General features: G+C 44.4%; 1 protein-coding gene across 6 annotated transcripts; it reads right to left on the bottom strand.

The window, feature by feature from the left end:
* Positions 1 to 395: 395 nt before the first annotated feature.
* Positions 396 to 51,479, bottom strand: samd10b (sterile alpha motif domain containing 10b). 6 transcript variants are annotated; one of them, XR_005075852.1, is made up of 7 exons: positions 51,080 to 51,479; positions 42,770 to 42,898; positions 29,429 to 29,613; positions 19,096 to 19,264; positions 11,813 to 11,953; positions 2,149 to 2,441; positions 396 to 2,010 (listed from the first exon to the last, which is right to left on the bottom strand). XR_005075852.1 is itself a non-coding variant. In XM_037102789.1 (6 exons), exons 1-6 carry the CDS (start codon positions 51,090 to 51,092, stop codon positions 2,419 to 2,421), a joined length of 660 nt encoding a protein of 219 aa, XP_036958684.1. In that variant the 5' UTR covers positions 51,093 to 51,479; the 3' UTR covers positions 396 to 2,418. The 6 variants fall into 6 exon arrangements, 5 of the variants coding, with proteins under 5 accessions (XP_036958684.1, XP_036958688.1, XP_036958687.1 ...); XM_037102789.1 differs by having other exon boundaries at positions 396 to 2,441; XM_037102793.1 differs by lacking the exon at positions 42,770 to 42,898 and having other exon boundaries at positions 396 to 2,441.
* Positions 51,480 to 60,948: the final 9,469 nt, after the last annotated feature.

Below are 60,948 nucleotides of genomic sequence, written 5' to 3'. Positions count from 1 at the left end.
GCTGTGTTTCTATGGTAGTCTGGAAAAGACAAATCAAAACCTGACTCTATAGAGGGCCTTTGCATTTCTTAGCGGCCAACATGGGGGAGGGATAGATGAGGGATATTTTCTTTGTTGCCATCTGCAACCTCACCGCTAGAGGTCACTAAATCCTACACACTGGACCTTTAACTTGAGTTTATATCGTCCCTGCTTATTTCCGATGAGGGTATTTTGTTGTTTTCAGTGTAACTTTTGTGTTTCACTATGTCGTTCTGCTTCAATGTCTGCAGACCTGGTTCTATAATAAACACCTCAAGAAGAAAAACAGTTATGACATTACAGTAAAGGTGAAAGTGTGAAAATCAGGACCAACAATGTCAATTAGTTTATTCTAAAAAGACAGCTTCCATCACGCTCCACACCACACATCTTCACATCTGGGGAGCAGATACATATTTATCATTTTTCCTTTCTGCATTTCAAACACGTCATCAATCGTCTGACAGAGTAAATCAAAAGTGTCAATATTTACAGTACATCAGGAATCTCCCCCCCCGCCCAAAAAAATACAGTGTGTTTCTCCCTTTTAAACAGCCAATTACTCACATTAGCCCCAAGAGTCCTCGTCACAGGACAGATGGAAGGATGCCTCTGTTTGTTCAAGGTTTATTTATTTATGTAATTCATTTATTTACGAGACTTAAACGTCGACGTCACATGTAGCTGTCTGCTGCTGTCTCGAGTGACATCAAAGGGTGCTCGCTTCAGTTAGGCCGGGAATCTTGCGTCTGGGTGGCTGTCGCAGTGTCTTGATTTGTGTCACACCAGTGACAGAGAGTGGGCGGAATACAACAGGGCTTGTCCTTTTCTTAGTGCTCGTGTGCGAGAGATGACATACAGTATACAGTAATAGAGCGCACCCTAAGGACAGAAGCTATCAGGCTGGCAAATGCAGTAGCCGTAACAGGCAAAATGTACGTTTCCCTCATACAGACACTCGTACTTCATACATCTCAACCCATTTAAAAAAAGATTGATTACTATTTACCCCATACAGTGCTACACCTCTCCACCTATCATGATTTCAATTATTGCTTTATAAAGCATAATCAGTGATTATCACATTAGAGGGTAACTCCCAATTTTACAATTTTACATTAAAGTAACTTTACAGGTCTTAGGAGAGTACTGCTGCGGGTGTGAAAACAGTCATGTAAAGCCTTTTGTTGCTGCAGAGAAAGCTGCATGCAATCTGATAATCTGCCTCCAGTGATGTCACTTTGTGGCTAAATTGCATTGTGGGTAATGTATGCGCCAGGCTTTAAAAAGCAGTCCGTTGGTCTGGCACTGCATTAAGTTTATTGATCAAAATCAACAAAATGATCACCTTTTTCATTCGGCACATCCTTCTTCCTTTTCAAAACCTGGCGCCTTTATTACCCATAATGCCATGTAGCCACTGAGTGACATCATTGGAGGCAATATCAGAATACATGTAGCTTCCTTTAGAGCCACAGAAGGCTTTATGCTACTTTTTTTTTTAGATATTCATTCACTTTAATCTCCAAGACCTCCAAGTGTAAAATTGAGTTAGTCTTTAACTCTAAGACGTCAGGATCCACTCCGTTAATAAAAGACTATGGTACTGTTACAGTATACGCAGATTTACAGTTATTCTACAACGCTCAGACTGTATATATATACTTCATATTCTAGTTTCTCGCTGAAATACTGCAGATCAGTCACAATACAAAAAGACTGATTGTTGGAATGACATTCGGCTTTAAGTGTTGTTGCTGATGCTCCAAAACCTACAATTTCCAAAGTGAAGTCCTGAGAGGAAAATGCAGTGTGACCCATGGGTGGGGAATAGATCATTAATTTATTGGAGTAAGTCGGCTGGTGTGGGAGTTGGAGATCCACCGGAAGTTCTGCTTCACCTCAGATCCAGTGGGCAGTCATCATGGGATCATCATGGGTTCACATGGTAAGTTGATGTTGAACCATAACCAAGTTTTTCGTGTAAGCCTTTCACCAGAAGAGAGAGAAAAAAAGACTATGGAATGTGTGTTTCACCAGTTCTGTCCACAACCAATCTGATCCAAATGAGACACGGAACCAAAGGGAGAGATCGGCCTACATCATCACTAGTGTCATGAATCTTACATCTTATCACTATGTTACAGTGGGTACCCCTGCCTTGAGCGGGGCTTTGTCTCTGTCTCAGTGACCGTAAACCAGATTGGCTGCCTTGAATGAGAATCCTCCGGACTGGCTGCTGGCATGTAGTCTATAGGCCTGTCCTCTCCCCTTTCACTCCTTGTTTCTCTGCTCACACATCTGAAGACAGCAGCTCTTCCATGGCTCCTGGAGATGTATTGTGACACGGGGGGGGATGAAGGAAAAGGGGGGCTGCCAAATGGATCCAGGGATGAGCTAAGAGAAGTTTCCAAAGGAGGCTGCAGAAAGACAGAGAGAGAGAGAGAGAGAGAGAACGAGAGAGCGAGAGAGAGACAGGATGTGTTATTGTGTTACAATTTGGATTCCCATGGATAGAAAAAGCAGAAAATTATGCCCTCACGTCATGTCCTGTATACCATATTCACACGGCGGCCACTTTACTTGGATGTCATGCTCCGGGTGGGATCAACGTGTTCCACGTTGCAAGTGATATAAACAAATCGTTGGCATTTCAAAAGCTTCCTCATCAGTGTGTGTCCAACATGTGCTCTGACATTTTTTATTGCGTTACAATATCAAGCAGTCATGTTGGCTAGCAAGTGTAATGTTAGCAGTTGTCTAATGAAACCTAACAGGTCATCGAATTTGTTGTTTTACCTTGAAATGTAGTCTCGTGTCAGTCGTCTTTGCACTTATTGATCAATCAGGAAGTGGTGAATGATAACAATTTGTCGTTTAAAGTACTTCTAACAGGGGAACACAGCAGGGGCCTACAGTTTTAGAGCCTCCCATCCCGAGTACTATGCCAGAGGAAAATGGCCATCCTGTGAATATGGTCTATTGTAAGTCTGTTAAAGGTCCCATATTGTAGGAAGTGTGATTTTCCATTTCCATAATGCAGGTCTGGATGCTATATAAACTCTGTGAATGTAACAAAATAGTAGTGATAGTATCAATCTTTGGAGAAGGGCACACAAATTCAGAGATGATGAGGAAACACGTTGGGCGGTGCCCGCTCAGGCCTGTGAGAGCTGACCAATCAGAGCAGCAGCTGGGCTCTTTAGGCGATGGGGCCTCAAAGAGACAGGCATGTAAACATTATCTATTCGAAAACCGAAAGAAAAGTAAGAACCGGAAAATGAGGCCATCATGGAAACCTTTTGGTAAAACTCTCTTGCTTCACTTTAATCTGAGAGTCTTTTTTCAAAGCACACAAATGCAGCTCATGACCTTCCTGAATCTGTATGGGATGTCTTACTCTACTCCCCCGACTCTACTGAATTATCAAGTAACCTGCGCCACTGGCCTCTTTTCATGTAACACGCTGCACTCCATCACAGAGTAACAACCTCTATAACAGCCAATAATTTAGTATGAAACACTGGCTGACTGAATAAGTGAGAGAGTCACTGGTAGTGCATGAGGATTGCGGCGACACCTGTGATGCAGGTAGACAGACAGACACTAAATCAGCGCCATACAGAGGATGAAACTGCCCCAAATAAAGGTGTTTAAAAATGTGCTGTAATTAACTTGTTATAAAGCTTCAAAGCTGAAGGGAAGAAATTATGACATTTACTTAATCAGCAGGTAATAACAAGCCCCCCCTTTTTTTTCTCAAAGTCATTATCGCTTTTCCCCCTCTCGAAACAACAGATGTGACCAGGTGGCCTCCCTGACAACCAGCCAGCTCGTTCCATCCTGAAATGACACCAAGTGTCAGTGGGAAGGCGGACTTTTCTCTCCCAGACTGTTGGCATTTCAGCCCTCCTCTGCTGATAGCCGGGGAAGATGCGCCACCTGTCTCTAGACACAGACAGATGTAAGGCGGCGCAGGAGTGAACCTGAACCAGGAAGCGATGCAGAGAGAGAGACAGAAAGAGAGACGGGAGGATGGAGAGGCGTTGATATGACTGGAGGCTTGTACAGACAACCGCTTCTCTGATAGAAATCCTTTTAAATGAGCTCCCAATGGAGTCGTCAGAGCCTAGGTGCAGCAGAGGAGAGTCGGCGGGAATGGTGGAGGGGGGGGGTTGAACAGCAACTAGGCGAAATTTGTGCTGAGGAGAACTGACATGTTCCTCCTTTCTCCCTGTCTGTCACGCTCAGGGTTTAATTCATATTCTAACGCTGAGCTTCAGTTCAGCTGGCAGACGCCACACAGAGCTCTGAGTAAAGCTCTGCATGGATGGGTAACATCAGAGGAGCGTTCAGAGGAACAAGGCCGGCAAGACGGTCTCTCACGGCAGCATCTTTTGAGGTGGTGTAGGGGTCTAGGCCCACATCAGGGGTTATTCGCAACGTCATCCTGTTTCAGCTAATTACCGCTGAGAGTCTGATACGCGGCAGATGGCGAGACACAAAGGCGCAGACCGACTTTGATGAAATTTTGATGCGCTGAGAAGGAAGGAAGAGCTGACAGTTTATTATAAAGATATACCAATAACCAGAAGCTGAGGAGCAGAAGAAGGGGCAGATACCCCACCGGGCTCTGATCTCAATCCTGCCTCCCAAAGCTATCCAGATGTTACAACAACCCCTGCGTGGTTCACACTGCCCCGAGAGAGCTATGGCTTTGGGCTGTGGAAGACATCAGCCTTTACCTTTTCGCTGACCGACTGATAAACCAACAAGCCCAGGCTCCTGAAAATGCATGAAATACCATGTCCAAAAAAATACAAATACAACATTCATGCACAAAAGGGAATAGCTTTCCCTTCCACGAAAGGATTATGTGCAAGAGGAAACACGTACAACAGACTGCGAAACAATGCAAACTGCGAAAGGTTAATGTGGCGGGTGGGGCGGGGGCTGGGGGGGGCCTTTATACTGTACATACATTTGCATTCAACTTTGACGCTTTGCTTTGAATTTCCACACTGCGTTATTTTTCAACCGTCAGCGACTTTCAAATTTGAAATAAGTTTTGTTATCTAACCATGAAGTGTAACTTTGCGCCGAGTTTAAAGCGATAAGAGAGAGAGAAAAAAAGGTTTTGAAGTTCACGCTCTCTGTGGAATGGAACAGTGTGAAAGGTTTATAGTTTGTTGGAGTTGGGAGCAGAGGATAGATTTAAAAAAAAGTGTATCCCTGAGAATGTGTGTATCAAAACTTCACTACAGGTGTTAAACCATGTTTTGGCAAAAAATGTAACGGTCGCGCAGCGTGACTCAATTTTTTTCCTTAACTGTTTTCTCTTTGCTCACAATTTCATATGACCAAATATCTAAAAATGTTCAACTAGTGATAGTCACATTATTGTTTGAAGGAATTCATTTCCTCCATGAGTTTACAACAAACTACCCTTGATTCTGAGTCTTTGCTCATTTTCAAAAAGTGTTTGCTGTGCACATTTATTTCCTTGCTGTCTGCTGCCTTTCATTCTTCAAACACACAAAGCACCTTAAAGTCTAGAACTCAGCACTGTTTTTTTTAAATGACCCAGTTTATCAAATCATGGTTCCATTCACGTATTCTGTGGCACTTATCAAGAAAGTCTGTGAGAACTATCATGCAGATCTGATAAAATACACTGATTTGTCTGTTCATTAAGGAATGGAAAAGTGTTGTTGCTTGTCTTGTCGACTGTTACAGGGAACAAAACACATTTAAGTTCAACGTAAAAAAAAGTAGTGTCACATTTCCATAAAGAGGGACTTGTGAGATGACACAATGAATAAAAATAGTTGGTGCAGCAGGGACTTAGATATCCTGACTTTTAGTCCTTACTACAGGTCAAGCTCCAAAAACGCTGCATCCTACAATTTCCATAATGCAACTCAAAAGCACGTTTCCATCTCTGCACTTAACAGTTTGTGTCAAATATGTTAAACACTTTCCATTTAAAGACTAATTCAAGAAATCGTCTGAGTTATTTTGTCTGTCTTTAGAAAGCTTCCCACATTATCTAGTATATTACACTTCCGGGGTTCATAGCACACATCTGTTATACTTGCGAGGTGTACTTGTCACCAGCCTCAACCGCGTCGGCAGTTAATGTTTACGCCTGGTGAGTCTGTGTGTGTCATTATGGCAAAGTGTGGTCCCGGAGATGTTCACTGCAGCGGGACCGAACACAGAAGCCGTTTTGGGTGCTCTGGCAGGTGTTTATTTGCCTGTCAGCGGCCAGATTTTTGTCAGCGCGATAGCATCGCAGCTGTGCAAAGATACAGTTACAGACTTCACAGGTGTGTGGTTGACATCAACATGAAGCTTGAAGCGGGCACGGTCTGAGAAAGGCTGCAAGTATGGGGGGAGGGGGTCCTTCTCCCCGCACTTTGCGCACCGTGGCCTACATTTGTGTTGATGCAGTCATGAAACTTTACAGGCGTGAAGCTGAGATCAAAATGAAGTTTGAACATGAGCGCCATCCAACCCAACAGCACCAAGTGCTCATGTAATAACGTGGTACTCATGAGGCGGAACAGCCTGAGGCCCTTGTAAGGAGCGTCTCTGCATTTCTTCCATGTCTGATGAGTAGATGCACACGAAACACCGCATGGAGGTAATGTACGTTCACGGAAGCATTATATAGCGTGGCGATTCTGTTTTTTCCATTTTCCTGGAGTCCTCGATGTGATGAGTAAGCTGACCTTTAGGTGTAAAATCTGGGGACTGCCCTTTAGTACAAATTTAATTCCGTCATTAAATCCTTTCCCCAGAATCATTCCATTTACTGATCAAATTGTCGGTAAAACACGGAGATGAGTTGCGTAAACAACTTTCCACATGTTTCTTGTGAAACCAAAAAATATCACTATCTCTTTTAGTCACAGACACGTCCTTTTTCAAACTCGTTTCTTTCCTCGGGTATTGGGTGGAGAACAACATTTTCAAACAATAATTTGCAACAGAAGTAATGTGATTCAGCGTCGAGTGTGAAATGCTATTACAGCGCTTTGAGCAAGTGAGCCTGCTTCAGACAGATTAGCATGAAGCAGAAAGTAGGGCCCCACAGCCAGGGGGATGAAAAAAAACAGCTATCGGACCTATCAGAGGCTTTTCTCTCGCTATCCATGTTCCTTCATTAACCTCCTCGCTCCGTCTCGTTATTTGATCTCTGTGATCTGTTGATTTCGTCCTCTGTATTTTTCCCCATCCCTTAAACATCTCACCTTCAATCCATGCCCTCGTTTTTTTTTTTTTTTTTTAATTATTATTATTCTTTATTATTCTTCCTTTTCTGCTCCATCTTTTTAAACCTTATCCTTCAGATGTTTCGGCGCACCTTTCTATAATTCGCCCATTTTTAATATTTTCAAAAGAGAGACACAGAGAGGGCTGTTGTTGCTTGTAAAGGTTTTATAAGAAATCACCTATGGGAATTTTTTTTTTTTTTTTTACAAAGTTGCCAGCGTGAATAATAAGAGGGTCTCGTTAGGGTCGAGTTATACTGTGCTGTCTTGGTTCTGTTCACAGACAAACTCCCATCACATTCAAGATTATTTTGAATTTTCATCCTCTTCTCAGCAGTTATTGTGAGATCAATATTTAATTTTTGGTCAATCTATTGCAGCTAGATCAGACCTGACAAGGTGGTGTGACGCACGGCTTTACTAAGTCACCCCAGGATTGTAAATGTATCGGTGGAGTCGCTCTGGGAGAATAGCTGCATGGGTGTCTTAGGGTTGAGTGGAGTGCAGCGTGAACCAGCAGCCTGTGCTCTGCTTCTCAAACATGAGCCTGACAGCAAACCCTGCAGGTGCATTAGCCACTCTTTGGCTCTTTCTCTCTCACCTCTAGCTCTCATCTGTCCATTTTGACATCACTATGCTTCTCCACACATACAGCATCACCTGCAATTTACTCGTCATAACATCAGCACCTTCTCTCCATGGAAGCAGAGGAGTGCAGCCAAGCTCTGTGAAGCTGCACCCAGGCACACTGTGTTTTAGCCAATTGTGAACATGTCGAACATGCTAACAAGGATGATGTCAAGATGCTGATATTTTGGAGGTATGTTCACTATCTCAGTTAAGCGTGTCAGCGCCACCAACCCTTTCTAATAAGCACTGAATGCATTAACTGCCTGATGTGAATCATTGAATCATTCTGTGGGGATCTTGAACATGTGTGTTCAGTTTCATAGTAATCCATCCATTAGCTGTTGAGATATTTGATTCAGCCAATCTCATGGCTGCACAAGAGGAAAGTTAGAAGATCATCAACATCAATGGGTATTCATTCTCTGGGGACCATGACTGTTTGTAAAAATATTTACGTGGCAACCCATAACGCACATGCATGTTACCATATTTCACTACATTCATAACCATTTTGACCTGGTGGAGCTAGACGAAAAGTCAAGGGATCAAAGTTGCTAGGGTTCATCTTCTGAGCATCTACCTAATTTTAATGGAAGCCATCCAACAGTTGTTGGACATTTCATTTAAAAAAACAAAAATGCCAACCTCATAGTGACAGTAGAGTAAAAGTAAGAGGACAATCGAAGTTCACATGGTTCATCCTCTGGGGACCATGAATGTATATTCAAAATGTACATGGCAATCCATGAAGTAATTGTCAGCATGTTTCCTGACACACATATGTGATAATTTGACCTGCTGATGGCACTAAAAGAAAAGTCATGGGATCATAAAAGTTAGTAGAGTTCATCCTCTGGGGACCATGAATATCTGTATCAAGTTCATGGTAATCTATCCAGTAGTTGTCAAGATATTTCACTTGTTAAGACATTTCATACAAACAGACTGAACATTTTTGTGACCTCATCCATGTCGAGGTCGAGTTGTCTGAAAGAATATGCTGAGATGTGATGAGACTCCGGTGAGACTGCATGAACTTTGACCTGAACCGAAGTGTCAGGACAGACATTTAATGCTAAGCAGTTTTTTCAATGCTCCAGTCTACACTGAGACCTTCATCACCTCTGCCCTCATCTACCACCTTATCACCACCTCATCACACTTCTCATTTAATTTCCAGCACTGAAGCAACCCCCATTATCGCTCCAGATGCTTACCACCCTGTTCTGCCTTCATCACCTCTGAATACCCTCCACCCCTGTGAGCCTCAGGTGTTTTATGAGGCCACCAAATTAGCTTGCCCTTATAGCTTAAAGTCAGAGCCTGGTGAACTGGCAAATTACATTAGCATTGCTCTATTAATAGAAGTGTCCAACAGCAATTAAATTCTGTCTCCTTACCAGTAAATTGCATTCCATCTTTCAATTTAATCCAATTTTAATTCTATTCAACATGCTTGGTGGGCATGTATGTCATGAAAGTTTGAGTGTCCCGGTCATCCGCTGGTTAAAGCAGCTGTGACATCCCTGCCTTGACTCTGATCAGGTCCCTTTGTTGCATATCATCTGCATTTCTTCCCTGTTATGTTTCCAGCTGCTTTCTCGCCAAACGTCAAAAGGTAATCCCAGAAGTCAGATCAGGCAATATTCAAGCGATATTCAGTTCACCTGTTGCGTCGCAGTGCTGATCACCACAAGTACAAAGAGGTTTGTTTGGTTTGCGGTGCTTAAAGTTTATTTTCTTGTGGAGCTATTGAAAAACACTCTGTTCAAACTATTTCACAGAGCTATTCAGTGACTTCAGATTATTATATTTTGAAATGCCAGGAGTCAGGAGCCCATTTTTTAGACTCACTTACATTTGCAATCTCTATCTTTTATTTCGCTTACATTTATTATGTCTCCCTCCCTCTCACACGCTTTTCATATTGCTTGGGGTTTGTGGAACTCTCACGGAATCTGTGGCTCAGATATGCAGTTGAAGCTGCATCTACAGAAACACTTTCAGGTCCCGGAGTTGGGGCCAAAGAAAGATGATAATGGGCATCAAACACGGAGTTATTTATATAATTGCTGTCAGGCACTTACGTCGGAGCAAACTCTCTTGCATGAATGATCAGAGAGTGTGAGCTTGTTGGATTGCAAAGACCACTTCATTCAGTTGTTTGAGAGCAGCGGCTGATTGTAAGAGCCCTCACACCACCGGCTCTTAATGATCATTTGATGGCACAAGTCCACTGCTCTGCCTGAACTAACAAAATATTCTTTTTTTGGTCTGACCCACTTATGTCATGGGGGAGAGTGGAACGTTTAGAAGAAAATTGTTATGCAGTTTCTTTTTCCATTTTCTTGCAGACATGGTTGTGCTCTTCAGTATGCGACATGAATAAGAAGAGAACAGTAAAGCCTCCAGACGCTTTTTGCCCCTCCTTGTTTGGGAACTGAATTACCAGGCAGCACATTGGGAACAACTGAAGCAACAAGCATGCTGCAATTTCCCTTAAGTGCTGCAGATCCCCTCTCACTGGTGACATGAGCTCAGCCAGGATTCTGCTGCAGCTGAATGTAGGTCATGATCTTGCAGACTATGGTGCCCAAAGGAAAACAAAGGAGTGAAATAGCTGAAAGGTGCTCAGTGCATTTTGTTCTGAATATCATGAAAAATGAAAACAAAAAACAAAAAACCAACAAATCTCATCTTACGAAACCTTAGATGTGCATTTATTAGGCTGTATAAACACAACAGTTCCAAATTCATATTTGCAATACATGAATTTGGCGTTTTTTCTCTTTATCAATCAGTAGTCTGAGACCCATACATCCAAGACACCAGTCAAAATACATCTACTCTGCATTTGTTTAGAGTATTAGACTGTTTCTTTCTTTACAAATGATAACATGTGCTCAACAATTTAAGAAGAAAAGATGAATCTTTGAAATTATGCCCATAAATTGCTGAATATCTATGCTTTTGTGCTGAAGCAGGCATGGACTCCACAAGTTTGTGTAAAACCTGATGTTTTATTCAAAGTTTAATGGGATGTCCAAAAATGCTTTGCGTTCTCAGTCTCCCATAAAGTGCCCCCATAAAGGTTCAATGGGGTTGAGGTCAAGTGACTGCCCATGACAGTCAGGAGGGGCCATGGTCAGCTGGTTAGCATGCTTACCTCAGTAGATATCTCAACAACACAGTACACACCCTTTTGTTCATTTTAGTACATTTTTAAAAAATGATTTCAGCTAAGTTCAACGTGAAGATTCAACTTTTCACTCAATCTGTTCAGCTTATATTATCATTTGAAACTGCAATAAAGAAGCATTTTGACTAGCGGTCTCTGACTTTTTGACCCCACTGTATGTAATATTTATTCACAGTGAACCTTTTGTTGCAAAACTTGAGAACATTTGAATTTCAACTCCAGGTAAAGGTAATTGTGTATTGTGCATCTGTGACATTTACCACTCATGGCAATCAGTGAACACAGAAAACAACCACCTACAACAACCTCTACAACAGCCAAAACAGACTTGCAAGAAGCAAGCCCCATCAAACCTCTGAAAGCAGGTCAGCAGTGATTGACTGAGCCAGTTTATTGATAGGTAGATAATAAAAGTGTTTACCGAAGTCATCATTCAGAGGCAGGGCAGCAAATCAAGAGCTGCCATCAATAAAATCGCACACAGCCACACACAATTTGATGTCCAACTCCATGTTTGTCCCAGCAGGCACGCGTGCTCTCAGACTGCCTCCTTCCAATTTAACCAAACCAGACCGCTCTCCGCCTGTTTGTCACTTTCTTTAACTTCCACCTTTACTCACAAAAACACAATTACTCACAGAAAAACAGTTGCTCACACACACAGAGACACCATGTTATTACTTACTTCTACTAAGGAGCTGCAAGTTGCGGACCTCCTCTCTGACCTGCAGCTGGAGGACTTGTTGGAGGACCTCCTGCCTCAGCGTCTCCTGGACGATTCCCATCCTCTCCAGCTTCTCCCCGTTCAAACGCAGCAACGCCCGCCCTGTCGGGTGGAGGAGGGGTATATGGATCAGGTTTTTCGGCTAATTTAAAACATCTTTCTACACGAATACTATCAGTACCAATGGGGGCTGATCAATTTTGTTCAATTCCATTTTGTCATTTCAGTGAACCAGGTGATTGCTAATTTTATTCATGAACAGCCCGGTGTGAAACAGCAGTCAACAAACTGTCTTTGATTAGCTCCCTACACTGGATGTAGGATCAAATTCACCTAGAATACAGATAGAGTTACACTGCAGACAGATTTAACTCACTGGTGTTATTCGAAAATATTCATATCAAAGCCTATTCTACATCTAAGTTTCTACATAGTCAAAATCAGCATTTAAGTATAATTTGATCACACTCATCTTGCTCTAAATCTCACCTATACTGCAGTATCAGGCCCAACAATGGTAAAAACAAACGTTGTTTTGTAGCTATTTTTAATGGTATTTAGAATTATTGACTTACTAGAAAAGTACGCGCTGTCACAATTCGTCTGGAAAACTCGACCGTCAGCTCGAACGACAGCTTTACTTGTTGCTGTAGTCACAGCTAACTACCGCTAACTTAGCCACCTCCCGGTGAACACCTCTGAACCCGGGCCTTTCGCCCCATCCAAGAATGATGGAGGCCAGTTACAGAGGTGATTTACGTAATATTGACTTATATCGGTAGGTTTGCTGCTCAAACTGCTGTTAAATGACACTATCGTTAGCTAGTTCGCGGTCCTATTAGCTGAATCAGCTCAGTAGCAGGGGGATGCATAACCTGCAATAACACAACAGTTTTGTATACTGAAAATGGCAATCAATATCTGTGACAAGTCATTTCCTAGCCGCCTGTTCTTCGGAAACATGTACCTGTGCCGAACCAAAGAGCAATCCACTAGCTGTTTCATGGGAACCTTAACTACTTTGGTGCAATCTCCAGGTTTAAAACTTTACCATTTCTTTAAGCTGTTTGTGTATTCCCCTATACATGTGGGTTTCCTCCCATACTTCACAGACATGCCTTTCACAGGGATATAAGACTTTAACTTATCTATTGCATGTGCTGAGAACATGTTCTCATGCATCTGTATACATGACATTTTCTGTGCACTTGGGCAAGGTGCATTCATATTGAATAGTCACCGTATTATTTCCAAGACCAAGGTGTTCATTTCCTGTTTAGTACAGCAGCCTACCAGCTGTTAGCAGTAAAAGGGGCTGGCATGGGGAGGATGGCTCAGTGGCTCGGGCTGGCTGAGTTTTACTACAGAGTTTGGCAGTTGACCCCGAGGGGACACACATTTAACATACCATTACCCACAGTAAACAGCTTTTACAACCAACTTGCACACAAACACAAAGGCAATATGAAAAACTTTAACATGCACCATGGTAATACAGTTTCTCTCTCTCACACACACACACACACACACACAATAGCTGCTATATGTAAAGGGAGCTATGTCCTTCACTGCTGCAGACAGAAGAGGAATCCATCATACCTGCAGCAGCCCAAATCATAATTAGACTCATTACTCATGCAGCTCACTCTCCATTTCATTTCATTCATTCCCATTTCCTTCCAGCTGACATCAGTACAGCCTCTGCATCTCTGTCTTTCCCTCTGTTTCTGTACAGTACCTGCGCATTATGAATGTGCTGCAGAGCAAAAGTCCCCCAACTTATACGCGCATGCATATCTAGTATGTGCCTACAATACTTTGGATGCATAATGAACAACGTCTCTCTCAGGCTTTCTCTCTCATCTAGCTAATGGGACACAATCATTAAAGCATGTTTGTTCTGCCTTTATTTAGCCACAGCTGCTAATAAGCATGTCTTTCAGAGTTCAAGAGAAGAGAGGAAGGCGAGCACTGAACACAAAGAGAAGAGAAAATTAGTAAATGAAAGGATAATTAGACTGCTTTGACTTTTTTTTCTGAGCCCATGAAATATAAATATCTCTCATAAAGAGTCAGAAGTCATGTTTCATCAAAGGCTGTAGGGCAGAGAACAGATCTGTGTGTAATGGTGGGACTGAGGCAGGTCTGTTGTGATCCTCAGCAGGCCCAGGCCTGACCTAAGTGCCTCTAAAACCATCTGTAAAAACTAATGTAACATGCCCCGAGCCATGGTATTCCCAACCGCATTACCTCAGGAGTACTGGTAAAATGTAAAGTGACAGCACTGCATCAGTCTTTGCCCACGTCCTCTAAAACTGATAGTAACACAATGAGTGTTTATAGTTTTGTTGAACAACCACACACAGAGGTGGGCTGAAAAGCTGGGTGTCACAGAGAGACACAAGTAGCCATGAGGTGCAAATTTGGAGATAATGACCGACTGTATATGGAAAGGGCTCCCAAGTCTAAAAAATGGCCAGCGGGTGTTGACTCCATTGGTTGCAAAAAGGAGTGTGACTGTATGTAAGCTTATGAGAAAATATCCAACTTCTCAACTGATTTTTTCCCCCTCAGAATACAGTTTCCCAATGAGTTTATGGTTTAAATCACTAGTTTAAATACTTCTGGCATTTCTTGCATGTGCACTATTCCTGTTGCAATCATTTACATAATGTGTTAAGAAACTAAATAAAAAATATCAGATTGCTGGTTTAAGGGAAAAAGTTTGAGAAATTGTTAGTACAAATATTATAACGATAACAGTGGAGGGGCTTTCTGAAGCTCTATGGCCATCAAACAAGCAACTCCTGTTGATGTATAATGGCCCTTTAACACTTTCATATTCCACTGCAGAATCCCACTGCTGGACATCTAGACAGTCTTTCCGTGTTTTCGATTGTATGACTCATCTGCTGACCATTGCACTCTTACAAAACAAACTGCAGCTCTGTCTCTTCTTCTGTTTCTTTTTTATGTTGCTGCCTGGTTGTTAGCAGTTTATGCATATACCTCTGAAGGTAAACTGAAGTAGTATAAAAAATATAGTAGTAAAAAAAAAAAAACATTGACCGCAATAAAAAAAATCAGTATTGAATCTCAATCTCTGGAGGAGCAACTGAAGAAGTCAAGTTTTGGTTAGGAAGACCATTTTCTTTCTTTTTTTTTCTTTTTTTTTGTCTCGGGACACAACACTGAGGAAACTTTTGTTAACAAAGCTTCTCTGAAGCAAAGTGATTGATTCTTTGTAGGCAGCAGACGGACTGCTGAACATTTTATCAGGACGCAGATATAATAATGATTTTTGTTTCTCAAATATGAGATATGACGTATAGCTCTCACTAGAGCTGTAGCAAGCCAGAGGAGGACAGAACTGTCAGCCAGCCCTTGTCTTGCAACCAGATGGGCTTGAACAATACAGACAATAGCTACCTCTACTGTGGGCAAGCCTCCACTCCCTGGGAGACAAAGCCATGACAAACCCCTTAGCTTTCATCGTGGTTTAATGGATCTGTGTATGTGTGCGTACGTGTGGTTTAAAGGCACATTATTTACCTTCCCTCTGAGTCCAGGTGCTCTCTGTTTCTAGCACATGGAGTGGAACAACCCATTTCATGTGAGCAGCACAACTGTCTTGGGGAATACAACAACCTTAATTTTGCCATTTATTTTGTGCTCGCTTTACAGTAATCTTTTTATACACGAGTCTCCGTGTACACGCTCATCGACCTCTTCGCTCCATCTCCCCTACAGCCCCCCCGTGTGTGCTTCACAACAGCAGTACCAGTATGTCCTAGAAAAACCACTGTCCTTGGTCTGGGCGTGCATGTGTGTGTTTGTGTGTGTGTGAGAGTGTATGTGTGTGTGTGTGTTTGTGTGTGTACAAATGAGACAAAGCAGATGAATGGAGCTCAAATCAATTCCCCTCAGACAGACTTAATACAGCTCCTAATAATTGCCTGCAGATAGGGAAAGTAGCGCTTGTCAAAGGGAGAAAAGAGACACAAAAACAAAAGCTGTTCGCTTTTCTCAATTTGGCTTCAAAATAAATTGCTTATTAACAGTGTCTGTGGGCAAATGGGAAGCAGTTCCACCCTGACTAGGACAGTAATGACACTTAAGACCGTCTGAAAGAGCAATCCAGGAGGGACGACGGTAAAGACTTCCTCAAGAAAAAACAACCTTTAGATTAAACCTGCGATGGCAGACCAGTCCAGGCTGTCCCTGAAGGCAAACTGTATTGTGCTGGTTGTTTATACAGTAATAATAAGGTAAGTATGTCACCCTGCAGCCACCTATATTAACTTTACTTCACGGTATGTATTCAATACTGCATGTTCTCTGTATGCCTCCATCCTATCTGCCTCATCTGCAATTCACAGCCGCTATACAATTGTGACCTGCATCAATATATTACCTTGAAAAAAGGTTAGTTACAATCCAAGCTGGAATGCAATCAAGATCACATCTGGAGGTCTCACATCTCAAGTCTGTAAATGCATTCAATACAGCTCGCAGCCACTAGAAAGTATCGTCTGCACATGATCTGAGGACAGCAGGTGACAGTTTATCGACTCGTCTGGCAGCTGAGGCCTTTCGAACCTGCTGACCTTCAGCACGCTGGCAATTTCTTATCACAGTGTGAACAGAACGTAGACAACAGCAACGGTAAGAAAAAGAATGCATCTATAGAAGACGAAAAACACCTGGCGTGACCGTCTTTCTGAGAACTCATGTAGTTAAAGATCCCTTTGCTGATACTGGGTGAACAGCAGGCCTCTGTCACTAAATCACAAACACATGTGGTAATATATAAGTCTTTTGTGAGTCCAGCAGTTCAAGCAGACATTTTGAGAAGCCAAATTACCAAAAGACATCTGCTTGGTTAACCTACCATCCCTCTCAGTTGCCAACAAAGTCACTCAGACTGCTGGGGCGTCATCCTATCCGGACCAATGACTGAAAAATCACTGATAATTATTACATTCTGACAGAGCGTTTCTATTCTAACTGGCACAGCTTTTCTAGCACCAGCAGCCAAGGAAACTCACAGACCAATCACATGCGTTGTAAATCATTCTGATTGATGCTACTCAGCCACTCTCATCTGTGTGTCTTGCTCAGCATTATGATTTGGGTCAGACACACAGATGAGAGACGAGACAGCGATAAACAGTACTTTTAATCAACGGTGGACTCTTTTATGTTAATTCTCCCCAAAAATCAGCTGATATGAGACCGTGGCGATTATTACAATTAGCAATGCGATGGCCACTGCTAGACTCCAATCTGACTGTGGGAACAGGAAATACAATAATTTCGTACGCCACTGAATCACAATCCAAGTTAGAAAAGATGATGTTCTGGAAGAAATAACTGGACATTTTTATCATCCAGCCGTTCTGTCAGTTGCATCTTGGATCTTAATGTTCTCTAGCCGGGGGGGGCCGGGGTGTCAAAAATAAATAAATCTCCTGACTACACCTATGATATACTACTAAGAGGAGAAGAAATCACAGGTGGAATATAGGAGACATAATCACAAAGCCGGCGGTGGAAAAATATGCTAATCACACAGCCTGATAGTGTATTTCCAGCTTCTAACCTGAATCGCCTACATTTTATCCAGTATTACCAACAACCTTTGAAAGTAGAAACCAGACACGACAGTAACAACCGTCGTGATAACGGATATAAAAGGACAAAAGACGATAGTGTGTGTTTTATGTAAAAGCAAGAAAACACTGAATAAGCTGCACTGGTCTCCTCAAGGCATCTTGTTCCACTGAAATGATGCCGCCACTGAGAAATGCAATTACTTTTGGGTCACTGAACTAAGATGATATAGACACAGAATCCATTTCTCCACCGTCGGCGAGATTCTGCATCCTTCTGTGCACGAAAAAACAAAAAAAAAACAAAACACAGCGGACTTTTGTTGTGGAACATTTTTAGTGATGTGATTCTACGATACTCTCCATATGCACCCGCAACAAAAAAAAAGACATATTCGCCCAATAAGATAACATAGGAGCTAGAAAAACCGAGGCGAAATGAAATCCAGCTGGACATCAGCAAGTGAATACACGAGGATAATTATATCCAAACCGAGCTTTGTCTCCTTCTCTCTGTTTCTCTGTTCGAGAATACATAAATAAAAATGATCAGATCAGAGCTGCTGTATCTGTGACGGCGGCTGCTTCGTTAACCCTGAAACCATTGAGCGCTTGTGTGTGTGTGTGTGTGTCTGTGTGCGCTTGTGCGTGTGTGTGTTTGTATGCACGCTGATGTAAGTGAGTGGTGGCTGACCCCACGGCACAAAGCAGCAATCTGTTCTCCGAGAGGAAGAAGAAACTGTTCTGGTGTCTGGTCTGTCGAGGCTGGGGATGTGTGTGAACAAAATGTGTATTCATGTCTGCGTGTACGTTTATACGCACCTGCTCGTGTGTGTCTGCCGGCGTTGTGATTTATGCGCTCTCGCATGCATTTGGGTGGGCTCGCGACAAACAAATGCGTGTGTGCGCGGGTGGGGGTGTTGTTTGAACTCGAAACACGATAACCCACAATTTCCATTTTTTTCCGCAGCTTTCCCTTCTCTTCTCCCAAAATAGGCTGCACTCCTTTCGTTACCTCACATGAATGCCTTTTAAATCTCCTTTGGAGAGATTTGGGTGTAAACCTGTTTCCAGTCGAAAAAGCTAAGCTGTGGAACCACGAACCTAAAAATAAAAGTCGTGTGACACTCGGTAAGCCTTTTATGGTGCTGGTTCGCAATGTCTTCGTCTGAAGGAACATCGCTGCTGTGCTTATTCAAAAGTGCAGAGGTCAGTGAAAGAGGCCTGCATGCCTCCGTCAAGCAACAACGTCTACAATTCATTACCACTGCTAAGAGTTGCAAAGATGAAAGTACGTCCTTTATATTACAACGGAAGAATCATTTGATTTCTCTGAGGAGTGATTTTGAGCATTCAACCCAATATGTGCCTCTGGAAGTTGACAAATTTTGCAACAATTTACGCTGCAACTTTACGTTTCTTTGTCTTCAATTTTCAGTATTTTGTGTGACAATGCTGTGCATTGTTCTGGCAGCTTGTCATTATTGATTTATATGCTGTATATTTAAGTGACACCTCCAAATTCCCTTTGTCTTTCCAACCAGTGGTCCAGAACCCGGAGTCAAAGTCCAAAAGACCTGGAGGAAAAATGATTAATGGTGTGCATGCAACTGGATGTGCTGTGTGCAGTACCTGTGATGGCGTGATGGGAGAAGGCCTCTACATAGGTCAGGTAGTTGTGAGGACAGTGTTTCTTAAGCCACTTGCAGACGTCCTGCTGAGTCCACAGCACCACAGGTTTGGACAGACTGGACAGAGTCGGGCTGGTGTGATACACAGTGAAGGCTTCGCCCGGACGCAACTGAAACAACACAAGAAGCAAACTTTATATCAACTTTATAGAGGCACTGTATGTGGGTGTAGTATTAGCAAGAAGAGAGCCAGTGTGTGTGTGTGTGTGTGTGTGTGTGTGTGTGTGTGTGTGTGTGTGTGTCAGTGTGTATTGTGTTCCCTGGGGTAATACACGATGCAAGTTAGAACATTGCTTTTTTTTTTTTATTGCCTTTTTTCGGATAATCGCACTGTAATTGCTCTACAGTAGCTTACTTAAATATACAACATGCTGGATTTTCTCATTAATTTGAAATTAGCCGGGATGATGTGCGTTAATGCTACCGCTCGCGACGCGAAAATCCCTCCCGGCAGCGCGGAGAATCCATCGCAAATGTAGAAAAATGTGCAGGGTGCAAATAAAGTCATGTAATGGAAGACAGCTTATTAAGGGTCCGTACAGTACAGTGGGTGGCCCTGAAGCGCGAGGCCCTGTGAGCGCACCTTACATTTAACTGCTGGAAATCTTTGAAAAGGTTAGAGTCTCCCCCTTGTGTGAAACAAATGGAATTCAAATAATGAGCTCAAATGTTACACAAATTAACAGCGAACATACGGTTTAAAAGCTCGTAGGCACGGGGGGGCAAACAGCTGCTGTTCTTTGATTAAAAGGGAAGCAGGCCATTTTTTTTTTCACCTTTAAACCCTAATTTAGGGACGCAGACGCAAAAGCTGCTATTTCTCCCACACACGTGGCAGCTCACCCCTCTGTCGACAACATGCCCCGATGTGGTAATTACATTCCATATTGTGTCGGCGTAGGATTGTAGCTTGGTTTGGTCTCCCTCCAGAGGTAATTTCTCCCGACAGCAGCACCTTCATTATGCAGTCAGTCAGTCACCACGTTGAGTATGATTCTGTCACCTGTACCTCTGGACTGTGTGAGCGCACATCTTTATTTCTCTCACAGTTCATTTTCTTACGCATTCCCCTGACCCTGACCGTCGTCAGACAGTGGCCCGGCCCTTTCCTTTTGTGTCGCGGCCATGTGCGGGGAATTAATACGGACATTAATAGAGTCGCAAACAGTTCATATGGGCTGAGAACACAACTACTCCTTGTCCCCCCTCAGCTCTCTCTCACTCCCTCTCTCGTGGGACGTACTCTCATATCTAATCCATTCATTCATGCTCTGACTGAGCCAACTCCAACAACAAAGGCTTTGGCTGATTTTCAACAGAAAAACACAGAACTGCTGCCAAGCGTTCCACTCCATAACTGACTGCATTTAATGCGATTATGTATGCTGAAATGTCATACACACAAACGCAACTGGCGCACACTCGCGTAGCTCAACGTCCGGCGCTCTCCCCGCTGCGTCTTGTTAATGGCGCCCGAGACAGGCTCCCAGAACACCTTCACATGTAAATATGTGACTGACGCAGGTTTATGGCTGTTTACATCTTTGTCTGACGCTGTAACGAGATCCACTCCCGTCAATTTAAACCAATCAGCCCCATCAAGCTCTGGCTGATCCACCGGCTAAGTGTGTTCTGCTTTGTAGGCCTTAATTGAAAACAACTCCATTGCCCCGCTCCGGTGTCTTTGTTCGTTTTCCTAATTGCACACATGCTTCTAACTCGACTCAGTGGAGCAACGAAGCCATTTTAATAACCCAAATTTACTGCCGGCCCCCGTCATTAATTGTGATTGAGTTGGGAGTGAGTGTGGACAAGAGGGGGTCAGAAATGCTCCCTAGTCTTTGGATAGCCGGAACGTGTTCCCACAGCGAGGCTACAGTCCTGCTGATTTAGTCCCCATCGTCTCGTCAGGCATCATATTGGCATAGTTGAATAAATATTAGAGCGAGCGGAGGCTGCACCGGCCTGGGCAATCATTAAGGGTGATAAATTTATGAAGACAAATAGATCTTTGTGCAAACCAAGTCAAAGGCAGCGGGACCTGCTGTTTGCATTCCCATCACCAAACAGAAAAGGTGTTTGGTAATTTGGGGTTTACAATATTTTGGTCCGCACACAGCGAATGAGCTAAAGGCCATCTCGCCTTCACATGCTTTTCATGAAAGCAACATTTGGGGAAATACGCCCAAGGAGATTGTCACCGCTCTCATAGCTGTACAGTAGTTATGATGCTGGAAACAGGGGGAAGAGCTTGAATGGCTCGTTGTGGACGGAGCCAAGCTTGCTGTTTCCTATGGTTTCCTACAGTCTTTATGCTACGCTAGGCTAACTGGCTCTCACGTTTACCCAATACAGACATAGGCATACTACCAAAGTACAAATAAACAGGCCTCTTCAACTACTTTCAAAACAATGCACTCTTTTCTCAAGTTTGCACAATTGAAAAAGAAACATTAGGCTATTTCAAGATTCATAATAATCAAGGGACATACATGTTTAAAACAACACATTTTAAAATGATGCAACCATCCGCAATACCTTATCTTAAAGAGTGACGGAGCTACATGGCATTGCATCACCACAGAAGCAATAAAACAAAGTGCTTTTAGATCCGCTGAGACATAATTTAGTAGCCATAACAATTCTGGGAAACAGATACAGATCTCTGCATATTTCATGACACATATTATTTGACAGTTATTTAACCACACAGTGTGTGTCACGGGGGAAAAAAAAAACAAAAACAAAAAACTGAATGAACTACAAAGACAGAAGAACGAGGGAAAGAAAGAGAGGACGGTTTGCGGTGGGGGAGTGGGGTATTCTCTGAGTGAATAATGGCCTTCGCCATCAATAAGCCAGACAGAGGGGGAAATGGAATGATAGCTTCCCATCATCCTCTCCTCCTCTCCTCTTCCTCCCTCTCTCCTTCCTGTGCTGCTCCTCTGCCATCCATCAGACTGTATCTCCTCTGGCCAGTTCTCTGCCGTCCCCATTTACTCTTTTACTACCTCCCCCCACTCCCTCCCGAGACCTACTTCTGTCCAGCGGGAGGAGCTCCCTCATTTATTAAGTACAGAAGAGGTGGGGGCAAAGGCATAGGCAAAGGGAAAAGCTGTATGTGCAGCGGAAGTCGAATGAGAGATGGGGGACAGAGAGGCTGAAGGGAAAGAAGGGAAGGTAATGGGTATGCAGTGGTATGTTGTAGTCAGCACCAAAAATCTTTCTGGGAAAGAAAGTTGAAGTCCTCCTAAAGCCAGGCATATTTAAATGGTGCTTATATAACCTGGATTTAACATGGAAATATTTGAATATGCCTTTTCTCATGTTTACATACATTTTTATCAAATTAAATTTAAAGGGGCTCATATGAGAAACAAGACACTCCCCTCCTCTGTTGGTCCCATGTACAAGCCTGTGGATGATTTGTATGAGATGTGTAATGCCACTTAAAACAAGTGAAATAAACAATGAATACCAGGTGTTTTTTGCTTGTAAAAAGTAAAACTGACAATGCAAAAAGTGAAAATTACCCATATCTCACTAAAGAGTAAATTGTTAGGGGACTGTGTCACATATTAAGTGTTGGGAAATCATCTGACTTTAAAGTAGACAAACTACAAAACTTGTTAAGACAGAGCAACAATAAATAATGTATCTTGCCAACGCAAAGTAACGACGGCTTCCAGCGCAATGCGGAAGTTCTATAGAGCTCCATTAAAAAATAGCTGTAGTGTGTATTCAGAGAAAAAGGTCTCACATCGCGTTACAACAATTCATCACTAACAGAAAGCTGCTACAAATAGCGACATAAAGCCACTTGAAAGGTGTTATATGTTTGAAAGTGTCAAAACATTCAAAAATTAACTGAAGGTGAGTTTTGGAGTCTTTGTATTCTGTTGTACAGATATCTACTGATGTTAGAATGCTAATCACTAGCCCCGTCCTTACCAAAACTAATCAGAGCTCCTAGATCAGACCAGCCTCTGCACAGCTAATTGAGCTAAGTAGCTAAGTGTTAGCAGCAGTTAGCAGTAACTCTGGTTTAGAGTACGACTTCAACGTGTGGCCAGTTCTTTCACTTTGCACCTGTGCAGGTGCAGGTATGAGGAGTAATTTGTATCATGCGGCCATAACCAGGCCCGCTGTTCAGTATGCTCAGCATGCAATCTAGTTGAAGCTTCGTACTTTTATATCTTGGTGTATATGTAGATATGATCTTCCCTTATAACTCTCTTATAGTCGCTGTGTTGAAGGAACAACTTCTCTGTGTTATTGCCTCCTCACATCCTTTATCCTCTTCCTACTCCACATACTCTGACTTCCCCCCTCTGCACTACTCTATTGATCATTCTGTTTGTATCCTCGAACAGCTTATTTGTCCTTCCCTGCTTACTTTGTTCTATCATGTCTCTCACCCCCCCCGCTCCCGACTTGCTCCTCATAAATTTTATCCTCTGGCTGCCTGACACTATCCCTCCTCCCTCCCCGTCCTCCCTTTTCTTGTTTCCTCCCTTCGATTGTTCTTCTTCCTCGACTTCTGTGCACCGAGCTGCTTTTCGTCTACAGAAGTGCCTGTGTTGCCCTCTCCGTCTCCGTCTGTTTTTGTGAGTGTGTGTGCGTGCCCTGCCTCTCTGTGTTTCTGAGGCGGGGGATTAGCCAAAAGTCAGGAGAGCGTGGGGAATCCTTAAAATTCACTCCTCGTGACCAATAATGCCTCTCTCCCCCCTCCAGTGCCCGCCTCTGTCTCTGTACATTCACACCCCGCTTGCGATTGATCAATGATGCCGCGCCAATTAGCGGTCTGAAATCCGAACGTGTGTGTGTGAGTAAGTGAGTGAGTGAGTGAATCTGTGTTTTATAATCTGCACGTCATGTACTCTGCCTCGCACCTGCCTTTCCCTCTCTGCATCTTTTCTCGCTGTCACTTTATTTTCTCCACAGGATACTAAACACCCCTCCTCTGTCTTCTCTGTGTGCTCCGCTGTCTCACCTCACCAGCTCTCTCCGTCTATCTCTCCATCTACTGTACCCATCCATCTTCTGTCATCGTAGAGTCAGATCTTCAATCTGTCCCCCCCCCCCATCCCAGAGACCCTGACAGATCCTGACACATGATCCTTTATATCTTCTTCACACCTCTCCGCCTCTCCTCTCATTTCATTGTACCTCTCATCCCTAACCCTCCGCTCTGCAAAATACAGAATCCTCCCCCCTTGTCCCCTGCAGCGTCTGTAACCTCACTTAGCCCTCTTGTGTCTTCCGAATGCTCCGTATGGCCTTGTGCGTACATGTGTGTCATTGTAATTCTGAAAATGTCTCTTTTCTGAGCGTCTACTTGACTCCTCCTATGCAAAAGTGTGTAGATAAGTGTGTTGGCCCGAGCTGGCATGGTTCAACTCTGGCTTTCCTCGGGACCCAGGAGTTTGTTAATGTCTTGCACTCACGTGAGACATGTGAGCAGACTTTCAGTGGGAGGACAAAGGGGCCAGATGGGAAGCTTTCTATGTAGCTTGAATCAAACATGTGTCTCGGACAGAGCGAGGCATCGCTAAGTGGCGGGACAAGGACGATACAGGCTAAAGCATTTCTGCCTCGCAGCCCAGCAGTTCTCTTGTTTTTTTCACTCTGCTGTGCCTTTCCAACCTCTGTTCTTCACTGCATCATCACTGCACCAGCACGGCCGTCTGCTACCGAGATTATGCTTCCGAGGAAAACATGCAGTTTTTTCATTACCTTCAGTTACGACAGACAGTCCAAAAATGTTTAATTAAGATTAAAGTTTGAAAAGTTCAGGCAAATGAAAATATTTGCACAAGGTTTTTTTGAGATCGCCATCGAAAAGCCCACGATCAGAGGCATATCACCACTGACTCCCACGTGCTACGATCACAATGAATGAACTGCTCAAAGACTCAAAGATCTTGCAAAAATAATCCTTGCTGCCCACACAAACTAATTCATTCTGTCACCCATATTCTTATATTTTTCTCCCTTGTGTATTTTTGTGTTGCCGTCCTTGTGTTCCCGCTGCAAATCAGCACACGAATTGGACTACTGGGGCTGTATCACTCCAATGTCAAGTCTCGCCTGTGTGATCGTGTAATGTGTGACCCGTTGTTGCAGATCAGTCGTGTAGTGTGAGAAACCACACAGACCGCAACACTCTTGATTTCAAGACTAAAAGTTTACATAGTGTAAACACAGATCTTAGTATTTTGAAAGACATTAGAAGAAACCAACAAGAAAACCAATGCTCTCTGATGTAAACCATGGCCGCTAGTTTACAAGTCAGATACTATTTATGCCCAGCCACCCACTTTACCTCATCTCTAGAAGTGGCATCATGCAACTTGCACCCTTTCCTTCCGAGAAGGTCCTACTTGCACCACTACGTTGAGCGAATGCTAATGTCAGCATAATAACACGATAATAACGACAGCGCTAAAATTTCACTCAAAACCCTCATATATCCTCATCATAAAGGCACTGCAGGAAAAGTCAGGGCATCACAACAGTCAGTAGGGATCATCCTCTGGGCACCGTGAACTTCTGAACAAAAGGTTGGGCCAATGCTTTCAGGAGACGTTTAGATATTTCAACATTTTGACTTGCTGATAGCCTCATAGTGGAAAAATCACGAATCATCACAGATCGGAGGTCTCATCCTCTGGGGACCACGAATGCCTGTGTATAGTTTCAAGGCAATCTATCCAAAAGTCCTTCAGATATATCAGTCTGGATATCATGTACACTACATTATGTGACACCTTGTTGATGTTAGTGCACATTTGGGAGAGTTTGTTAACTTAATGGCATCATTCAACTACCAAAGCAGAAAGTTGACAAGAGTAACTTATAAAGGATTCCATGATCCATTTTGGTGGCTGAAATAAAGAGCCCAAACAGGGACAACCACCTTAAAAACCTAAAGCGAATCATATGGAGTTGAGGGAGTGGTCCAAGTTACAAGGCTCTGTGTTGTGTATTTGTGTGTTTTTCTCTGCTCGCCTCACGGCTTCACGACGGTGTCAGCTGAAAAGGTCAGCCGCTGTGTTCTGTAATGAGTAGGGAAAAATAATCACAGACTGCTCTTTCTCATTCGCCCACCCAGCATGGCAAATTAGAGAAATAAGGGCCTCACTTCCTGTAACAGTCTTGGTTCTGATGTCGGGAAAGAAGGCACAGTCGCCGCTGTTGCCTTCTAAATTGCGTCTCTGTTATTTCACCTATTCCCCAGTCTCATCTAAAGGTTCACCCGCAATCTGTGTGTCAGACAGCGAAATGAGCCGACCGCAGCCCCCTCCCCTCACCCCATCTGGCTACCCAAACAACAGCCAATTCAGGGATAGCACAGAGGGTGCGCCAAGTACACAATGAGTCATTATTTGGAAAAATCCCATTAGCGATACAGGTCCACCTGCAGCAGTGTAGCAACACAAATGAGTATATAACCTTTATTTTAACAAATCATTTAGTTGGCTGTTATAAAGTCGGTGGCTGCCGGTGGCATCATTTTGCCCATTTACAGAACAAATTCACTTGATTCAAGCACCATTTTCAACACCCACTTTTGCAGCAATCAGCCTTATTACCTCCACCATGGCAGTCATTTTTTGTTGCTTGTGTCTGTTGTTTGGTTGGTTTGTCAAGGTGCCGACCTGCTCATCAGGAGCAATTTGCTCAAAGATACTTTGAAGGGGGGATCTGAGGAATCAACCCAGCGACCTTCTGATTACTGAACTACCAGCTCTACCTTCTGAGCTACACCTGCCCCTACAAATAGTGCATGTACTGATCAAACAGGTACATCTGCGTCCATTTATGCGTCTCTGTACTTGATCAGAATGGTGTTTTATTCCTTAAAAGCCTAACCGGGGACAAGATCTGCAAATAAGCCATAGCTAGAAAGACTATAAGCATTGCACCAGTTGCATTATATTCAGATGAACGTCCCTGTCAAATAAACTGCTAAATAAAACACGCGGGGGATGTCTCTGACAATGACGGCCGTGTTTTCACACACATGAACACCAGTATATATCTCAGGTTGATGTCCTCCCTGCTGTCACTATCACTCTCTCTCTCTCGTCTCCACCGACTGTCTGGTCTGCATCCTCATATTTGTGTGTGTGCGTACGGGAGTTTGAATAGTGGCGCATAATGTATTTTATTAGCTTTTCTTAAACAGATAACGACCATTCCCCAGGTCCCACCTTAAATACGGAGGCTGAGCGGTGTTTCACTTAACTGCTTGTGCACACATCAGCTGTAATGAGGGAGCCAGTGTAATGGAGAATAATCTAATCAGCACTCCGGAGAGTACGGCGCTCGCAGACACCAGTCCACACAACCTGCCAACACACATGCACGCCCATTAATGCTGATTCCTGAAAGTACAGACATGCAAATGGACAGTGCGAAATTGTGTGTGCATGCGCGTGCACACACACACACACACACATACAAACACATCAGAGAGAGCTGGACCGCTTTCCCAGTTGTTGAATAATGCATAATGAGGCTTGTTGCCACAAGGAAATGATAAGCCTTACTTCTCATGGTATAGAGGAGGTTTAATTATCCAGTCTGTGTGTAATCACATGGAAACAGCTTCCCACTTGTCTTTTATTAAGCCTTTTATAGCTTTTATAGCTGAGGGGGCACTCTTTTATGAATTATTGAACAATCCTGCAGCGCATATGTACATCTTACAGTCCTACAGTAGCCAACTTTCCTTAACGCCTGGTAGAGACTACACAAATGACCTCCACCGGGCTCTCTGTTCTCTTTCATGTGGGTAGAAGTGAAGCTGTTGTGTCATATGCTGCTTTAGGTCAAACACAGGCAGAATGCCTTAAAATAGATTTATTTTCCTCCTTTTTTTTTTTTTTTTACCTCTCTGGTGCTACACAGATGGGATCCCATTTTGCACAAGAGCGATGTGTGCTTGTAAATGATGCTCTGGCTGCCATTCTTACATTATACTGCTGAGACATTGAGCCACCAAGCAGGCATTTCCTCAACAAAAACATAACCACGTCTGCTCTGTTATGCTGAGCTTTGGAGATAAACACGGGGGGATTTTTATTTTACAGAAAAGGCACAATCAGCCGTGTATTCCTGAATCTATTTTCAATACAGTGTGTGTTCCGTTGTGCAAGCGATGTTACGTCACAAGTTGATGAGGTAACACATCTCACACCTCTCCTCCATTACATAACCAGCCTCTCTCTGGTGGTTAACATGACAGGCTCAGGTGGGACCGGCCAACGTTTGTACAAGACAAAACCATTAGACTTCCTGTTACTGCTGAGATTTGTCAGCTAGACGCGCAGCACCGACGCAGATGCACTAAATGTTCTGTCTTGTCTCTCTGATTATAACAGATTATCTGCCTTATCTGGCTTTTTTTTCCCCGCACCTAAGTCAGGAATGCTTCATCACACCTCTCCTTCTCTGACACACTTAGAGACACGCTGCTTTGAATTTACGAAGCTTTTATGACTTACCAGTTAATTTGCGCTGGACGATATTAAATTACAGCAAAGCCCCCCCTCGAGGGAAATAATGTTTTCTCAGCTAAGCTGCTAAAAATACTCAAAATATTTGACTTTGATGTCATTTAAGACAAAACTGAACTGTGCTATTAATCAAAAATTGGGTTACAACATTAAATAAGTTGTGTTATACTTAGTCAGACAGTCACTATAGTTAGAGATCATTTTATATCCTAATGAGAAGGAATAACAAATGAAACAACACTGATTTGAGTTTTATTTAGTTTTATACAGGAAGCTCCAAAAATGTTAATTTTGAGGAGATATTATGCCTTCAAATGACAAAAAACAAAACAAAAATACAACACTAGCCGAATGTGGAATTGGCTGAACTGACCCCAAGCCACTGCAAAATGTGATTAAAGTGGAAACTCTTAAAATAGATTGTGGTAAAAATAAAGGCTTGTTTTCTGTTCCTGTGCTGCTGTGATTGCCCAGTGGCTTGAATTTATTCCCTTTGAAAAAAATCAGTGACAGATTATGCGCAAAGCATTTCACAGCAGGGAAACCAAGTATGGTCTGGGCCTCAGAAGCTTTCTTCTCTTTCCATGTTTTTTATGGTCTAACCTGCCCAATTGTGAGTCGTGTCTCTCAGACTGAATGACTTATTTCCTAGGCGAGGAAAAAAAAGAAACACATTTGAAAGTCCTTCACATGCAGGGAAAAACCCTTCTCCACACCGCCTCTGGTCTGTTTGTATGGACGTCCTCATACCTGGATGCCCTCTGTGCCGGGCTGCTGCAGCAGCTTGACGGTGCGTGTGTGCGCTGTCTTCTGGCCGCGGCCGTCATGCCAGGTCAGGTTGCTGCCTCCGGCGCGACGTGGCAGCTGGTAGCTCAGCTCCTCGGCGGACAGCGTGTGCTCCAGGGAGGCGCGGCAGAAGCTGAAGCTGGACGCCGCTGAGAGGAAGAAGGAGAGGAGAGGAGAGGAGAGGACAGAAAAAAACCAGAATGAGACAAGAAGAATGACTTTGTATCATCTTTGTTTGAGACGTGTGCATGAATTGAGCAACAGGAGCACTACAAAAAAAACCCAAAATAAATAATTGATAATCCTCAAAGAGCTTAACAGGCTGCATTCACTCTAGATTACATGCTTTGTGTACTGACTCTCATACAGCTACAAACAGATGGCTGTTTTTGGTGACGGTGGCGGGCAGAGATGCTGATCTCCAATTACAGTGAGTGCATATTCACAGAGACGGCACACGATTTTTTGGAATTGTGTCTTTCCTGCTAGATTAGCCCCAGATTATTTAAATCCTCCATCATGAATATTTGTTTGTTTTTCTTCTTCTTCTTCTCTCTCTCTCCATCTCTCCTCTTCTCCTTCCCTCCCTGGACCGAGCTTGTGAGACAGCGAAGCAGGACAAGTTGTCAATGCGAGGTCAGAGTCCGGCTCTGTGAGAGCCACGGGGCATCGTCTGCACTTCATGTCAAGTTGAACAGGCTACCACTCCGTGGTCGGTCATCTGTGGGAGTTGGTTTGTAAAGCCAACACTCCCCCCCCCTTATCTAAAGCAGGCATCGATTTATCTATAATGCGAATGATGGAAGAGGATTTGACTGCACATCAGGCAGACAGAATGGAAAGGAGACAGTAGAAGGGAGCAGGAAAGGTCAAGGGAATGCATGAAAGGAAGCGAAACGGAGACAGAGGCACTTCAGCTTTTCACAGCAGAGTATCTTTATAGCAGAAGAGGCATGTAAGCAGAGGTGGAAAAGAGCACACATTAATAACTCAAGCAGAGGAAGAGATAGAAATAAAGGTATAAGTAGAAGTACTGGTTCAACTTCTTTCCTTACGAAAAAAGAAAGTACAGGCTCTGATGTGTTCACATCATATTCATATAATTCAAACATTAGATGCAGCAGGATTTGTCCAAACTATTTGTAAACACACCAGAAACAAAGTTGGACCGGGCAGAGAGGGTTGAAATCCGTATTGTGATGCTGATGAGGAGGCGGAGCAGCGGCGAAAAAGAAGAGACGAGATCACGACTATTACTAACAAGCTGCAGTGTCGCAGTGCACGTAAGGAATTCTCCAATTTCCTACATTAACTGGATCTCTCCCTCCAACCCACAGTTTCACGTCTCATCGAGAGAGAGAGAGAGACAGAATTACTGATGATGGAGCGAGAAGTAGAACGAGACTTAATAAATGTTTCATTCATCACTTTTATATAAGAAAAAGTCACATTTGCAACAGACTCAGAGCATTCAATTAATCTCCTACAAACGACTTCTTAATTTATTTTTCTCCCCATCCTCCTCAGGGGAACATTGGATTCATCTGAATGTGCTACCTGAAGTTGCATAAAGCGTTTTTTCGAGGTGTTCATCTATTTGTCTCTTTGCTATTTTCCCCCCTTTTGGGCGCCATCTTCCCATACCCGCTGATGTACGCTGTCAAAAAAAAGGTGGTCAACATGAACAAAACAAATAAAAAACCAGGCCATTCCCTTCCATCAACAAGCCTTCCTGCACGTAGTTCAGTATTCGGATTTTAGAGCTACAGCTGGCTGCCTTCGAGAGGAGTCGGAGGAGTGAAGAGTCCGTTCGAGTGAGCGCGGCTGAATGCAGAGTTCACGCAGCCATGATGGAGGAATAAAAAAGAAGAGGGTGCCGAGATGAAAAACAACAAAGGCCTGTCAGGAAATCAGTGATGTGTGACCTTTTTCTGCTTCTCTCCACTCGTATGCCTCTCTCCCGCTTTCCCCTTCCCTATACATTGCTGCTTCTGGAAATCTTCTTATGCAGCAGTGTCTTTCTTGTTTCCCTCGCCCCTCTTTCTAGGTTGTCAGGTCTTCGGGGTCGCCGGGACAAACCGAGCCCAGCCCCGATGTAATTACTGCCAGTCAGACTGAGAGGGGGGGCGGAGACAGGAGGAAGGAAACGTGGGAAGCTAAGCGCCTTGCAACCCTTAAAGACCTGCCAATCTCACCAAGAGAGACAAGAGAAAAGCACAAAAGGCGGGCGCTAGGCCGACAAGAAAGAGAGAGCGAGAGGCGCCGCGCTGTAAATTAGCCCCGGATCCGTGCAAACTGATCAAACTGTAGCAAGGAGAAAAGAGCTCAGGGAGACGCGTTAATAGACCGCAGAACAACTTAATTTCACGAGCTAATACAAACAGAGCATCCCAATTATTAGACCGAGGCGTCCTCATGAAGCTCGCTGCGAAGATGAATCGCAGCGTCGTGGCATGCCGCTTCCAATGAAGTCTCAATCTATGCCACCCGCGGCCCAGACCTCGCCACCTCCAGCAGTCATAAAACCAAGACAAAGAGCCCATTTCGCAAGCTTCGATGGACTCGGTCTTCTTAACCTCCTGGCACAGGACACGGCTGAGAATATAGAATCAGCCAAAGGCGATTAAAAATCCATACCTTCAAACCTCCGAACGTCTCTTTCGAAGTGACATTGAGCACGCTTGGTTACTTTTAAAGTCAGAAAGCTTTGCGAAAATACCGCCTTTACTGAGACGACTCTCACCGCTCAGTAGGAGGGGGTTATCTGTCCCCTTTCCTTGTCTGTCTCAACGCAGGTTTGATCAGCCTGGACCACGGCCAACCCCAACCCCCCATCCTATTTGTCACTAACCGGCGTAGTATTATCTCTCGCCGCCCTTGCTGCCGACTTTTATCGCCTCCAGTCACGGGAGGTGGGAGAAAGGATGATGAAGGGTGGAGGGAGAGAGGCAGAGGGGGAAAAGCGACAGGCATGACGCGTGTCTTCTGAGTTACAGTCGGTGATCAGAAAGGATATAAGAAGATACGACCGTTGATGAAGTTCCATTCATCTGGTTAACCCAGGTGAGAAAGGAGATTCATGAGACGTTGGCGTTTTTTTAATGAAGCTCGATGGAGGAGAACAGGCTCAAGAGCACATGGAGCAACACCGTGTATTACTGGGACACCTCCTGGCCTGTGGCTGTGTAACCCGCTATGAAATGTACTCTGTGGAAACCTGCTTGCCTCAGTTGAGCCGTAATCGTCGGGAGAATATTGGAGTTTGGTCTATCGTGGAGCCGGCACGTCTCTCATATGAGATACAGTGAAGGTTAGATGTAAGAGGAGCTGAATGTGACCTCGGCTGTCTGGGAGACTTGCACCTTATCTCCCCCCGGCAGCTCAAAACAACCGTCTTCTGCGATACAGTGCAGGGAGATGGAAGAGGAACCTCTGCAAACACACAGCCAAACACACGACCTCGGCGTTGCTTCACCTCCCAGGCTGAGCAGAGCGGGAGATGCATATCGACAAATGTACGACTGTGAACTCACAAGACTTAACATGTGGGAATTCCTTTACGATGATGCAGAGTTGAGATGATGTAGCGCCTCACATAGCTAGAGAAAAAAAGGTGGAAGGAAAGGGCGAGAACTGTTGGCTGCCATAAATGAAGGTCAACGGGTGAGACAGGTGTTTGTGTGTGTGTGCGCAGAGGGCGGGCAGGCCAATGAGAATCAGCCCAGTGAAGTGTGACCTCGTATCGCCTCCTCTAGACTGAGCAGCATATCTGCTGTGCAGAGTGGTGGCTAAATCTCAGCGGTATTCCCTTTTGAAAAGGTAATTAAGCTGTTAGGTACGGCACCTCGGAAGGTCGTTCCAAGCCGAATCCCGCGGTAGATTAACGTGGCATCACTGGACATTACTCATTTGACTTCAAAAGCGGCGCATCTAAATTAGTCCGAGTGGACTATTTTGCTGTGTGGGGTTTTTTTGCGGAAGTTTGATTTTTCTGCGTGACCTTGGCATTAACTTCAGGCCGTACGTTTGTGTGTATGTGTGTTTGCCTCTTGCATGAAGGATAAGGGAAGTGGTCTGGCTAATCCACTTCCTTTCAGGCGTCGCAGGGAGGGCGCCCTGGTGCAGTTCAGCAGCATGGTATTGGCATCCACTCCCTCCCTGCTGAGCACCTCTTATTCAACTCGAAGATAAAAAAAAAAAAAAATCTATTTACAGTCCAAGTTTTATATGAAAGAGGACAAAGAGAGAGAGAGGGTGGGGGTGGGGGGGGGAATCACACTCAGCCTCATTCCTCTGTAATCTGCAAGGGGGTGAAAACTTCATCATGCAGTGATTTCATGCCTGCATGACACATTAAACCTGAAGTTCTAAATATAGCGCTGAACAGACCAATGCTGCCAACTTACACTATGTAAAGTACATCCACCAATGATCCAGATTTGTTGCACCTATAGTATGTTGGGGGTAAAGCGAGGGGCTGTTTACAAACTCTTCCACTCCACCAGGCCCGGCCTTAACCCCAGGAATGAGCCATGAAATTACTCCATTTTGAAAAAGCAGAGGGGGGAGAAAAGAAGTATTCTGGCTGAAGCTTTAAAAGTAAATATAAAAAAAAACCCAAGAACCCCCGGGGGTTTTTCCCCATGATGCATTGCTAGTCTATTACCCGTGCTGACATGAGACGCTGTCATGGAGGCTGGGGCTGAGGTTTACCTCTCACAAACTATCAGTATCACTGGAGCGCGCAGACAGGGAAATGGGAGTAAACAATGGACATCCGCGACACAGACTGATTGAAGATAACAACACACCTCTCACACAACTCTCATCAGGACACAAACGAGGGAACGGCCAATCTGCGCTGAGTGATTGTGTGTGTGTGTGTGTGTGTGTGTGTGTGTGTGTGTGTGTGTGTGTGTGTGTGTCAGCGAGCGCTGGCATGATCATGTATACGTGAATGTGACTCACGATTGCCAGCACGAGGAGTCACATATCCACACACATCTGTATAATCCCTGACTGCTTTCGTTTATGCCGGCGGATCAGGGTAAAGCTGCAAAGGGAGTCTGTGTATGGATGAAGGTTGAATTTTGATTTAAAATGCAGCGCTCACAATGCAGGGTGTGGCTAAAAACACAGGTGGAGATGACATTTCTGTTATGACACTGATAGTAACTGTAGAGGTGCATCTGCGCCCTGAAAGCACAAAGCAGACAACAACAAACAAAGGTGCATTTGAGATACCATGTTGACATTTGCTTCCTTCTTCCCTGTGTGGAAATTCTGATCTGGTCTCACATGCGTCCCGTACACATGGAAAGGTAATCCTGTTGTGTAGATAATTATAGTCATCCACATGTGAAAATGTGCAGTCACAGCAACATTATGTAACTTTTTAGTAAACCTTGGGATAAAGCATCAGCATCATTTTTCATCATTCGCAGGTGAACATTTTGGAATTCACTTGTGACGAAGCAGATTTCACATGATTTCACTTTGTCATGTTTTGTTTCCACATGCAAAAAATCTTATTCACATGTGAATACATATCCCAGGTCTTTCAAAATTTCATTTCAAACCTGAAAATAGCCAATCAAGTGTGAAAAGTCAGGTTTCCCCGTGTGACATTTTTTGTAAAGACTCTGTAAGGCAGCGGTGTGAGGGAGAAAAGAGGACTGCAAGGTCCTGCACTGAGGACAGGGTGACTTTTCAGTCTCCACTCCGGCCCCCCGCTGCACTTCCACAGAGACAGACAGAACTATTGATTATCCATCACCGTGTCAAAGAACATACAATTACAGATCACTTAAGATAGAACACACACGCGGAGAAAGGCAGACACACAAACACAGTCCAGCTAACTCATCCACCTGAGGCCGCCGGCTGTCATGTCCACTCCTGCTCAAAGGAAACTCAGTACATGCCTCGTACAAGAAGAGGAAAAGGAAGAATGACACAGACAAAGGGATACTTTACAAGGGTCGGGCTCGGTCATGCCCTCTTAACAGGATGAAGGAATGAAGCCTGCGGTAAATGTGGGGAACGGAGAGACGTAAGAAAAAAACGGCAGACTGACGAGTCACAGAGGAGAAAATAGATGGAAAATTACGCTTCAGAGCAGACTATTAATATTAATTGCATCAGGAAATGGAAGAGGAGAAGGAGGGGAGTGAAGCGACGAGCAGATGAGATCTGTTGTTTTCTCCCCTTCACCGCCGAGCCCCTTATATGATGACAGTGGGAGGACAGATTAGATCTCGCTGACAATCGATAATTCAGAGCGAAAGTCAGAGGGGAAGGGGGGGAGGGGGAGGATGGGGAGGGAGGAGAGGAACGTGGCCGAGTAACAGGATGTGGGGGCATGATCAGTGATCAAACTGGGGAACTGGCAAGATCACTGGATGCCTTCACATGTGCCAGGTTATCCGGGGATTCAAGCCCATTCGTCGGAACAAAATGTTGGCATTGTATATTTCTGCAGGCCAGCATTTCAACATTTCGCGAAGGTGGACCTTTTTTTTTAACCTGGCTGGATCACCGTGGTTATTACAGACTCCAGTATCGCTCTCATTCATTTGATATTCACGAGTTTGGTTTGATCCGATTTGGTTGACAGTAAGCTTTGGGTCAAATTCCCATTTCTTTCAAGTGGTGCTACATCCTGACTGGTGCGCAGAAGCAGGCGGCATGTCCAACTTCCCATCAGTGGGACAGAAATCATGTGAGATAACCGAGACTTCCCCTCTGCGGGAGAATGAATGATTTACCAACCACTGTACCGATGTTGTGATTCAGCACATCTGACGCTAACACTGGGCTCCCATCCACACACAGAAGAGCAACACCAGCTCAGTGTAATCAACACACCAACTTCTAATGAAGTGCCAGGGATCTTTAAGGGCATGTGCTATCTGTGTACATGTGCATGATCTTGTTACGAGATACTGAACTTTTATTGGACAAGCCACCCTAACCGGTGACATGATCAAATGAATTAAACTGTCCACTCACACCCACCTCACTGTTGACATTCACGGCAAAAAACTGACAAATCCCTCCGAACGCGCCTGTTTAGGACCTAAGTGGATCGAGATGTCAGATGGCGCGGAGCCCGAAATTGGGAAAAATTACATCAAAAGGTCACGCAGGACGAGCATAACTTAATGAATGTTTAAACAGTTTTAAACTCAGTGCGGCGCCGGCAACCACAAGCAAGCGGTGTAAAGGTTAGGCTAACCGCTCTGATTGGTTGAATAATTTGATTCCGCGAAAGGTCAAACGCGAGACGTTAACTGATCAAACCCAGCATCCGTTCAAAATGTTTCATCTTCGGCGTGCAGATTCACAATTTCGGGATTTGAGTATGTAACAGTGAGAGAATGTTCTGTTCCTCTGTGTTGAATTACAGTCGTTTTAGCTGTTGTGTAAAAAAAAAAAAAACAACAACAAAAAAAAAACACATTTATTTCTCAGCTCTCAAACTGTGAACCATATTGTTCACAGTTGGGCATGTCATGACGACCGTCCTCCCCTGTATCCTACTGGAACGACTCCGGAAAATGATGTGGGGAAACGACATGAACAGAAGCACACAACTTCTCAGCTTAGACAAGATTGCCTTTTGAAATATTTAGTGTTTGTTTACAGCTGCTCCCCTGAGTGGCAAAGTGATCCGTCTGAGTGGATTAACGGATGTTTGGGTACAAAATATTACAGCTCTGAAACGCTCCGTTTGCATATTAGCTTTGCGCAGCTGCCATGATGAAGGCGCAATCTCAATTAACAGCAGGAAACAGGGAATTTAGCAGGTTACCACAAAAATAATGTCTGCACGCGTTCCACTATCGGAGTCTAATCCTTTGATTTCCTCGTGCAATTTGCGCCGATTGTTCTGAAGCGAGAGCTATAAGCTTCGAGCCAGATGGTCTGCAAATGAAGTCGAAAGTGATTCAAGCAATCAGACAAACAGATTTTGCCATTATCTCTTATCTCTCTTTTTTTCCCTTTTCTGAAGTGGAATCAAAGAAGCAATTTACACAAGCAACACATGTCATGCATAAGATCCTGGAGAAGCAGCACAACACAAATACCTCCAGTGATCGCCTGCAAGGCCGTGCGACAAGGATCCACCACGCTGATCATAGAGAAGTTCCGCGTTGATCTCACATCACGATACAAGAAGATCGACGCCATCCGCAGAGGTCAAACTTGCTGACTTGAGGGGAGTAACTCATGCTCATGCTCGCACAGCTGTAATGAGAGGGGACTACAGTTCATTGTGGTTGTCGCATGTGGACTCCAGATCGATGTGGTGCACTCACGCCGCGGCCTGGTGAGAGAACAGGGATGCGGTTGGGTTCAGCACTCAATACTTTATTGAGCGTCCCTAAGCCGCGACACAAGTACCCTGCTCTGGTTGCGCATGTGTGTCAGCGTTCATAGTCCTCCGTGACATATTAGAGAGGAAAAAATGTCTGAGCAATGCAGCGTGGCAAAATTAACGGCCGGTCGATGGCACAAAATTTGCACACGTATACGCACACCGTCGCGCAAACAAACACAAAGGTTATCGAGCACCGAGGGGTTTGCAAACAATGACTTGAATAAATGACCGTTGCGAGTTAGTTGATAATCTGCTCCACGCCATCCTTGCATCCACTCAAAGAGCCCAGGATGAGGGGATAAAAGAAAATAAAGAGCGATGGAAAAAAGAGAAGGAAATAGGCTTATAGAATGGGCGGAGAGCTGGTGGGGAAAAAAAAAAAGATTACAGTTAATGCTCGACAGAAGCTGAGAGGTAAACAGAGAAAAGGCACATGGGAGGGAGAGGAGGGAAATGTGCCAATGAGTTGGAAGCTGAGGTAGATAGAGAGCGTACGGAAATTGCAGACAGGGAGCCGGTTTGTAGATTTTCGCATGCGGTATGAATGATTAGAAACAGCGGTGGTGGCTGTTACGGTGGAAACACTTCTCGGAGCTCCGGAAAAAAAGTTTTTCGCGCTCCTGTGTGATGTGATCCAAAAGGGCTGCCTCTAATCTCCCCCTGAGGGACGGGGAAGAAGAGAAAGCAAGAAGAAAGGTGGGTAAAAGATGCAAAGGTTGTGGGGGGGGGGAGGCACACACAGAGAGGCTCAGGCAATGCCACTGAGACAGGTGAGAGGAAGATTGAGGCGCCACCGCGGGCAAAGAACTATCAAACAGAGACATTAAAATAACTCCCCTCCATTTCCTCTATGCATGATTTCAATGAGCGACAGAAGATGCAAGCCCCAGAACTTTGCCAGCAGTCGACTTCCTTTTTAAAGTGTGCAGTCTTAGTATGAGTTTGAAAGGGATGTGACAGGATTTTCTCAGCAGCTGCAGCAGCAGCAGCAGGAGCTGCAGGTGTCTATAGCGAGGAGAGGGAAGGGTTTGTGTGAACAATACAGTCAGGAGCTTTTTTTTTTTTTTTTGTGAGACAAATCAGCTCACACCCGGGGGCACTCGTCCATTCTCCCCCAACCCTGTATCCACGCCACGCAGGCAGGTCCTACCTGTCTCTCCTGGTCTCTGCAGCATGCTGTGCTGATTGGGGGTCTGTCTCCCCCAAGCTTAATTGCCATGTTATCAGCTCCACTCCTGCGCTGCCACTTCGCCCGGGCCTTTCAGTCCGACAGCAAGACGGACACGCCAATTACCCTCCTCTGCGCACTCACTTGTTCCCGCTCACTCCTAAGGCTGTGCTGTCAGGTAACGTATCAGACGGCAGCTGGTACAAAACGGGCAGTAAGGGATGAAATGGGGGAAGCGAATCAAAGGTCTTTGTAGCCCCTCGTGCACACAGGCAGACAAATACACACATCAATACACATAAAGTCCCAGCAGGAGCTTCTTGTCCGGGCCGAAAGATCCCAGGGGAACCTTTTCTGCTCCCCCTCCTCCTCTTAATCCTTTAAACACACTCGCACTGTCTCATCTCTAGTCTCATTCTCACCTCCTCTCCCTCTGATTGTTTCCCCATGTTGCCTTCCCATAACCGTGCCGTTCAACATTTTAGGAAATACCCCTAATTCTCTCCCTGACTTTGCCTAGAGTTATGAGAAAAATTGACAACACTGCGGTGCCTGTGCACCGAATACGAATCTGGAGCCGGCAGGTGATTATCTTAGCTCATGATGATGTGTTAATTAGAGAGCTTTAGAGGTGCTCGCACTGGAGGTATCTTTGAACACAGCCAGGCTAGCCCCCGGCAGTAGCTTCATATTTTTGAAGCATAAGACTAATGTTAATCTTCAAAATCAAACTATCTGCAAGAAAGCGAACAAAGGTTCTTACCAAAACATGAAAATCCTTTTATACTGGACTTAATAGGCACTTCAGCTGCACTAGCTCAACTAAATGTCTCTCCAACTCACTCCAGCAGGTATGGAATTAATATAGAAGCTAATTAAAGGAGACCTATTAGGCATTTTCGTTTGTTTCAGCGTTTAATATAGGATCTGGTGCATGTAAAAGATCCTGAGAGTTTAAAAGGTCAAACAGAAGCTCCACTCTCCCACAGAAAACGCTGCTCCTGAAAAGCCTTGTCACTAGTCCCACCTCAAAGTCTGTGATATCACACCATGTCACTATGTCACACATTTGCATAATGTATGCCTCGCTGCTAGTTTGCCACTAAATAACTGATTTAGCACAGCTGCCCTGTTGTTGTAAGTCGTGCTGAGTCAGGTGTGTGTGAACTGATCAATCTGGAGAGAATGGCCTTAAAGAGACAGGCGCTAAAACAATGTTTCAGACAAAGGGGGAGGTGCAGTGTGAAAATCAGCATAATGTGTCTTCTTTAACTTGAATAACTTGAACAGAATTCCAGGTTTCACCCTTCGTGTGGTGGTTGAGAAAATGTACGCAGTATTTCACAGACAGAACGCTAGATCGATTAACCGAGAAAGAAACCGCAAGTCGATATTAGAAATCATTTATAATTCAACTCCGAACACACCAGAGACACACAGACAACACTCATGTCGTTTTTCATGTGGTGCCGGCATCAAATGTTTGTGTTCCTCTGTGAAGTTAATGACCCAACACTTTGACTTATTCATGTGATTGAACCATCCGCAGCTACGACAGTAAATCTCTGCACCGCGTAAAACGTTCGCTACAGTAATAGTCAGTGTAATTAGGTGATTTAGAATCTACTTCCTTCACCCATTTGCTGAGGCAAATACATCACTGTGCCCTATCGATGTCAGGTTTTCAAACACTATTAGCTCTCTATTGATAACTCCTAACGTTGACTTCTAATGGCGCCAGATGTTCTATAGACAGCACTGTGAAGCAGAGGCTGCTCGGGGCTCCTCTCACAGACCCAAGCATTAATCAACCTCAGCGTGTGTGCGACCACGTCAACCGATGTGTGTGCTCACTTGTTAATGCTGACACTGCCACTTATATGGCGTGTGTGTGTGGTTGTGTGTGTGTGTGTGTGTGAGGGCGAATTAAGCGGTTCTGTTCCAGCAGTGCAGTGCCAAACTGGTTCTCGTTCCCACCCTCTCTTCCACTCCACTAAACCATTTCCTTATTATCACCCAGACGTTACGTACAGTCACACACACGCACACACACACACACTCCAATTATCCCACATACACATCATGTTAACAATGAGACATTAATAGCATGCATGAGCAGCCCCGTTTTACTGGCTTTTCTCACTTTCTAACACATGCACGTACACACACGTGCGCACACACACACACACACACACACACACACACGCACACACACCCACGTCTGCACTCATATTAAAGCACTGGCTGATTGTGAGCCATTTTTACTTCAGATGAGAGAGGACAAGAAAGAGGTACTTTATTATCCGACACTTAATTATTTCACTTTCAGCCAAATTGGGTGCACCTCAAGCCCGTCCCTCCTGATATCCCTCAGGAGGGTAGCCGCACTTTCCTCTGCAGTCACCAATTACATTGGCCTCTAAACCAGTTTCAAAAGTTTCAAAAGATCTGTCACATCTCTGGTGATCCATTTTGAAAGGTTTTATTCCATCCACTGATGACAGAGAGATTCTCGCAAACTTAATACGGGACTTGTGTCAGTTTTTATTCCCAGCTGAAAAATCGCTGCCACGGTCGGTGACTCAGCCCGCGAGTCCAAATGCGCGCGCGTGTGCATAGACTGCATGCATATATGTAACTTGCGCTATGTGCGTAGAAGTACGTGCGTGTGCTCTTGTGTGTGTTGGCCCCTGCCAACACAACCGACGCCTGCAGAGCACCAGTGACCTGATATGTAGGGCGAGACCGAAAAAACGCTGGGATGACAGCTTAGAGCCCGCCCCCACTAACTCTGACTGACAGCCCTGTAACCTCGGCTGCCTCCCGCGACAGTAGTTTGGTCTTGCTACCACTTCAACGTCTGTCATTCCAAGCTCAATATAACTACTATTTCTGGGGAAAAGTTCTATAAAAGCATCTCAACAAGGGCTGGAGGACAAGACAAAAGCAGATGAAGTGGAATGAAGAAATCACTGCTTTTTAGGGCAATATATCGAGACGCTGACAGACTGATGGCTGTTTATCCCTTAAAGCGACTGTCAAGCTCTGCAAAAGTCTTACAACGCCCCCGGTGCGTGTACACAGTCAAAGCATACACGGCTGTACACGTATCACCCCAAGCTTTTTCTGTCTGTCTTTCAGTCCCGCAGCCTTTGTGACCCACACAGCACTTAGGCAATCACATCCCGCTGCTTCTATCTCCCACTTTTGCGGGCCAAATCCTTCTTAATCTACGGATAAGGTACAACAGCCACATGTCTCAGTGGATTTCAACTAAATCAGGTCAAAGGGGTGCAGACACTCAAAAGGGCATTTTTGTACACAAAGGCTGCAGAGTGGCAGTCGCTTTTCCCACTGCCTGATGTAAAGGAACCAAAGTAAAGTATTAAAACAACAAATTCAAAGAAAACTATGGGAAGATTTTAATTTAGCTCGAATTTAGCTTCCAAATCAAGAAACAGATCAAAGTCAAATAAAATCACATTCATTTTTGTAAAATACGATCAGTGAATGCTGTACAGATTCTGGCTTTGTAGCCCCAATTTCCTTTTTTGCAAATGAATAATTTAATAGAAAGTCAGGAGGGGGTGCATGAGGTAGTGGGTTACATTTAGGCTAAAAGGGATCTCTTCTGCTCAGCCTGCAGGACATTTTCTGGGCTGTGACATCAAGAAAATCAGAGTCAGAGTCAGCTTTTACTCGCGGCTGAAAGGCAGATAATCCACACGCAAACATGCCACATTAAAGTACTCACAAATGTCCGTATAGTCTGAGCGTGTTGTAAATCTCTGCAGTATATGGTCGCCATGGTGTGAGGCGTTCCTTGATAGTGCCATATGGCTGTTATACAGCTCAGCCAGAGATTCCCCTGGGCTCAGTGAGTCTGGGTGGGAGAAAAGGGAAAAGCTTGTGAAGTGAAAATCTCACATTTTTAATGAGCATGCAAAGGATTGTGGGACTGGAAAAGGGACTTTTTAGGAACGTTGCAAAAAAAAAAAATAATAATAAGGGCAGGAGACAGACGCGAGAATGAAGTGCAGCTGAGGGGGAAACCTGAAAAACAGGCAATGAAATGCAGCGAGATGTGTGAGGAGACGCCGGAAGACTGTTAGCTCCGGAGGTTAAAGAGAGTTGAGCTGCGCTTAGACAACTCTCTCCCCACCTCAGCTGTGGAACTGACGCGCTGACACTTGGCTGCCTATTGACATGGTAAATTGAGGGCCCATTTGATCAGCACTGTGACAGCCAGCCTCCACAGGCCCTGTCAGGGCTGAATATTCACGGGGCGCGATTACGACACACGTCAGGGCGACAAAGAAGGAGTGGGAGAGGAATGTGCACAAAGTAAGCAAGCCAGCTGCAGAAGGTGAGGCGCGTAGAGGCATTTTTGAAAAAAGGTGCGAGAAATAGGCTGATAAGAAGAGGGGGAGACAGAACGCAAAATTGATTTCTATTTTTGGACGAGGTATGACCGACGAGGCTAAAACATGTTCAATTTCAAAAGTTGCACACACACACACACACACACACACACACACACACACACACACAGTGCTCTATATGCATATAAACAATAGCCACAGATCATGCTCTTAGATTGCAAGTGGCGGCGTAATTGCCATTGCAGCGGATGTACGTGACTTGTGCTCCTGAGCGTGCGAGGATGTCTGCCTTGTTGTGGTGTCACTGCAGCCATTAGCCATTTGGTTTAATGGGCAATCTGAACCACGGGCTCCACATTGACCCCCGGCACTCAGTAGGAGGAGCGGGGGCCAACCTATTAACAAGGTGTGAAAAGCTCCAAGCTTACCCTATCGCACAAGGCCACACTTAATTAGACTGTTTGTTTAGCAGGCTCTAATGGGAGGGATAGTGAGTTGGTAGGGTGGGGGGGGGGGGGGGAGGTTCAGCCCTCTCCTTGAAACTTCAGGTTGAAAGACATCTGGCCAAGGATGAGACGGAGGACACGGGGATATTAGGGAGCGCGGCCTCGTCCTGATTTTCTCTGCACAGGCGGTAATGACGAGGAGAAACAATGGGCAGCATTCATAAATGGCAAATTGAATGATTGCGACGCGGCTAATGCAATTACGGCGTAAAAATGAAAGTAAACAAGTCCTTTATCTGAAAAGCCAAAACACATTGATTAAGCTGATTGAGCATGTGCGGGCCGGGAGAAGGATACAGCGAGAAGTGATGGTTTAAGAGTTTGCGTATTAAGTAACAACAGTGTTGTACATGAGGGATACAACCTCTGTATGAAATTATACCTAATTAGTGCAATCCTTCAGAAAAATTACATCTCTCTTCCTCATCCGTCCCTGCACCCTTTCAGCCCCTCTCCCTCGATCCCTCTCCCTACGCAGAAGGCTAATTAAAGCGGAGAAATTGGATATGGGCCTGTGCGCACTCTAATTCAGAGAGAGAAAAGAAGCGAGGAAGGGGGGAGGATGTGCGGGGAGTGTGAGGGGAGGGGAGAAGTCGGACCCGACACAAGGGCGCTGGATCAGAACGGTGAAGCCCTGTCATTTCTGGAAGCATTACAGGGATGGCAAGGTTAGTGGCGAGGGCAGAGAGGATGAGACAGTTGAAGTGTGACGCCTCCGTACAGAATCCCAAAACTCCAGCACACTCTGCTGTGTCCTGCTAATCCACTGCTGATTTATACCGCGGCAGGACTCTCCTCTTTTACCACTTCATCAATCGGTGAAAGAGCCCGTAGGACCGGAGCGTAAATGTTTATCTACTGAATCATCCTCTGTCGAGCCCACCCCCGCGCACTGGGTCAGGGGTCGTGACAGTTGGCGGACGGTCAGAAAGGACCACTTGACAGATCAGTTAGATCAATAACTCACTGAAAGTGTTCTCCATCAACACCAACTCTGATGGATGTGTCAGCTTAAATGAACTGATTATTGAATTAGTAGTGAGCGGCGTCGAGCGCCCTAATCCAGTGTTACGCATGATTTCCTCTGACAATAATCGCCTTCTATCGTGATTTAAGTCTTTGCTCTATTGTTTCAGTTCCACCAAAATGATAAGATTTTGCTCACCAAGGAGCAACATCGCCATAAACAATGATATAGTCACTTCTCTCCGTCTACAGTCATCAACATTCATGTATTACAGCTTATTATTATCCACTAATTTCCACTTTGCTTGGTATTTAATCTTATTCTTGGAACTGCTAAGGATCTTATTGTATATAGTGTATAGTTTTGCATATTGTGTAGTGTACTGTTTTTAAAATCAATATTGTGTGTTGTACTGTTGTTAATATCAATATTGTGTATTGATATAAAATAGTCATTATATCCACGTCACTGACGATGATTTATCTAAATATATGCTGTTAATATTTTGTCAAAGTTCCAGTAGTCATCCTTATAATATTGTCACAATATCAATATCAAGGTGTTTGGTCAGAAACATTGTAATATTTGATTTTGCCATATAATCTAACCATTTATGAAAGGCTTTTAAGGAGGTTTCAAAAACCAAGATGTAAATAGTTAGTTAGTTTTGGGCCATATCCTCTAGCTTAAGCATTGTTATTAACTGATGTATTATTTATTTCTCATCTTTTTGTATGAGTGCTGTATTACCACCTCTTAGATATATAGCCGTGGTCACCACACCGCACTGCTAACACATGGTGAGTAATAGCCTATTAACACTGAAGGCTTCTGTGCTTGGCAGGCTAAGAGACACAAGAGCCGCTAGAGGATGAGATGGCAGCAGCGTGTCAAAGGGGAGGCACAAGTTATTACTGACGCTGCAATAAACGTCACAATCTTATGATCTACCTCTGCGATGACACCAACAAAACTGCCAGAGTCACATTTCACCCGACGGAAGCCAAAGTGATGATGCATCTGTCTCGTCTACCAGCGACTCTTCATTGAGATCCAGGTAATTACCACTTTAAAACGTAACGGCGGTGGTGGAAGCATATTTTACCACAGTGATCGTTAAACTTAAACATTTAATCTGCAGGTCGCGGGCGTGTTCAACTGTTGGCTGCAACCTGTGTGGATCACTGATCAACTCACACCACTGATTGTGCCTAACATCAGTACCTTCCTTTGACACGAGTAGGTGGAGTAAAAAAGACAACATCTATTAAAATGGTTCTGTTGCATCAGTTTTGATCCTTTTGTTTGAAACCATCCAGTGTGAGTGAGACACACAAGGGTTTCAAATTAGTGGAGAAATCTTTTAAGTCGCACAATCACGCAGCGCTTAAACCAACTCTGTGTTAAGCCAAACAAACTGTAAGGAGAAAACACACTGTAAAATGATTATCCATCACAGTTTACAGACCAACTGTTGCCTTGTTTCCAACCTGTCTGATCATCTGAACACGTATGGTTCTCACAGCACGGCCACCGTGTTCTCCACTGTCTTTAAAACTGGTAGAAATGACGGAAAAGCTTAAAAAAAAAAAAAAATGAGTACCAGGTTTTGATAAAAATCACACATCCTTCAAGACGTCACTCGTCTGAAGGAACAAACTATGAGCACTTTTCATGTCAGGGCTCTTGTCAAAACATTAAGAGAGCTTCAGACGAACACATCCCTCTCTGTCCGCACTGTTATCTCTGTCCATTTTGTCTTTGCTCCTCTTTCTGCGAGTCTTAAAAAAATCCACGGGATCAGGCCAGGTGCAGGTGCGGAGCGGCGGCAGATCAGAGAGTTGATGATGGATGACAGGAGGGGGTTTGTGTGCATGTGCAAGACGGATTCTCTGTGCATTATATTGAGTGACACACTCCATGCTGGGAGGAAGCAGGGGATGACGATGGACGGGGAAAAGAGGTTAACAGCTTGCATGCTCTCCCACACGCAAACACACAAATAAAATCATGGCGTGATCCCTCCCGAGAGGGTTAACACACCATTACCATATTACTTTACTAACGGAGGCCAGAAACACATTTGGCTCCGACTCCAATTGCGCCAAATGGACGCTGTCTCCAGCAGGCGACGTGACACATGCCAGGAAAAACAACAAAGGCTGTATTTATCTGTGTAAAGCTAACAATCCACACCGCGTCCCCCCCCACCCCCCACCCCCGAGCGTCCCACCCACGGAGGGGGTTGGCTTCCCTTCTGCTTTTTTTTCTGCATGTTCACATACACAAACAAAAACACACACAACACACGGACCAAAACACGAGCACGCGCTCACACGCACACGTACAGATTGGAATCCTAGGAGCGCCCCTCTGGAAAGGGGCAATTATTTCACAGCTGACTGAGCCGACGACTGTGTGACCTGATCAGAAGAAAGGGTGTGTTTGTGTTTGTGTTTGTGTGCTGTGTGGGTCTCGAGGGTTGACAGTTCTTTGGCTTAAAAAAGATCAGTGGTGAAGACGTTGTTGAATCTGAATAAGCAGACACATGAGACAAAATATTTTCTCAAAACATCTTCGTAAAAATTACGGTTTCTCCGATTAACACAAACAAGAAAGTCATTATATTCCTCTAGAGCCCATTTTCATAGAAGCGTCACTTAATTTTTGTGTCATGTCTGCCTGCTATAAAAGGAAGCAAATCCCATTAAATCTTCCTTTTTACTTTCAGGCATCTACTCCGTCCGCATTTCACCACATCCGCGAGCTCCCTTCCCATTCGCATGTCCATCATGCAGACATCCAAAAATCGACCCTGCTACAGCGGACTGTCCACCCACATGCTCGGAGAGACAAATAAATAGGCTGTGTTTTGGATTCTGATCCAGCTGCGTGCCTCGTCTCCCTGTTCGCCTGTCAGGTTGATGGTGAGCACATATGTCTAGCAGTATACGGATGGATGGAAGCCACCCTGGAATTCTCTGCAACAACCCGAATCTTTGGATCTCCTGCATGCTGAGCTTATTCAGGCCTGCCCATTTGAGTGGACACACACACACACACACACACACACACACACACACACACACACTGGGTCGCCCCCATGTCTATCCTTGATGTGAACAGTGGATGGACCACGCTGCTCACTCTCTCTTCCTCCGCTGATAACATGTTCCTCCTGGATGTTGCGTGCTGGACAATGGAGTGGCCCGGTAGCATAATTTGTACGGCTGCTTATCTCAGATATAACAATACAGCCAGATGTCCTGGGCGATTTAAGCAACCGTCTGATGAATTTTATCCACTCTGAATAGCCAAACGTGGAGGGGAACATAATTATATGGCGTGACTCGTTGTTTAGCGGGCAGCAAGAAGGAGAATGTAATTTTACCAGCAATTTACATCAAGATGAGACAAAAAAAAAAATGTCTATTACGCCAGTTAAAATGTGGGTCACCCCTTGTAATTGATAGTGTTACGGGCTCCTAGCCAGCAGCCCACCGAACAATGGAACCGCGACCTCCTGTCAAATGGAAATCAATGCGGACATTACCAATCAACTCAGCTATTATACTGTGCATACCTGCAGCTAAAACATCCACGGGTAACAAATGGCGTCCGGGACCACACTCGGTACAATGTGGAGCTGATTTTGCTGTCACTCAATTTTGAGAGGGAAGTGATGAATTGTTCCCAGCGACTGTTCTCGTTCAGTTCTAGTGCAGAAGATTTTTTTTTTAAATTGAAATCTCGGACAAAGTCCCCTCAAACGAGGGCGCCTTAACCTGCATCTGTGCACGAGGACTGCTGGTAAATGTTACTGTTTCCTGCTCCTGTAAAATCAAGCCTTGTTTATCATCTTTAAACAGTGCTTGAGTCTTTCCAGACCAACACTCTTTAAAGTTTAAGTGGCACACTGACAGGGTGGCCCCAACGCCCAGGGCCCTGAGTAAATTAATGATGCTTAAGTAAACTATGGATTAATTATAGATAGCCCAATGTGTCACTGGGCGTGCATGCGTATCTGGCTGAGTGTCCTACCTGCAGCCATGCTAATGAAGAGCTAACCTGCTTCAGTAGACAGAGGACAGATGGAGAACACACTTGCCACCACACCGGTGCTCTCACAAGCAGTATTGCCCTTGAGCACAGAAGGGCTCTGATTAGGCTCCACTTAAGTATGTTAGCCTGGAGCAAACACCGGCCTGCCAAACAAACGGGGGGAGAGAGATGCAGGACAACAACAACAACTGTGGTACAAACAGTCGGAAAATACTTTCAAGCTTCCAAGTGTAGTTATGGCTAATCAGCTTTGGGGAACTGGGCGAGGTTTCTCAGAGGCTTGTGAACAGACATTTGTTTTCAAATGAGGCTGAATTTGACCTAATCTGGTAAAGATGTTTTCAATCTATACACATTCCCTGGAAACCATTTTTTTGGTCATTAGAGTTTTTTCAGCTTTAAAGAGCCCCTCCACGCGTTTATCAAAGCATGCACACTGTATACATTCTGTAATGTGTATCTGACATAGGTTTAAAAGAAAAAACGTGGCCACTTCTCCAGAATATATATGGATATGCAAAAAATTTTCACTTCACACATTATAAAGGTGCAGTATGTAAGAAATGAATACCTGTCAAATTCACACTTGAAACAAATAGGAGGTGGAAAATCAACAGAGCAACTGTTAACTGCTACTAATGGTACCAGCAGTTAGCACAGTTAGCTGTGCACCTAGCGGTCCGGACTGGGAGCTCAGGGACCAGAGAAGTGTTGGTGTTTAAATCACCAGCACGCAAGCTTCAGACTGGGGTTAACTGGTTAGCATGCTTACTTCAGTAGATATCTCTCCAACAGTGCAAATAGACTTTATAACGTCAAAACTGTTTCAATTTTTTTGATGTTTTCAACTAAAATTCCTACATATTGCCCCTTTAACTACACAGGATGTGAATTTTAAGTGTCATGTGCACTGAAGGCTTCAAGTTTCAACATTATACTGGAACAGAATTGGCTTCCAAACTATCTGTTTAATCACGCTCGTAGTCCCGCCTCTCAAACACAACACATTTTTGACTGGAGGGGGGGCTTTAAAATGTTTTTTTTTGTTTGTTTTTGTTTTCTGTTTTATATTATAATCAATTCATTTTTTTGGGGGGGGGTTGGACTGTTGATAGAACAAAACAAGCTATTTGAAAATGTTATCTTGGGCTTCAGAAACAATTGAATATTTTCTGACATTTGATAGACAAAACATGAATCAATTAGCTGAGAATCATCATATTGATCTGCAAATAATGGCGACTTGCAGCCCTAATCCGAACAAACACAAAAGAAAAATACACTTTGATTGTGATGCCTCTTTTTAAAGTCAGAACTGTAATTGCATATGACTTGTACAATGTTTTCCAGTTGCAGTTGATGGATGGTGGTTAGGGCGTGAGTGTAGTCGTAGTTTTTGCTTTCAATACTGTACAGACAAAACAAAAACTTGACAACAAAGCAAACAAAAACACTCCTTGATGAAGTCCTGGGTTTGCCGCTCCTCTGATTTTATACATAAAAGAAGAATATATTCATTTTGAATAAAAGAGCACCTCCGTGTACAGCATTAAGTCTCTATTATTAGTCAAACAAAAGACTGAGGAACAAAGACTGCTGCCTCATTGTTGTGTTCCTGAGCCGGGCTGTAATTTACCCAGGTGAAGCATTCGCTGGCCCGCTAATAACCACTGTCAAGAAACACTAAACTTCCAGCACAGGGTAAAAAATATGTCAGCTGCTTAACTGCAATGAATATTAAAATATTTTCCAACAAGATGCAAGTGCGTGCAGGGCGCTCATAAGTTTCAGAGTGGATCATGTCAAATGCAAGTTACCCTGACAGAAAAATGTGAAGTCGCACTTTGTCTCAACAGCGTCTGGAATCCTGCCCCAACAACTCTTGACGATTTTGGTTCAGTCCAAAATCAAGAAAATTACATATATAGTCTTTAAATAGCTGCATTAACTCCAATTTACAGAGAGGCTTCAGGTGAACCAGCATGTATTACATTTTAACATCATGCCCCTCTGGAAATAGGTTCCTGTATGCATACACAGCTGAGGTCTAACGTGGCATTTAACATTAAGAAGTGCTGTGAGGTCACTGTGGAGTCGTCATTAACTGTGGGGCTTGTTTCGGTGAGGGCAGTAGAAAGCGCTCTTACCGTCCACAGCCATGGTCGGTCTCAGCGTGTATCTCTCCGTGGTGTCAACAGGACTCTCCCATTCTTCTGCCAGATGGATGAAATGCGCTGAGTGTGAGGATGAAGAGCGCTTCTTACCCTCTTTAACCTCCTATGTGAGCATGGACACAGCTCTCTGCGCTGCAGACGCGCTAAGAGATAATAGAAATTAAAAAAATAAAATTTAAAAAAAAACAAGAAACCTGGATCACTCTGTCCCTCTCTGCCGGTTCACGGCCATTTGTTTGTCCGGGACGCCGGGACCGGTCCGATGTGAAGCGGCTCCTTCTGCTCAATCTCCGCCCCCCTCTCCTCCGCACCTGACCGCCGGAAGACAAAAGGTCACTACGCCCCGACACCAGCTGTTACTCGATCCAGAGGAGCGACTGCTCTCTCTCTCTCTCTCGCTCTCTCTCTCTCTCGCTCTCTCTCTCTCTCTCTCTCGCTCTCTCTCTCTCTCTCTCTCGCTCTCTCTCTCTCCCCCTCTCTCTCTCTCTCCCTCTCTCTCCCTCTCTCTCTCCCTCTCTCTCTCTCTCTCTCTCTCTCTCGCTCTCCATATCCATATCGGCTACAGCAAGAATATTATCAGCGATTATTTTTTTCTAAAACTATATATTCCAGAAATGTATTTTGATATGACTCCCAATTGGTTATTTTTCAAATTATCATTATCTTTTATTTACGTTTCCTGTTTTTGCTGTTTTTATTGTTTCTTTTTCATTGTTTATACTTTCACACATAGATGACAAAATCCATCCATCCATTGTCTGTAACTGCTTTAAATCTCTGTTATGGGGTCGCGGGGTTTTTTGCCGGAGCCAATCCCAGCTGTCTCTCTCTAGATGACAAAATGTCAAATTAAAGTTGCTGTCATACAATGAGACTGAATTTTGAATTTTGGGTGTCAAGTTCATCAGTGACAAAGTCACAGCAGTGATGTGGTCGATGATAGCACCGCCGAGCAATCAGTGTGTAAACCCCCCCACACACACACACACACTAATATGTAATATGGTATTATATTTAACTCAGGTGTCTGTCTGTCACTGAATAAATCATATTAGTTCTCAGGGTGTGGCTACAACCACATAGTTGCTTCACAGCCCCACAATCAGATACCCCGCAATCAAGAAATACAAAGATGTACACATGGATTCTGCAAATCTGCAACAAAACAGTTGTATAGGACCAGTTTTTGTTTTGCTCCCGACATGTTTCCGTCTGCTTATGGGAGAAACATCCCCTAATGTCAGCCTCGTGTGATGTGAACATGCACAGAAAGGATATGTTCAGTCCAACCAGAGAGAAACAATCAGATTAAGCTTTTTATGGTAATTAAACACTAATATATTCCTATTTGGTTCAGCAACTCCAACAAAGGTGGCTTCTGGCCGGGCTATTATTCTGATTGTTAGTGGAATATTAGGGTCCATGTGAACACAGTTAATGACGTTTTGGAACCTGACGTAAGATCGGTGTTGATAAGGGCAATGAAAAAAAAAACTTTACAGTTTAACAGAGATCTTCTGAAATACTCACATTTGAGTCTGACTGAAAGTAAAGCACAGAAAGTAGTCCCCGAGGAACCCTAGGGGACTGGCAGCACTGAAAACTGCACACTGTGTACCGTGTCCTTTCATTTTTGCAGGTTGCAGCCTCGCATTCACTATCACCTCTCTATGCAAACAAGCCAAATCAAAAGTGAGCCCCGTCTCAGACAAACATAAACAAACCTACACGCACTCATGAATACAGCAAATAAGTCAGCCGGCACGACAATATGGATCAGCTATGCTCCCTGTGTTTGCTTTGAGTTAGACTCAGAAACAAGTGCTGAGATGGTTTTGGTAGATGTCTGTTTCTTTAAGGCCGTAGAAGAGTTGCACTTTCTCTACTGGAAGTCTACCGCATATCCATAAAGTTTCTGGCCTTACAATTTTCTTTCAATGAAAAAAAGTCAATATTGAAGCAGCGGAGGTTGAGATATCCTAACTTTATATACCCCTCTCACACTGGGCAAAAGAAACCCCACCAACATCCACTAATATCAGGCTTTTGTCTGCAATGTGAATAGGGAGAGTTTCTCCCAGCTCCTATCAGTTGTAATGGAAACACAATAACTGGGCTGACACTCTAATTTTCCCTCTTTTTCACACCCTGACGTGTGTTTAAAGTTAAGGCTGCTGGTTTGGTAATCCTTCCGTCTGTCTGTGGTCAGGAACCTCTTGAACATCCTACAGTCGGTACTTCGTTTGGAATAAAGACTGGGGTAAAATAAACGTAACCACCGCTGTGCTGTCTCTGGCCTCTGTGTTGCTACACGAGCCTTGCCAGCTGCCTGATTGGTCAGTTGCTTCTTTTTAGGGGGCTTACACATTTACAAAACCTGCATGTACGTGCAAATTTGTGTGTAAAAGTGGTATTCTTCTTGAACCTCCAATTCAAAATGGTCATCTGAAGAAGAACGACAGTATCACTGGTATCAGCACAAATCTCCACACTGTCAGCATGTACAGTAACCACACGTTCAATGATTTTAATAGTCTCACGCCCAACCTGAGATAACCCTCACGATGTCATCAAGGTTATCTCAGGTTGCGCTCCTGTAAGATGTTACAGAGCTCCCACTAGAACTCCTTCCACAAGACATACAGCTGCTTCTTCATGCTGAAAGGTGCCCTCCAACATGGAGACAACTGCTTGGTGTTGTTGTGTAGTGTAGAGCTTCCCCTTTAAGGTTTCCAATAAGCAGGAAAGTCAGGAGCGTGTGTGGGCTACCACCTCTGCAAACACGCGGTCTTTGCATGAACCAAGAAACAGAAAGAAGGAGGAGATCCACTGGATGCCCGCAGAAAAAGCCTAAAAACAGCCGTCCCTCGGCAGACGCCCACGTCAGCCGCTATTTGCCCGTCAAACAGCCGAGCCTCCACTTCAAAGCAGAGAATTTGGGAGCAAGTTGTGAGCAAGTCTTTGTCAATGTAATCTCACAACATACCCGGCTAATTGATTCTGCTGGCATTCAGATGCAGTCGGGGCTGCTCGGCACTGCAGCTCCTTTTTTTTGAACACAGAAAATATAGGCCCCTAAAAGGCTTCCAGACGGGCCATCAGTTGGATGCTGCTGGAGGATGAGGGCCCTCCCTGAAGCACTGCATCATCAAAGGGCATACAGCGAGGAACAAAGGACTAGCCGGTCCTTCGGAGACTTCACCAGAACACACGCTGACTGGGAGCGAGAAGCGCTACCCACTCACCCTTCCATGCACAAAGATGCCAGATGCGCGTGCCCCGCCATCTCAAACGCACGCGCACACACCCATGGTCTCAGACACACATTCATACGCACTCGCCGACACTCTCGGAGACAGGGCCTAATTTAGAAATGTGCTACCGTGTGCCTGTAAGGACAATTTGTCCTGTAAAAAATTGAACGGTGAAAGCGTGTATCTTTAATTCAGAAGCCCCGGTCAGCGTGGTGAATAATGAATAGAGCGGGACCGGCAGAGATCAAGGGGTAAGGCTCGCCGAGCGTCGTCCGGCGGGGTGTCAGGTGCTGGAGACGCAGCAGCTAAGACATGAGCATCTCCTGTGAGAAAACATAAAAGCAATGTTTGTACGCTGGCCCGGCACAGATAAAACAAGAGGGAAGAGGGGGCTCGAGGGAATGGAAAGATGTTATTGTTTTATACCTCTGCAGATGTTCATTTGTTACCATGTAGTCGAGAGCCTCCACTGGGATTCGGCTCAGGCGCCTCGGCGATAAGCAGTTGTGGGAAGAGAGGAGCGATGGCGTCTCCACGAGTCCCACGCATTACATCTTGTAACCAACAGACGACGCAATTCAACTTTTACTGTCAGTGTTCGGCCGCCGCATATGGCCTGTCCTCCTCACGCCAAGAGACCTCGATTCTTCCGACTGCATGACACACACACGCATAGACAAATGCATGCAACAAACACTGTTTTTATTTTACGGGAAAACAGCTGTACAGCACACAAAAATCAGCATGTTTGTATTGCTAACAGATTGAGGCTGATGCCATGGTGAAAAGGGAATGTCATGGAGCCCTCTCTCTCTCTCTCTCTCTCTCTCTCTCTCTCTCTCTCTCTCTCTCTCTCTCTCGAGCACTTCCTCAAGAGACATAGAGCAGCTATTGATGCTGGAGTGTGGCATCAGCCCTGCCAAAGCTGGTGTCATGGTGAATGGCTGTCCCTGAGATGGCAGTTAGAAATAATGGTGCCAAACAGGACAGAAAAAAAAAAACTGGAGAGAAAAGAGCAGTTGAGGACGGACCGGACCCAAACCTCTGGCGCATCTAAATGCCTGGAAACGGGAGATTCAAAGGGGTTTGGATTTCAATGGAACATAAGCATTCTCCTCTGCCTGTACTTAATCTGATCTGAAAGAGAGGGGCTCTTTCAGGTGGAAGTGAAAGCAATCTAATGAATTCCCACAGGAAGCCATTTGCTCCACTGAGATGAGAGCCGATGATAGAGAGGAATCCACTTTATAGTGTTAAGTTGTGGCCCTGAGCTGTTTTCCTAATCGGAGACCTGAGGGAGTTTTTCTGTAATTCCGGGCGCATATTGTGGAGAGGTTCTCTTTTGAAAAAAGCTGTGTCCCCTCCCTGGACTCGTGCAGGCTGCGGAGCAAAAGATGACAGAAACCTATTTCAGAGATATATTCCCTTCGCCACTCCCTGATCATCACCTCTTGTCTCCCCCCTCCGCATCCTGAGTGTGTGTGTGTGTGTGTGTGTGTGTGTGTGTGCCTTTGTGTGTGCAATGTATTTGAGCTTCTGCTTCTTCTGTGTGTGTGTGTACGTGTCTGTGCGTGCACATATGAGCAGGGAGGGAGGGATGGGAAAGGAAAGCGATTCTCATTCCACTCACTCTGTGATGGTGACCTCACTGTTATGCAAATGACCACAGTGTAACAGACAGTGTCTGACGCCGAGCTGTGCTACTAACACACAAATTCTCTCCCTCTCTCACACACACAATGACACACAAAAACCCAAGCACATCTATCTATCTATCTATCTATCTATCTATCTATCTATCTATCTATCTATCTATCTATCTATCTATGGTTCCTTCCTTTCCTTTCACCATGGCACAAAAGCAGATGCGCTAGTTGTGTGTTAATGCGTGCAAGTGTGTCACAGGGGTAAGACAGAAAGAAATAAAGAGATGGTAAAGCGATGGGGAGATTGGGGTCAGTAACGGACTCGGGATGTTTGAGGGGCTGGGGCGAAACAATGAAAAGGGCACCACGTGTGTGTGTGTGTGGGGGGGGGGGGGGCAACAGAGAGGACATTTCACTGTGTTTTGTCCACTGGGAGGGCACCCTATAGCCAAGATATTAAATACAGATGCTTCCATACAGGTATAATGCACGATACAAATAAGGCGTTTTCCCCCTCTCGTTGTCCGTGACTTGCACAAACATGCCAAGCGCTCCCTTTTGATTTTGGATTTTAAAAAAAAAAATTACATGACATTTTCCTGGTGGTCCTCTTGTCTCCTCAGAGGGGAAGGTCAATCTACTCCAAGTGATAATCTTTCTTCCGTGATGACACATAGCTTTGGCTGACAGGAGGGGTCTCTTACAGGATGTCAGATTCCCACCCACAGGGCACGAAAGGTCTTCAAGTGGTTTAATGGGTATGAACGTAACAGGAATCATGTGCTACGGGCTTTGTGAACACAGCTATGGGAGAGTGTGGATCGTAGGAGAGGAAAAGGAGGGAAACATCGAGTGTGGGGAATCCTTTTCTTTAAATGCCATTTCATTCCATCGTAAAGTTCAATATACTTTCTTAGAATCGATGCCGAGGAGGAATGAAAGTGTTCCCACAGCTTATGACAGTTTATGTGGGTTGTTCCCTCACAGTCGTTACTGTCATAACCTCCGAGGAGGTTGCGTTTGCGCCCCGTTTGTCAGCAGGATTACACAGAGAGCTCCTGAACGGATTCTTCCACAAGAACTTGGACGGAGAACGGCCCCGAATTGACCCTGTTAAGTTTTAGTGCAGCTGCGGATGAAGGGATGGATCTGTTTCTCTTTCTTTTAACTTTTTGAGAAAAGGGCATTTTGTGACATTTTGGTTAATTGCTCAGGGAATAATGCACGGATCTTGATTTAAAAAGTCAGGCGTATTTAGGTTGGTGAGTGAGAGATCCAAATAAAAATCTGGGTCTAGTGTATTTTAATATGTTTATTAGATACTGGATTAGGCTTGACTGAATGAAAGGGGGCTGCGGAGCCTTGGTGGAGGTACGTGCACAACTGGATTTGACATTCTAGCATCTTAAGCCGTCTCTATCCACGGCAGTTTGGATGGAGTTGGACCAGAAGAAGAGTTCAGCCCTGTAAAATCAAACAGTAATAACTTCTTTCCACACTGGCTGAGAAAAAAAAAAAACATAATCACAGTTGCTCAGTTGGTAAAGCGGTGAGACTGAATTTTTGTACTTATCTGCCCCTTTGGCGAAGCACATATTGCTCGCTCACAGTCAGCGCTGGTCCAAAACCTAAAAATACAGACACTCTGTAAAAAGAAAAAAAAAACAAAACACGGCCAATGAAAAAAGAAAACCCCGCAAGTCATGAAGAAAACAGAAGAGCAAAATTTGCATCATCATCTCTTCTCACCTCGAGTGTCATATTTTAACAGTCCGCACCAGTCAATTTAGTGGTCGTTCCCGCCTCTCTCTGGAGACGGTACCTTTTGAGGATGATTGCTTTACCGTGAGTGATTCATCTTTGTTTTTCTGAGGATTTTTTTCTCGATAAAAAAAATAGAGGGTTCTCTGACTCACACACCCACATGATGCCAAACTGTGTGTCAAAATAGCAGTTTCCGTAGCCTTTACAAACAGAAAAAAGGGCAGAATGTTAAGAACAGAGTGAGCTCGGGCTTCAAATCATATTAAATGGTACCTTTTTTGTGGCTCCAGAGGAATCTGATAAACTACCTCCCGTGGTGTCACTCAGTGGGAGATGCATTAGGGGGGAAATGTTTCCAGAAGTTCTTGATTTCAATGAGCTTCCATTAGTGCAACACAGCTAGTTCTACTGCTTCTAATTCTACAGAAATCACAGTGTACTTAAAGAAAATATACTTTTCACAACTGGAACATAACTTTTTGTTATAATCCTCTCCCTGCTCTTATCCACGGTCACTAATGGCAGGTGATTTCAGAGCACTACATTAAAATAATCACCGCTCTCGGTGCTATTTCATTCCATAATCTTCTTCACATGGGAGCGATTCTCTGAATGCAGAACTCTCAAAAAAAATTTAAACAAATTTCACACTGCGCCTCGGCTGAATTTAGACAATTCAAAGACAGATGATCTGCCATTAAACGTCAGACGAGAGCAGAGAGCTACATTTGCTTCATCTTTAAGTATATGAAAAGAAGACATCTTTGCGTCGGGTCCCCAGGGACGGTTCTGGCTGGAGAGGATCCAGCTTTCTTCAAGCTGCATAGTTCTGAGCAATGGCAGGATGCTCAGTCACTCTCTCTCTCTCTCTCTCTCTCTCTCTCTCTCTCTCTCTCTCTCTCTCTCTCTCTCTCTCTCTCTCTCTCTTTCTGTCAGGCCCTCTCTGTTTCATTCTAAAATCATCTCCTCTCTTTCACCCTTTGAATCTGTGCTGTGCAAACCCAAGCAGTCTAAGACTGTCCTCTCCTCTCATGAAACACCGGGTCAGAGAAAAAAAAAACAAAAAACAAGGGAATGCATCACGGCCTGATCCACGTTGTCTAGATAACCGGGCTAAATACTGGTCTCACTCGAACAACGGGTCAGAGAGAACAGCTGGACTCAATAATCTCATTTATCCACTCAGCCATCAGGGAAGCACGTCAGCTTCACTTTGGATCCTGCTGGCTGTCACTTTTAATGTGAACAATATGACAGCCTCCTGCTAAAACTGCCTGAGTGTCACTTGCTCTCCCTTTGTCAACGTATACACGTGGAAATGTAACATGGCAGCAAAGGGATGAAAAGTGAAAAGTAGAGTGGATGCTATGGAGCTTGAGAGTATAGATCATTGCATTAGGATTCACAACACAAGTCCACCATCTTTTTTTCTCTTTTGTACAGTGTCTCAGATCTTGCCCGAGACTAATTACTGCACCGTCCTGACTCAAAGCTTTGCTGTTGTTGCACTAAGCTCAGCGGATCAATGAAATTCCATTTGAGCATCTGTTGCCCAAAAAACGACTCCGGTCAGCCGCTCCTGAAGGAAGGCCCCGATAGCAATTTACCGCTGTCCTCTCCCAAGGACACTTCTCTTTGTTTCAGAATGATACACACTCAGTAATCAACACTAAGTGAGCTAAATTAATCCTCCGAGGACTTTTCTTCTATGTATGAAGTCAGGCTTTGTGTACGTAGACTGCTTCCAACTAAGAGATGGTAATTGAGCTTAGCATGTGTGTGTGTAATAGTGAAAAATGATGATGCCCGTGTCCCATTTTGCTTCTTTTTTTTTTCCCCCCTCGCCCACATTGCATTGTTGAATATAATTAGCTAAAATTAACTCACAATGCAGCTCAGGCGACATGAATGACGCGTCTGTGTTTCTTTGTGTGTGTAGGTGTGTGTTTGTAGGTGATATCAATAGAACCGTCATCTCGACACATCTCCTCCCGCGCTTCGTTTTCTTGCGCACGGCGCCGTCGGTTCAGTCAGCGCACCAGAAATGGGACGTTTGGCTGCAATATTTCAGCTTTTTTTTAATTCATGGTATCTTCTAACATGCGGCATCCATGCAGCTCCACCCACATCCTACATCTACATTTGCTATGGCACCCTGTACAGACATCTGCTGTGACAGATAGGACAGATTGTCCAGTGGCCCTCCCCTCCATCTCGTGTCATATGTACTGTATAAACAGATTAAATGGAGTCATGCATCCATGCAAACCGGCACACACATGAATGGGTAAACTTGCAGAGGCATGCAGATTACTCCACGCTGGCACGGGAAAATACACACACCATGATACACATGTAACCCAGATATGGTTCGCCTCATTTATATAACATCTCAAATTCGCTAATTATACATTTTCTCCCACACCGGTTTATCGCCACATCACAAATTAAAAGTTTTATCTATAAAAATGAGGGATATTGTTTTTGTGAATCTCCTTCATCCAAAATCTAATTCTACCCAAATGAAGTGATTAGTCATTTAAAAACGGAAAAAGGCCTGGCCATTATAAGATTGTTTTTGCTCACACTGACAAACCACACTAATAGCCTACTTTCAAAAATCATTATTTTTTTCCCCTTAGCATAATAAGAAATGTACAAGTGGACTGTCAATCTTAATTCCACTTACCATTAAGAACTCTTACATATTCACTTCGAAAAAGACCCCGAAAACTGTCATTTCAGTGCAAATCGGATGTAACGGCATCCATAATTCATCGACATTGACACCAGCCACTCTCAGTTCTCTACGTCATGGCACTAAGTTGTCTCTAATGCAGGTAAACTAGAAAAGAAGTGCTTCTCTCTCTCTCTCTCTCTCTCTCTCTCTCTCTCTTTTATCCAGGACTTCATTCTCCAGTCTCTTTCCAGCTCACAGCTGCATTTACAAGAAGCACTGCCAATGTTGAATGGCAGCACTTCAAAGGGAATGATTATTGTACCATCTCTGGCGAGACCACAGGCGGCCCCAGTGACCCCCAGAGCAGATATCTGATATCATCAGCTGCCACAATTGTACATTATAATGTGTGCGCGTCTCTGCGTGGTGGCGGATTCCTGCTGAATGTGTTTCTGTTTATCGAAGCACACTTTGTTACCAAAATACAGGTTGTCAGTT

This window comes from Acanthopagrus latus, chromosome 7 (genome assembly GCF_904848185.1).
Source record: "Acanthopagrus latus isolate v.2019 chromosome 7, fAcaLat1.1, whole genome shotgun sequence".
Lineage (NCBI taxonomy): Eukaryota > Metazoa > Chordata > Actinopteri > Spariformes > Sparidae > Acanthopagrus > Acanthopagrus latus.
The sequence above is the reverse complement of the archived record's forward strand: the minus strand, read 5'-3'. Positions and strand labels throughout refer to the sequence as shown.

What these genes read in the sequence shown, in the direction of transcription:
- samd10b (XM_037102789.1), bottom strand. An exon ending in CCGGCACAGAGGGCATCCAG is followed by an intron (nt 19,265 to 29,428) that starts GTATGAGGACGT and finishes GTGTTGTTTCAG; the next exon opens with TTGCGTCCGGGCGAAGCCTT. An exon ending in CTCCCATCACGCCATCACAG is followed by an intron (nt 11,954 to 19,095) that starts GTACTGCACACA and finishes TCCACCCGACAG; the next exon opens with GGCGGGCGTTGCTGCGTTTG.